The following is a 72,089-nucleotide window of genomic DNA, read 5'->3' on the forward strand; positions in this document are numbered from 1 at the left end:
CTTTTGGTTGTATGTGTGAAGCAGTTAAAACACAGAATGAACACAAAGCAAGCCAGAAATGGTTATAACCAATTGCTACAGTATAGCCTTGTCCATGAAAGTATCCACACAAAATGTACTACTCTGCTGATCATCCTTAAACCCTGGGCTGCTGTTTGAGTTACATAACTTATTACTGTGACTGTGCTCACTCATAAACTCAAGAGGTCAACATTTTCCACATTCCAGCAAAAGCATGTCAAGTTTTGTGCTAGACTTGTGTTGGGCCTCATCATTATTTTTGCATTATCTTATGCCCTATCTTATATCCAACTCAACTCAATGTCCGTTAAAGATTCAAACCAGTTCAGGACCATAGCCCAAACTCTTGATGATACTCAACAATAGAAAGACTGAACATTCATACTGTGGTAATTTGAGGAGTAGGAGCAAAGGTGTGAAATGGGTGTAGGGAACCCACAAGGCATAGCACCTAGAGGCTAATAGCTGAGCCATCCCTGAGGGCCAGGGAAGGGATTGGTTCCTGGAACTGGAGACACAGAGAGGGTAGTGTGGATCATATAACTACCTTAGAAGAGCTGAGCTGAGATCTTTGGTAGAGGGAGGAATTTAGCCCCTATTGAATTCCTTATGGAGGGCGCAGAATAATGCTCTGACCACATCTCCCTTTCTGTTCTCTTTTGCTCCCCATTGGCCAGTATTCACTTTGGTGAACACTGCTCCAGATATATTTTTCTTCATTAGTATTGTTTTTTGGAAAATGTAGCATAACAGACTGAGCAGGATATCTTTCATGTAACTAACCAGTTTTTAAAAATCCTATTGTAAGATATAATTTCAGCTTTATTAAAACAAAATCTTTCAACACCCTGAGAACAGAGCTAATTCTTGACCTTTTCTTCTTCTTCTTCTTCTTCTTCTTCTTCTTTTTTTTTTTTTTTTAGCGGGAACCTCTATCAGTAAGTAGCTAGCCTCTATTCTGAGTTGCAGGGGGAAAACCACCCATGATATAATGATATACTGGACTCTAACATCTTTTAAGCACCCACATTTTTAGGAAAATACCCTGGATTTAAAAAAAAATTTCCTTTTTAAAATGCACACTTTATAGTTGATAGAAATAATAGGGATGTAGGGATTAATTTTAAAAATGCTGAATCAAGTGATTGTATCATAATGCCAGGAAATTCTCTCTCCCTTTGTTTTAACTCTGAATAAAGTTGCAAGATTTTATCACTTACTTCCCGCTGATTTAAGCTCAATTTGTTTAGGTTTCATATAGGCCTGTCTTTGTGGTTCGATGTAACATAAATACTGAACCAAGATCCCAAAGGATAGACCGTAGCTCTCAACTTCCTGAAAACTATGTTCCTTTATTTACAGGTGTTATTTTTTTCTTTCTTATTCCGTGCCTTGTTATTTGAATCTTTAAATGGTCAGAAAACTCCAGTTTAAGACGTTTTTTAAGTTAATAGTACAAAATGGAATCTTAGGAGTTCAAAATTGTTTAGCTTTAAATTTGTTTGAGGGGTGCCTGGGTGGCTCAGTCGGTTAAGCATCCGACTTTGGCTCAGGTCATGATCTTGCAGTGCGTGAGTTCGAGCCCCGCGTCGGGTTCTGTGCTGACAGCTCAGAACCTGGAGCCTGTTTCAGATTCTGTGTCTCCCTCTCTCTCTGACCCTCCCCTGTTCATGCTGTCTCTCCCTGTCTCAAAAATAAATAAACATTAAAAAAAATCTTTAATTTGTTTGAAGGAAGAACAATGAATTTTGATTTCCAAATCTGTCATGTTACAGAAGTTAGCTTAAACCTGTAAGACACCTAATAATCACACACCCCTTTCAAAATACCAAGGACTCAGTTCTTAGCAGAAAGAATATGTCTTAATACTTCACATGCTTATATCTTCTTGATTCCTCCTTTCCCATTTAGAAACTACATTGAAGTTGCTTGCTATGAGATAATAGAAAATACATGTGTTGCTCTCTGCCCTCAGTTCATAGCACAAGGCACCTGAAACCCCTATAATTTCCTAAGTAAAAAGAGTGCTATGAGCATCTCTTGTTCTAATACTTGTCTTTTGCCCCATCTGTGAGACAGGGCTCCTAAAACTCTTACAGATTTCTAAGTGATAAGAGCACCAGGATCATCTTTTGTTCTATTGAGGTGACTCTGGGTAGGCTTCTGGATGGGGGCTGGTCACAAGAAGGACCAAACCATGATAAAAGCTTGGAATTTTCAGCCCCATCCCTCATTCTCCATCCTGGGGAGAGGGCTGAAAACGGAGTTGGTAATTGATCATGCTTACGTAATGAAGCCTCCAGGGTTCAGAGAGCTTCCGGGTGGGTGAATATATCCACCAGGAGGGTGATATACCCCAACTCCATGGGAACAGAAGCTCTGCACTTGGGACTTTCCCAGGCTTCACCCTATTTTTCTCTCCATCTGGCTGTTCGTCTGTATCCTTTACCATATCCTTTACTAAACTAGTAAACATAACTGTTTTCTGGAGTTCTGTGAGCCACTCTAGCAAATTAGTAGCACCTGAGAAAATTGGACAGCGGTTGTGGGTAACCTGAGGACCTACCACTCTTTTTTTTTTTTTAAAGAGAGAGAGCTAGTGGGGAAAGGGGAAGAGGGAGAGACCGAATCTCAAGCAGGCTTTGCACTCAACACAGAACCTAACGCAGTGCTGGATCCCATGACCCTGGGATCATAACCTGAGCTGAAATCAAGAGTCTGTTGCTCAACTGACTGAGCCACCCAGACACTCTGGGACCTACTACTTTTGACTGGCACCTGAAGTGGGGTCAGCCTTTGGGACGGAGCTCTTAACCTGTGGTATTTGGCATTATCTCCAAGCAGATAGTGTTAGAATTGAATTAAATTATAGAATGCCTCACTGGATTCCCCACAAATAATTCCCTGTGTTGCAGAGATTTGGTGTGGGGAAAACTACAATGCACATTTGGTTATGTCAGAAATATCAGGGGTACCTGGGTGGCTCAGTTGGTTAAGCATCTGACTTCGGCTCAGGTCATGATCTAGCTATTTGTGGGTTCAAGCCCTGTGTCCTGCCATCTCTGTGCTGACAACTCAGAGCCTGGATGCTGCTTCAGAATCTGTGTCTCCCTCTCTTTCTGCCCCTCCCCTGTTCACATTCTGTCTCTCTCTCAAAAATGAATAAACATTTAAAAAAATGTCAGAAGTGGAACATTCTGAGTCAGTAGTACAAGAGATACAAAGGAGAGAAAGATAGAAAAAGTGAGGTTTTTCCAAAAACTCTTCCCAACAATCTTTGATTTATTATTATTATTTTTAACCTTTATTTATTTTTGAGACAGAGAGAGACAGATCATGAACGGGGGGAGGGTCAGAGAGAGAAAGGGAGACACAGAATCAGAAGCAGGCTCCAGGCTCTGAGCTGTCAGCACAGAGCCCGATGCAGGGCTCAAACCCACAAACTGTGAGATGATGAGCTGAGCCGAAATTGGTTGCTTAGCCAACTGAGCCACCCAGGCGCTCCTGACAACAATCTTTTATTGGGAGCATAGAAAAAAGTGTCAAATTAAAGGTGAAAAATGAGAGAAAATTCATAGGAGTACCCACACATCTTTATCAAAAAGGAACACTCAAGGAGAACCATGGAAAAGATGATTCCAGGTACTCTGGGATAGAGGCCCCTGATCACATTGCTTAAATAACTTTGAGACCATACCACTGGACTGAGTCAGGATTTCTAGAATTCTAGTCTGTACTAGCCGATGGGTTCATGAGATTGCTAACCAAAGATTGAGCAAAATAGAATTAATTACATAAGACTGAATGAACTAAGGAAGGATGATTATGGGTTTTCTTTGTAATATTGTGGATCCTGTTCTGTTTTTTGCATATAATGAACCCATTTTTCTTTTTTCTCTACCTATAACTCATAAGAAATTAATAAATGTGCTTTTGTAAACAGAAATAAAACAGTTGGTTTTTTCCCTCTTGCCTGAACCCTCCAGAATTTGGAAATTCTTATTGAGTATTCTTATTTTCATGGCAACATAATTATTTGCATAGGTTAAATAAGAATCTTCCCCCTTTGTTAACAGTGCATGATTGGAAATAATGGTTACATAGCCAAGGCTTTGACTGAAATAGCATATTTGAGAATGATAGTCACAGAATTAGATATGACCTAGCATTTATAGGAGCTAAGGTTAGTTTTATGGAACTAATGCCTACAAAGCTTTCTTGGAAAAACCCAGCCAGGTATCTGGCTTAAAGAGTTCCTAGCCTTACATGAGAGTAAGAAGGTCACATCCTGGCAGGCCCAGGAAACTGATGATATTTTCGGGACCTTGAAAAGAGAATAATTCATCTGAATCTAAAGGCATTACAGTAAAATCTGATGGTGAGTTCTTGGCCTCCCAGTCTTGCAAGACATTTAAAAGTTCTATCTGAGGGGAACCTGGGTGGCTCAGTTGGCTAAGGGACGGACTCTTGGTTTTGGCTCAGATCATGATCTTAGGGTTTGTGAGTTTGGGTCCTGCATCAGGCTCCACCACAGGCAGTGAGGAGCCTGCTTGAGATTCTCTCTCTCCCTTTCTCTCTGCCCCTCCCCTACTCATGCTATCTCTGTCTCTCTCAGAATAAACTTAAAAACAACAAAAGTTCAATCTGAGATTCCTTATGAGAACTTCCAGCGAAGAAAACTTAAAAAGATCTATCATGGCGGGGCGCCTGGGCAGCTCAGTTGGTTAAGCATCCAACTTCGACTCAAGTCATGATCTCAAGGTTTGTGGGTTTGAGCCCCACGTCTGGCTCTGTGCTGACAGCTTAGAGCCTGGAACCTGCTTCGGATTCTGTGTCTCCCTCTGTCTCTCTCTCTTTCAAAAATTAATAAACATTAAAAAAATTTTTTCTTGGGGCGCCTGGGTGGCTCAGTAGGTTAAGCGTCCCACTTCAGCTCAGGTCCGACTTAGGCTTGCGGTTTGTGATTTCAAGCCCCGAGTCAGGCTCTGTGCTGACAGCTCAGAGCCTGGAACCTGCTTCAGATTGTGTCTCTCCATCTCTCGGCCCCTCCCCTGCTCATGCTCTGTGTCTCTCTGTCTCTCAATAATAAACATTAAAAAAATTTTTTTTTGATTTTTTTTTTAAATAAAGGTCTATCATGGTAAATTACCATTCTTGCTATACCTATGCATATAATCAAGCCAAATCTAGTGAGACTAGCCTTATTTTATCATTACAAATAATCTTTGTTTAGTATTGTCTTTGATCAAAGGGTGGTGTGGTAAACTGTTATGAAAAATTTTGTTTCATTAGAAAACTATACCACTTTTGTGGGTTATCAGATTCTAGTTCTATGTATTGTCTTTGAATTTTATTGTGCCTTTTTATTAATTGGAGGTAACTGATGGGTAAGAAAAAATATATCTAAAACATGTTACCTACCTGTAAATTGGACTAGATCTTGTCATCTTTCATTCATTGCCACCTTTTACCAAATTTCATTTCTTCCATTTTTCTTCATTGGCCACAATTCTCTAAACTAATGTTTCAGATTTTTCTCCCTCCTTTCTTGACTTAGCATTGAGAATTAAAACCTAACTACTCAGGGGGCTCCTGGATGGCTTAGTCAATAGAGCATGTGACTCTTGGTCTTGGGACTGAGTTGAAGCCCCACATTGAGCCTAGAGCTCACTTAAAAAAAAGAAAAGAAAAGAAAAAGACCTGACTACTCTGGTTCCTATTGGGACTAGGTTGCCTTCCTTTTTTATTTATTTTTTGTAATTTTTTTTTTTTTTTGAGACAGAGAGAGACAGTGCATGAATGGGGGAGGGTCAGAGAGAGGGAGACACAGACTCGAAGCAGGCTCCAGGCTCCGAGCTGTCAGCACAGAGCCCAGCACAGAGCCCGACATGGGGCTCGAACTCACAGACCGTGAGATTATGACCTGAGCCGAAGTAGGATGCTCAACCAACTGAGCCACCCAGGCGCCCCAGGTTGCCTTCCTTTTTTAAAAAAAGATTTTGTTTTTGGTGCACCTGGGTGGCTCAATCGGTTAAGCATCCAACTTCAGCTCAGGTCATGACCTCACAGCTTGTGGGTTTGACAGCAAAGAACCTAATTCACATCCTCTGTTCCCCTTTCTCTGTCTCCCTCTCTCTCTCAAAAAAAAAAAAAAAAAAAAAAAAAAAAATATATATATATATATATATATATATATATATATATACACCCAATATGGGGCTGGAATTAATAACCCTGAGATCAAGAGTTGCATGCTCTACTAACTGAGCCAGCCAGGTGGCCCAACTCTAGGTTCCTTATAGCTGGCCTTTTTCTTGAAGGTCTGTAGAAGCATTGAGAATTAAAGCCTCACTGTTTCATATGTACTTGAAAGAACATCACTGTAGCAGTCTATACATGGACTAGTTTTCTCTCTGGACAAGTCACTGTTATGCCTAGAATTCGTGATCCCCAAAGACCACCAGGGAGCCGAGTCCAATGCAAAAGCAAAGAGCCTTTATTCGAGCTAGCTCGAGCTCAATCCCCTACCTGCACCGACACAGCAGTGAGATACCGGAGAGAGAGAGCAAGTTTCATAAGCACGAAGGTTTTATAGGGATCTAGGGGCAGTTGGTGGGGTAATGATCATGGCCTTAGCCAATTGGCTGGGGAAGGGTCAGTGTCCCTTCACGCAGGTTGCCTGACGTGGTTTGATCGGGAAGTTTGAACGGGTGAGCGGGAAGTTACTCAAGGGGAGGAGGCGTGGTCTGAGGTTTGAGCAGGAACTTCTTTCTGCGGCCATGTCACGGACATAGTCACTCAAGATGGAGGATACAGAACAAGATGGAGGACACAGAACAAAATGGAGTCGGCCGGCCTAGGTCTGCTCTTTCAGTCACTATCTAGGCCACTAAGGAAGTGTAGCAAAATGCTCAAGTCATGTATGGCCTTACATGAAAAGTAATTCTGTGGTTCGTGGGTTTGAGCCCTGCGTCCGGCTCTGTGCTGACAGCTCAGAGCCTGGAGCCAGCTTCAGATTCTGTGTCTCCCTCTCTCTCTGCCCCTCCTCCAGTCAGGCTCTGTCTCTCTCAAAAATAAACATTTTAAAAAAAAAAAGTAAGTCTGAATGGGAACAGCATTGCCAAGATTATCTATATGTTAGCTTCAAGGAACTCAATGAACACTGCTGCATAATTGAGAGATTTTCATCTTCCAATCTTAGATTGTAATATAATATTTTATATTAATGTTTCTCTTTTTCACTTTAGGCATCCCTCTTTTAAGATGAGTGACCCCAGAACAACTGACCTTTGCCACCACCTCTTAAAAGATGGTTCAACTGATTTTGCCAGTGTTCAGGAGACATATCTTAGACACTGCTTTACCCAGTCAGGAGATTTATGATCCTCTGAGTGGTTTAGGTGCAAATGGTATGATTGTCCTGAACAAAATGGTGGACTGACAATGTTTAATGTCACCTGATAAGGGAGCATGGGGCAAGCTGAGGGCAAAGTTCAGGCTAACAGCGCCCCCCCTGCCCAGGTGGGATTTGTATGGTATTCCTTGGACACTCCTGGCTACACAAAAACCAGAAAGGACAAAAATCTAATGGTTAAACTGGTAAGATTCGCCATCAGTTTACTAGGGAAAGACAATCCCATCAGCAGCCTAAAAGTCTGGGAACTCCCTACTATCTTAATGTTAATGCTTTGCTGGAGGGAAAATCAACCTTAGTTTGACAATAGGTAGGCCTCCAATAATCTGTGAGCCTTTGGCATATAAAAACCCCTTTAGGAACTCCCTCTTGACTTTATCTCCCTTGACTCCTTAAGACTGTCACTCCCCACACTTACAGTACAGCTTTTCCTGCCCACAAGTCCTGTCCCTGTGCTTTAATAAAATCCCCTTTTTGCACCAAAGACGTCTTCAAGAATTCTTTCTTGGCCATCAGCTCCAAACCCCACGAACCCTCCCATCGCCCCAAAACTTCATCATTACCTACACCAATATTAAAAAGAAAACCGCAGGCACAAGATGGAGTCACTTATGCTAGTCCAAGTCACCAGACTGGGGCTTAATACCTAACCTAATTGCAATTTCAACCTCCCCCAGAAATGTAGTCTTAACCGGTCAGTCAGGAATTTTCTGGCCAGCACCAATAAGGTAATCTGTCGCTGCTCGTGTCCTCCCAACCCCCAAAGGAAGATGAGGCAATCTGCCTATGGTAAACCCCCCTGCTCTCCCACCCTCCCCCTCCACAGGAAAGTGACCCAGCCTGAAACAATCATTCCTTTTCTTTTGCTAATACGTTCCTGGCCCCACCCTCATTCCTATAAATACTTTTCGGTTTTATACAATTCCTGTTCCTGGGAGCTCCCCTCTACTTGCTGTGTGGGATGCTGCCCAGTTCAGCAATAGATTAATAAAGCAAATCAGATCTTTAAATTTACTCAGTTGAATTTTTGTTCTTTAACACTAGTGATTCTGGAAAATAGGTCAAAATTAAGAAATCCTGTATTCTTTGTGTTGTGGAACTCTGCTTGTTGCAAAGAACCAAAGTTCCCCACATAACTTAGGTAAAACTCACTCGTGACCCCTTATTTAGCTATAATGAGGCCAGATACAGACCCTTTAAATTTCCATAAATGACTAGCTGAACTGCTTGTCCCATGGAATTAGAAAGTGCTTGTTAATCAAATTTAGGTTGTTTCCCTTTTTCTGCAGACTTCTAAACTTTGACCCACCCTCAGGCTGAGCCAGCCAAACCCTGCCTAAGGACCCAGCTGAAAACAGGCTGACCTCAGGGCATAACATTCTGCATCTACTGTCCAATCACACCAGCCCACCCTTTCATCATATTCTTGTTTACTCCTCCCTCTCTAACCTTTGAGACACTTGCAGATCTATTGTCACAGAGTTCTTCCTATTGCATTGGTCCCTCCCCTCCTACCCACTCTGCCTAATCCTTTGCAATAAAATCTCTATTTACCTAAATCTGGATTGGCTTTCTTATTTGATACCATAGAACTAATTATATTCACTTGAAAGCAAGAACTTAGGTGGAAGTAGATAACACTTTAGTGAAAACTTCTATGTGTACACAAATGAACAGTTCAAAGTACCTGTTTATGGTAGTGATATTAATAGTTCCACAAATTAAAAAAAAAATTTTTTTTTTTAATATTTGGGGGCGCCTGGGTGGCTCAGTTGGTTAAGCGGCCGACTTCAGCTCAGGATGAGCTCGCGGTTTGTGAGTTCAAGCCCCACGTCGGGCTCTGTGCTGACAGCTCAGAGCCTGGAGCCTGTTTCAGATTCTGTGTCTCCCTCTCTCTGACCCTCCCCCGTTCATGCTCTGTCTCTCTCTGTCTCAAAAATGAATAAACGTTAAAAAATTTTTTTTAAATAGTTCCACAAAAATAAGCAATATAACAGAAGTCTATTATAATAGATTTACTGACAGAACTGGTAGTTCTAGTAATAATATAAATACTGATTTTTTAAAAGTTTATTTATTTTTGAGGGAGAGCAAGAGGGAGGGGCAGAGAAAGGGATAGAATCCCAAGCAGGCTCTGTGCTGTTAGTACAAAGCCCACAGAGGGGGCTCAAACTCAGGAACTGAACTCAGGAACCGTGAGACCTTGAGCTGAAATCAAGAGTCAGACATTTAACCAACTGAGCCACCCAGGCGCCCCAATTAACTTCTAGAATTTAACTTTTTCTAAAACAATATCCTGGAAATATTTTAATTAAAAAAATTAAGCTGAAAACAATTTTGCATGGTATTAAATGGAGAGCATGTCATCACACATTTGTCAAAACCCATAAAATGGGGACACCCGGCTGACTCACTTGGTTAAGTCCCGACTCTTGATTTCCACTCAGGTCATGATCTCATGAACTGTGAGATTGTGCCCCCGTTTGGGTTCCGTGCTGACAGCGCCAAGCTTGTTTGGAATTCTCTCCCTCTGTCTCTGCCCCAAGAACGCGCACACGCATGCGTTCTCTCTCAAAATAAATAAACATTAAAACAACAACAACAACATAAGGGGCGCCTGGGTGGCTCAGTTGATTGAACGTCCAACCTTGACTGAGGTCATGATCTTGAGGTTCACGAATTCGAGATCTGTGTCAGGCTCTGTGCTGACAGTTCAGAGACTGGAGCCTGCTTCCAATTCTGTGTCTCCTTCTCTCTTTTCCCCTCCCCCACTCACACACACACACACACACACACACACACACTCTCTCTCTCTCTCTCTCTCTCTCTCTTTCTCTCTCAATAAATAAAAACATTAAGAAATTTTTAAAATAAACACAAAATTTTAAAAAACATAAAATGTTTACCCCCAAAAATGAATTCTAGTGTAGGCAATGGGTTTTGGTTGATAATGTTGGCTCATGGATTGTGTATAACAAATGTACCATACTAGTTCAGGATATTGATCGTTGAGAAGGCTTTGGTGTCCAGTGGAGGGTGTACATGGGAACTCTCTACTTTCACCTTAATTTTGCTGTAAACCTAAAATTGGCCTAAAAAATAAAGTCTATTTGTTAAAAAAAAAAAATAACATGAAAAAAATCAAAAACAAAATTTCAATTGATTTTCAAATTAATATAACAAGCTAATTTTATACTATCATATAAAAATGATATCATGAAATGGAGAATTTATGAACTGTTGTGTTTTGTTTTGTTTTAAGAAAGAGAGAGCACAAGAGCCTGCAAGCTGAGGAGATGCAGAGAGAAAGAGAAAGAGAGAGAGGGAGGGAGAGAGAATCTCTGACAGCACAGAGCCCAACCTGGGATTTGGGGCTCAATCCCATGACCCTGGAATCATTACCTATGCCAAAATCGAGTCAGTTGCTTAACTGGCTGAGCCACCCAGGCCCCCCATGAACTGAGTCTTAAAAAACTGTTACCTAGGCACAATAGATATACAAAGAAAGTCCCTTTTAAGGTTTGAAACTATAGACAATACCCCACTTAATCAACGGGGACCCTATTCAAACTGAGAAAATTACATTGCTATAATTTTAAGCACAATATTGTTTTAATACAATCAGTCATTATATCAAAAACTATAGATGATCTCTACATTTACCAGCTAAATTTTCTGAAAAATGACAATTCTTTGTTGAAGAATTCAAATTTTTCAGGGCGCCTGGGTGGCTTAGTCAGTTAAGTGTCTGACTTTGGCTCAGGTCATGATCTCGCTATTCATGAGTTCAAGCCCTGCATCAGGCTCTCTGCTGTCAGTGCTGAGCCCCCTTCACACCCAGTGCCCCCACCCCCCCACCCCTCCCCTGCTCTTTCTCCCTCTCAAATAAATAAATAAATAAATAATTAAAAGAATTCAAACTTCTTGAATCATATGATTTTTAAAAACTTATGTTAGAAAATTGGTGAGGAGGGGCACCTGTATGGCTCAGTTGGTTAAGTGTCCGGCTCTTGATTTTGGCTCAGGTCATGATCTCTCAGTTCCCTGGGACTGAGCCCTCAGTCGGGCTCTGTGCTGACAGCATGGAGCCTGCTTGGGGTTCTTTCTTTCCCTCTCTCTCTGCCCCTTCCTACTTGTGCTCTCTCTCCTTCTCTCTCTCTCTCTCTCTCAATATTTTCAAAAATTTAATTAAAAAAAAAAAAAAGAAAACTGGTGAGGAAAACCTGACATCAGATGTAACTGAAAAATACAATATGTACATGTGTATATATACATATATTTTTTTCCTCTCACTGAGGTTACCAATGAATTTACCAATGGATAAAGTACTTTTTACAATTTTTCATTTTGAATAACCTCAAAAAAATTTCAAAATTTTCAAAAAATTGTACTAAAGAATAGTACAATGGTTACTATATTTACTAAATTATTGTTACCATTTCACCATATTTTCATTATCACTGTGTCTACATGTGATGTGGGGGGAATCTTTGTATCTTACTCATTTGCAAGTAAGTTATAAACACTGTGAAACTTCACCTAAATACTTGAGTCTGTAGTACCCAAGAAACTTGGGGGGAGGGGCGGCGGGAGAGAGAGAGACAGAGAGAGAGAGAGAGAGAGAGAGAGAGAGAGAGAATCTTAAGCAGGATCCACACTGAGCATGGAGCCCAATGAGGGACTCCATCACACGACCCTGGGATCATGACCTGAGTCAAAATCAAGAGTCAGAGGATCAACCAACTGAGTCACCTAGGCACTCCCAGTATCTCATTTATATGTATTTAATCATACACCAGTATTGATGCAGACAGGCCAGGTCTGAGGACCTGGATGGGGTTCCACAGGACCAGCCAAGAGACTTCTTGGCTTTGCACAGAACGGAAATCAAACTCAAACCAGCAGGAAATGAGAGCAGTGCTTATTGAAGAGAAAGAGCAGATACAGAGAGTATCTGGGAGACTTGGAAAGAAAAGGGACACAAGTGGAGTCTTTGCTTAGGGGTCTGCAGTTTTGACTGAGGATAGGGGTCTGGGATATGTGTCCTCTCAGGCATCCAGTAACTGGTTGAACAAGGATGAGTGCTTAGGTGTCCTCCATAGGTCACTTACACCCTGAAGACAGGGTCTTGCTGTCAAGATGTCTGGAGTCAATGTCTTAGAGAATGTGCATGATGGCCTCACCTGGTCACTCCTTAGATGTTATCTATTGTGCTAGAAGACTCCAAAGAAATTATTAACTCTGTGACCTTTATAAGGAGGACATACATTAAGGCTCTTGTAAAGCAGGGGTGTAGGTCCTAGCAAAAATAGAAGCAGGAAAAGGAGCAAAGAAAAGAAGCAGCTTTATTTGGTGGGGTCCCTTCAGTTTCACTGTCTCACTATTGCAACTAACAATGAGGCTTCAGGGTGGTCTGCCCTGGGCGCAGGCAGTGGTGCGTTGTCTAGAAGGATCAAAAACCCATAATAAAAACCTATCATGCACTGGTAATTCTAAACAATGTCAATGATAAAATACTTTTCCCTAAAAATGTTTGTTTAGTTGTAAATAATTGCCAGATACAATTGAATAATATATATAAGATTCAAATTAGCACTATTTACTACCTATGTTTAAATAAATATTGTATTCTAATGGCAGTTAGAAAATCCCCAGTTACAAAACTGGCCCCTGGCATTCCTCATAGTTTGGAATTATTGAGCTAGGTTGGGAAGGTTGGAGGTAAGAGAAAGATAGTTTGTGTTTGAAAATCCTGTCGGTACTAATATTCATGCATCTAAACAGAAGATTTGAAATGAACGTTGGCATAGTCATTGTGAAGATAAAGAAAGAGAACATGACTTGCTTCAATTCTGCTGTTCTATGTAACTGCTTGGAATCATTATTTGGGTTCAAAATTTAAAACAGCAGTGTGCCTGGGTGGCTCAGTTGGCTAAGCATGCGACTCCTGATCTTAGCTCAGGCCTTGATCTCAGGGTCATGAGTGCAAGCAAGCCCCACGTCGGGCTCTGTGCTGAGCGTGAAGCCTACTTAAAACAAAAAGGCAAGACAGAGTTAAAACCGCAAGGTGAAATATTTTTGTTTGGTAATTTTACAACATTTTCTAATATCTAAACAGCTTTAGTTTTGTGGACAGAAATCAGATATAGACCAGGGTGCCTGGGTGGCTCAGTCGGTTAAGCGTCCGACTTCAGCTCAGGTCACGATCTCGCGGTCCGTGAGTTCGAGCCCCGTGTCGGGCTCTGGGCTGATGGCTCAGAGCCTGGAGCCTGCTTCCGATTCTGTGTCTCCCTCTCTCTCTGCCCCTGCCCCGTTCATGCTCTGTCTCTCTCTGTCTCAAAAATAAATAAAACATCAAAAAAAAAAAAAAATCAGATATAGACCACTCCTGGTTTCACAAAGACTTGATCTCATAAATAGTTTGGGGCAAACACTGAAATGCATGGCTTAGAACAGGCTGGAACTCCTGAGCAGAAGGCTAAAAAGTTTTTGTTCACACATAAAATATCTCAGTTAAGTTAAATAATATCTTTATTTTGGTTGGAGTTCTTCTTATTTAATTGCAATTAAACTCTTATTATTCAAATAATGTTATTATTTGAAAGACCACAATGTACAGGTATAATTTTTTCCCTTAGAGATTAAATTAATGTAATTCATAGAATTAATCCATTACATTTTTTATTTTATTTATTTATTTAAATGTTTTATTTATTTTTCAGAGAGAGAGAGAGAAACAGAGTACGAGTGAGGGAGGGGCAGAGAGAGAGAGAGAGAGAGAGAGACAGAATCCCAAGCAGGCTCTAGGTTCTGAGCTGTCAGCACACAGTCCAACACAGGGCTCAAACTCGTGAACTGGGAGATCATGACCTGAGCTGAAGTCAGACGCTCAACCAACTGAGCCACCCAGGCGCCCCACATTTTTTATTTTTTAATGTAATCTTGGTTTCTTTATTTTTTTTTTTTTAGTGTTTATTTCTTTTTGAGAAAGAGGCTGAGAATCCCAAGCAGGCTCCAAGCTGTCAGTGCTGAGCCTGACAGGGGGCTTGAACTCACAAGTTGTGAGATCATTACCTGAACTGAAACCAAGAGTTGGACTCTCAACCAACTAAGCCATGCAGGCGCACCTGTTTCATTCTTCCTCTTCTTCCTCTTCCTCTTCTTCTTGAGAGAGAGAGGGACCGTGAGCAGGGGAGAGGGGCAGAGGAAGAGAGAGAAGATCAAGCAGGTTACGTGCCATCTCGAGGCTTGATCCCACAACCCTGGGATCATGACCTGAGCCAAAATCAAGACTTGGATGCTCAACCAACCGACTGAGCTACCCAGGAACCTCTCATTACTTTCTTTTTTTTTTTTTTTTTTAATCTTACTGTCATGTTTTCTATACTCAAGGATTAATAAAATAAAAATTCACTATTTTTCTGGACATTATTATCATTTTGAAGTCATGATTATTACCAGAAATAATTGTGTTGTGTAGAGATTTAGGGGTTTAAAAATGATCAGCTTCAGGGGCGACTAGGTGGCTCAGTCAGTAAAGCAGCAGACTCTTGGTTTTGGCTTGGGTCGTGATCTCACAGTTTTGTGAGTTCAAGCCCCACGTCGGGCTCTACACTCACAGTAGTGTGGAGCCTGCTTGGGATTCTTTCTCTCATTCTCTCCCTGCCCCTTCCCCACTCATACTGTCTGTCTCTCTCAAAACAAATACACAAATATAAATAAATAAAAATGATCAGCTTCAGGTATCAAATGAAATAGGTAGGCCATTGGTCACGTCTGAAAAATTAGCAATAATTCCCAATCGTTATCAGTATATAACGAAGCAGCTCTTTTTAGGCCCTAGATTTTGCAGAAGTTGATCAGATTCAGGGGAAGGGTATTGAATATTTCTACTATCTTATTCCCCCTAGAAAATAAGGTTGAGTGAGCAAGGGAGCGAGAGAGAAGAAACAAATTTGCCAAAGGTTAGTAACGTGACAATAAGAATAGTAACACTGACCACAATAATAATTTATCTAGAAAGCTCTTGCTAATGGGTCTAGCAGAAAGTAAATCACAACGGTTTTACAGAATTTTACAGCCTTGCTCCATCTAGAAATAAAGGACTGCCCAGAATAGAATGGGAACACTCTGGGGGTTCCCATAAATTGGGAGTGAGGTAGGGGCTCTGGGCTGCTGCTCCAGTACCAGGGTGGGGTGGCCCCACACTCTACTGTCAGCAAGAAGATAATTCTAGGAGGCAAGAATGTTTTTCTGCTACCGGCTTAAATATCCCTCAAATTAGTGAAAAATAAGACACTGATTCAGTTCCTTCCTTGCTTTCTTGAACTGGAGGCGGTAACTCTGGGAAATCTATCTCAGCTTTGTTTAATATTTCTTCCACTTTGTCCATTTTCTTCCCCTCCTTGGCGAGGGCAATAGAGAGAATTCTGGGTGGGTTTGAATCTTTACTTACTGCGTAAATTGTAGAGGCTGCTTTTAGGCAACAGGTTTGCGCAATGGTAAGTTGAGCAAGGTAAAAAGACCTACAGTGACCACCAAGCTGAATACAAACAGGCTCATTCAGTGACCTACATCAAAATAGCCAGGGGTCCTAGCTAATCAATGGGCTACTTACAACCAGGCACAGGTCCTAGGATTACCAAAAAAGTGAAAAGTTCAAACGTTACCATACTCCCTCACTCCACCCTATAACTATAGCCCCTCACCACCCCCTTGGGGCAGACAGTCTCTCCTTCACTGTCCTGCCTGCTGCTCCTTTGCAGCGCATTCAGTAAAATATCTCTTTGGTGTGGCCTTGGGTACATTCTTTCACCATCCGCACTGTGGTTCCCCTCCGTTCCGAATGCTTGACATAAATTACTTATCCTTCCTTCATTTGAAAAGCAAAAATAATAAAAGTGATAATAGTTAACATGTATTGAACAGCTCACTGTATACAGGAGCTGCAGAACCATTATTATTCCCCTTTTCCAGAGAAGAAACTGAAGGTAAGTAACTTACTTGCCCGAGCTTGTCCTATAGGCACCTTCTTAAACACTCCATATACTTATGCAAGCAGAGATGGTGAGAGGACTAAATAGGATAATGCCTGTAAACCCCTTAGATTAGTGCTAACAATATTGAATTTTACCTGAGCCCGGTGATCCTGGAAAACAGCAATGGTTAAAGAAATCCCCCCACCCGGAGTGTTCTGGAAAATGGTTTACTATCCTTAACCTATAGGACTTACCTAAGTAAGGCTCATGAGTTCTCCCTTGTTTACTTATGATAAAGTCCAGACACAGACACTCCAAATTCCCATTCTTGGCCTCGTAAATAATTAGCTGAACTGTTTTGTCCCCACTAATCAATCAGAACAGAATACATGTCACACAAACTTTGATTAGCATTGTCTCCTTCCCCCATGCTCCTGGACTTTGACACATCCTTGGCCTGAGCTAACATAATGCAGCCCTTAACAGCCTCTCCTGAAAATAGGTTGACCTCAGGGTAAGACGTTCTTTCATCTACTATCAGATCAGTCACTCCACCCCTTCATCCCACTTGCCCACTTCAGATTCCTTCTAGCCTGTTTACTGCCTCCATAAAAGAAAAACCCATTTTGCCTCACCCTTGAGAAACTTGCAAATCTTATTGCCAGAGAGTTCTCTCTCCTATTGCAAGAGTCCCTTCCTCCTCTACTTCCTGTCTTTCAAATGAAGTCTTTCCTTTTCTAAGTCTGGATTTGTTTTTTTATTTGACATTACTGGCACATAATAAGCACTCAGTAAACATCAGCTATTATTAAGCCCTTGCATCTTCTTTTTTCTTCCTGTGTTAAAACTTTGTCACTATAGGCAGGAAGAAATGGGAGAATTCAGCTTGCTCCTTATACCTGATGGCTGTATATTAATCTTGGTCCCTAAAGGAAATAAATGGTATAATCAAATCTGAATAATTTAAGGAGAGTTTATTTACAAGGGAGACTAGTTTAATAGGTGTGGGTGGGGCACCTGGGTGGCTTGGTCAGTTGGGTGTCTGACTTTTCCTCTCAAGACATGATCTCATGGCTTGTGGGTTCGAGCCCTGAGCCCCACATCTAACTTTGTGCTGACCTCTCAGAGCCTGGAGCCTGCTTTGATTGTCTCCTTCTCTGCCTCTCCCCAGCTCACACTGTCTCTCTCTCTCTGTCAAAAATAAATAAACCAAAAAAAAAAAAAAAAAAAAAAAAGGTGTGGCTGGTGGAGGGGACCACAAGTGATAGCGGCAATGGAGTTTTCAACATCTCTAGGTTTGAGGGGACAAAGAAGGCAGATGTTGCCAGAACATAAAAGGATGGAATCCTGTGGAACAGGACAATTTGACAGCAGCATTGACCCTCCATTAATGAAATTGATGGGGTTTTGGAGTGATGGGGGTCTGGAGCCAATGACCAGGAAAAAATACTTGAGATGTCTTTGGTACAAAAAAGGTGATTTTATTTGTTTGTTTATGTTTATTTTTGAGAGAAAGACAGAGCATGAGCTGGGGAGGAGCAGAGAGAGAGGGAGACACAGAATTCAAAGCAGGCTCCAGGCTCTGAGCTGTCACCACAGAGCCCGACGCGGGACTCGAACTCACAAACCGCGAGATCATGACCTGAGCCAAAGTCAGACACTTAACTAAGCCACCCAGGCACCCTGAAAAAAGGTGATTTTATTAAAGTGCAGGAATAGCGTCCCTGGGCAGAAAAGAGTTGTACCGGGGTTGTAAAGAGTGACTGGTTATATACATACGGAGTTGGGGGAGATAAAGTCAAGAGGAATTTTCTTAAAGGGATTTCCATATGCTAAAGAAGATTTACAGATTACTGGAGGCTTAGCTGTTGTCAAGCTAAGGTTGTTCTTCCCTCTAGCAAAATATTATGTTAAGACAGTAGGGAGTTCCTGGAGATTAGGAACTGATAAGATTCCTATTGATAAGACTGCCCTTTTCTTGTAATTTTACTAAGATATTTGTAAATTGATGGAGACGCTATCAGTTTAACCATTTGTTTTCTGTCCTTTGCTTGTTCTTAGGAGGCAGGAGTGCCTGAAGAATATCACACATATCCCCTTGGGGAGTCAGCTTGCCTTATGCTCCCTCACCAAAATGACCCATCCAACTTGGATCAGCGAATAAGTCTCCATCCTTACTCTTCTCCCTCCCTTGAATCTTCTGTGGCACTCCATTGGCGAAATCCAGTGGAAAGCCAGAGTGCACAGGAGCCCTGTTAATATAACCCACAGAAATGAGCCTTCTGGAGAAGAAAGCTGGGTGGGAAAGAGTGGAGATATATAAGGACAAGTGGAAAATATCTAGCACAAAGGGGTTCACAGGCTTCTATGTGTCATAGATGGGGATCCCTGGGAACAGACTCTGAGACAAAGAGTCTCATGCAGAAGATTTATTAAGGAGTACTCTTGGGAGATACACCTGTAAGAAATGGGGGAGGAGGGCTGGGACACAGAGAGAAACCGACTCACTATGCAGTTGCAACGTTAAGGCCTTAGCCTATTCTGTGAGGTGCTGTGGAATTGGGATGGGTCTGCAGAGGGGTCCCTGAACTGAGGCCTTGGGACACCCCTCTGTACCCATGTATCAGCCAGTCAGAGTACAACCTTGGGCTAGGGCTGGCCAGTGCCTGTGACCTAGAAAAATTCCCAGGGAGGGATGTAGGTATGAACCTACAGGTGGAAGGTGGGTGGATCTGAGTGGACCACTGCCTCATCCACTACACTGTGTGTGGAGGTGAAGGCAATTGCTGATTAGATGGCTAAGGACAAGTAAAGCGCTGAATACAGAAATGATAAGATACGATATACTGAGTTGGTGAGAAAGGTTAAAAAGAGTGAAATCAGATGCTAAAAGGCATTTGAAAAAATTCAAGCTCTATCCCTTGTAAATACATCAATAAAAATAACTCTCTTAATAACATAAAAATGCTGCGGATAGACACCTCCTAAACACAGCAAATACCACTATGTATCAACCCAAGAGCTAAAATCATATTTAATGGGGGCACCTGGGTGGCTCAGTTGGTTACTCATCTGACTCTTGATTTCAGTTCAGGTCACAATCTCACGGTTCCTGAGTTGGAGTCCCGCATCAGGCTCCATGCTGATAGTGTGGAGCCTGCTTGAGATTCTCCCTCTGCCGCTCTCTCTCTGTCAAAAATAAATGAATAAACTTAAAAAAAATTTTTTTTCACCTATCAAATTAGCAAAGACCAAAAAATTTGATCACGTACTTAATTGGTTATAGTGTGAAGGAACAGGCATTCAGACACAGTGTTAGTGGGATATGAATGTCGCCTCTCTGGGACAATCTGGCAACAGTCATTAAAATTAAATACATGCATAGGGGCACCTGGCTGGCTCAGTTGGTTGAGTGTCAGATTCTTGATTTTGGCTCAGGTCATGATCTATCATGGGATCGTGGGGTCGTGGGATCTATCCCCACATGGGGCTTCATACGGAGCATGGAGCCTGATTTAGATTCTCTCTCTCTCTGTCTCTCCCTCTGCCCCTCTATCCTGCTCGTACTCACTCTATCTCTAAAAAAAAACAAAAACAAAAACAAAAACAAAAACAAAATAGGGACACCTGCGTGGCTCAGCCGATTAAGTGTCCAACTTTGTCTCAGGTCATGATCTCATGGTTTGTGGGTTTGAGCCCTGTGACAAGCTCTGTGCTGACAGCTCAGAGCCTGGAGCCTGCATTGGATTCTCTGTCTTCCTCTCTCTCTCTGCCCCTCCCTCTGTCTCTCTCTCAAAAATATATAAACAGTAAAAAACATTTTTTTAAATAAAAATAAAATTAAACACAGGCATATCCTTTTACTAGTGATTCCACTTGTAGAAATTTATCTCATGGATATATTCACATATGTAAGAAAGAAATGTAAGGATATTAACTTCAGCTTGGTTTATAATAACAAAGGAAAATAATTTCTGCACTCAATGTGGGACTTGAACTCACAACCCCTAGATCAAGAGTCACATGCTCCACCAACTGAACCAGCCAGTCACCCCAGTATGTAACTTTTAAAATGAATGAAGCAGATTTCTTTGTCCTGATGTGAAGTGATTGTCAAGGCATGCTGCAGAGTAAAAAGAATCAAGAAGCAGAAAAATATGTATGCTCTGCTATTTTTTTTAATATGCATAGAAAATCTTAAGAAGGATATATAAGAAAATTGGAAGCAGTGGATACTTCTGGAGATGGAAACTGGATATTTGGTAGGATATATAAGAATATATAAGAAGAGGGACGCCTGGGTGGGTCAGTCGGTTAAGTGTCCTATTTCGACTTGAATCATGATTTCACTTGGAGGTTCGAGCCCTGCATCAGGCTCTGTGCTGATAGTGTGGAGACTGCTTGAGATTCTCTCCCTCTCCCTCCCTCTCTCTCTGCCCCTCCCCTAACTCTCTCTCTCAAAAAATAAACAAATAAACTTACATATATATATTGCATATATTTATATAATATATAAATACATATCTATATATTATTATAATATATAATAGTATTATGCATAACATATATAATAATATAATATTATATAAATATAATATATATATATAATCTTATATATATAAGAATGACACATTTTGTACCTTTTGGATTTTATACCTATTCAAACATTAATGTAAAAAAATAGACCACAGAGATGAACCCAAATCAAGCAAATACTTAAAAGAATACAACTGACAACAACCTTTTTTAAAAATTTTAATTTATTTTTGAGAGAGAGATAGAGCGAGTGGGAGAGGAGCAGAGGGAGAGAGGGAGACACAGAATCTGATGCAGGCTCCAAGCTATGAGCTGTCAGCACAGAGCCCAACGTGGGGCTCGAACTCACAAGCCGTGAGATCATGACCTGAGCCAAAGTCAAACACTCAACCAACTGAGCCACCCAGGTGCCTCCAAAACCGTTTTTTTTTTTTTTTTATTAAAATTTTTTTTTTTAACGTTTATTTATTTTTGAGACAGAAAGAGACAGAGCATGAATGGGGGAGGGCCAGAGAGAGAGGGAGACACAGAATCTGAAACAAGCTCCAGGCTCTGAGCTGTCAGCCCAGAGCCCGACGCAGGGCTCGAACTCACGGACTGCAAGATCGTGACCTGAGCCGAAGTCAGACGCTTAACTGACTGAGCCACCCAGGCGCCCCACCAAAACCGTTTTATGAACAGAATCTCTATAACAATATGTCAGAGATGAATATAGAGATTCGTCACCTCCCAGCCCAGAGCTGTGGGGGAGGGAGGAGATTCCTTTTATGTTTTGTCCAAGAAAATGACTGTTAAAACATCCTCAGATCTGCTCAATTTTTTATTTTATGGCTTTTAAGGCCTTGTCTCCCAATGAACTTGGGGTAAACAGCAGGATACACCATTTTTGAGCAGGTTGGCAGGTTAACCCGTCTCTCAGCGTTTGCAAAAAGGCACACTTGGGCTGGGGTGTGTCTGAGCCCAGAATGGGACTATAGAACAGCAGAAGGACAATGAACTCCATTGTGCTCCTGTTCTATGCAGCAAGCATAACAGTGTCTCCTATGGCTCAGGGACAAATGTGCCTAGGCATAAGCGGACTGAACATAGGTGATAGATGTCCAGCACCTGGAGATCTTAGGGGGTCTTCACTCCCACTACAACTTGGGAATTGAGTTTGAGGGTAGCCCCTCTCACTGCCCTACAAACCAGTTCAAACCTGTTCTCTCACTAGGCAATCCTTACTGTAGGTCTTCACATGGCTTAATATAGATCCCTAACTATTAGGTTTTAAATACCTTTCTTTTGATGCCCTTTCAAAATTTAAGGGAGCCGACAAAAGGTTGTGAGATCAAACAACAAAGTCAAGGAGGTCTCTTTTTGATTACTGGAACAGAAGTCTTTTTACCATAGCAAATCATACAGACATGGCTCTGTATGATTATGATATAGTTTTAACAGCACATATTAGGGGCGGGGGGGTGGGGGGGTGGGGGAGAGGATCTCTATCAACAATTGTTTCCACTATCTAACTTCTGCCAGAAAGAATGGCTTGACTTTCAGCTGCTGCCTTCTGTGGTCTTTTGACCAGAATTCCAATTGTGCCATGCGGCAGGTCAAGTTGTGCAGGTGCCTGGCTGTATATTTTGCAGCTAATTCGCCCTGGCAGTCACGTCAGGAAATGATGCTGTTCACAATCAGATGTTCCACAGGAACATTACTGGACTTTGTCTATGGCTGAGTGGCAAAATTGATGATACCTGCTCGGAAAAATTTCCGGGTCAAGCTTATGTACACCAGGCCCTACCCAGGCACTGTTTCTAGCAAGATGAGTCCCACTCAATTCTGCGGATTTGTATGTTTCTTCGGGGACCTCACCCAGGTCCTAGAATGGAGGCAAAGGTGTTTCTTGAAGAAGAATTCTGGCTTTGGCTCAGGTATTCTGCAGCCCACCTTCCCTTCTGCCAGAGGGTTTGTGGCGGGGTTTTTGACTTGTTGAACAGAATGTCAGTCTTGCTACCTGCTTGCTTGATATACAAGATTTATGTATCTTCCACCTGTCAGCAACATAAAATCCTAACACTACATTTTAGTTGGAGAATAACCTTGAATTTTAAGTTATCTCACTCTTTTCAAAACCTAGACAGAGAAAAGATTATTAAAGGGACTTACTATCCATCTACTTTTTGCTGACTTAAGATCTGTCCTTGTATCACATTAGATTATTGTAAACCTATTTTGCAACATTAACTTAGTCCTCTCTGGTGCCCCCATTACTGAGTTTGTCTTGTAGAGAGTGCAAGGACCAGATTTTCTATAAAACTATTGAAGTTATTGACCAATGTAGCCTAAAATATCTCCTTACATAAGGTGTTACAAGATGGGCTTATTTTATTTATTTGTTTATTTATGTATGTATGTATGTATGTATTTAATACTTTGCCAGCTTAAAAAATGTTTATTTTTTTATTTTGAGATTGAGAGAGAGAGAGAGAGAGAGAGAAAGCTTGCATGTTCACGGGGGAGGGCCAGAAAGCGAGGGAGAGAGAATCACAAGCAGGCTTCGTGCTTCGTGCTGTCGGTGTGGAGCCAATGTGGGGCTCAATCCCAAGAACCCTGAGATCATGACTTGAGCCAAAATCAAGATTTGGATGCTTAACCAACTGAATCAGCCAGGCACTCCATGATGGGATTATTTTATCATAGGGTTTAGTATTAGGGAAAAAAAAAAAATCCCTTCTGAAAAACTGGTTTCCTCATTTCCCATTCTAAGGGCAAAACAGTGTATTACTCTTCTTTTTCTGGTTGACATAAATATAATTAGTAACCATGCACAGTTACCATGCTAGACTTTGGGGCTACAGTATATGCTTCCTCCCTGTTTTTATGGTTTTGGTATTATATTTCTATGCCAATAAATGTGTTATATGTTTATGTCATATTGGAAGCTACTGTATGGCCTAAACTTATTTTTAGAAAAAGTAGGGCTATGAATTTATATCACTGTAGAATACTCACGTAAAAATTACACTATGCTCATTAAAAACAAAAACAACAGCAACAACCAAAAACCTCTCAACAACAGACTATACCGAGGCAAGGAACAAGATTTTAAAACTAAAGTCTGATAAAGAAAGAGGGAAAGTACTCAATATTTGTTTTGTTTTTTCATTCATTAATCCTTTAAAAAATTTTTTAATGTTTATTTATTTTTGAAAGAGAGAGAGACAGCATGAGTGGGGAAGGGGCAGAGAGAGAGAGAGGGAAACACAGAATCTGAAGCAGGCTGCAGGCTGTGATCTGTCAGCACACAGCCTGACTCGGGGCTCGAAGTCATGAGCAGTGATGTCATGACCCGAGCCGAAGTGGGATGCCTAACCCACTGAGCCACCCAGGTGCTCCTTCATTCATTAATTCTTGAATTCATTTATAATAGTTAAGTATTAGATAAAGTTGTTGATTCTCTAAATGTAGTAATAAATACTGGGTTTGCCAAATTCCATGTTGGAGGTTGGCATCTGCACCCTTTTGGGAGATTGCAGGAAAGGAAAAGAGTGGGGGAATCGAATGGGAGTGGGGAGGGTCACAGGTGTTCTACATTCGCTAAGCATACATGCTTATCCATGTCAGCTGCCCTGGTGGGTCAGTCCTGACTCTTCCTGGCCTGGTTAAGCAATGATGTAAACTCTGTGAGGGTAAGGATTTTTGCCAGACACAAATGAGCTCAGGTTTTCTATTGAATGAATGAATGAATGAATGAATGAATGAATGAATGAATGAATGAACGAACGAACAGACGAACCTCACTTTGGTGATGGTGATCCAAGTGTCCCGGAGCCTGAGCTCTTGCCCTTATCCCAATCTTCTCTTGCTGGGAGATGGTAGCCTCACCTCTGGAAACTCTGGGAAGCTGCTTCCCAGAAAGAATGCCTCAGTGGGTTATAGGTCTTAGAAAAGGGATTCTGGTCTTTTCTCCATCCAAACTCCATGTGTATAACTACAAATCTGGCTGTGTTTTAAAATATTATGCTCTTTAAAATACCTGTAAATGCCCAAATACATTTCCCCTAATTTTTCATAGCTATATATAGGACAATGTAATATGAACATTATGTTGGGTCCTTTGAAGTTTTGTGATAAAATCAACACATCATCCATTTAGAAAACATCATGACATTAGAGAATCAGTCTAATTCAATGCCTTTTGAATTTCAGTGTGTATCAAAATCACCTAGAGTGCTTGCTAAAAACTCAGATTGCTAGACTCTGCTTCCAGGGTTTCTGATTAGGTCTGGGATGGGGCTCAAGAATTTGCATTTCCAACAAATTCCCAAGTGATGCTGATGCTGGTAGTTCAGGGATCACACTTTGAGAACCATGGCTTTAAACCAGCTTTTCTTACCTAATCATCTGCCTATTGTGACCATTTGGTGGCTTCTGTCCTGAACGCTGTTGGCAAGTGTACAGAATGGTCTCAGGAGTGTGAGGCTGACTAATCTGGTGACTGTGACCTGCATTATCTGCAGCTGGTGGCTGATTGCAAAATGGAACAATTAAGGATTAAGACATAAATCACAGGAAATTAATATGAAGCACCACAGAGTATAAAACCCATAACATCGCTGGTATTCCTCTGTTTTGCTTATACACGTGCATCCTGCTTTGCTCTGCTGTGCTCCCCAGCATGGATGTGACCACACCCAGAACAAATAAAAGACTGTCTGTCTCTACTATCACAGAATGATAAGGTCATGGGCAGGCAAGAGAATGGAAGTAAATTCAATGAAATAAGATTCTAGGGCTGATGATGAAGAAAAATGCCATTATATTCATTTAATTTTATAAATATCTGTACTTCATCTGTAACTGTGGCAGAGTGGAAGTCAGAAAATTTTTTGCCTTTAAAAAGTGGCTTCTTTATGTCCAAATGATTTCTCTCTGAGTCAGACCTTCATATAACTATTTCATATTGACGAAGTTTTGGGGTAATGGGCGGGGTTCGTGGGGTCCGGAGCCAAGGGCCAAGAAAGAATTCTTGAAGACATCTTTGGTGCAAAAAGGTGATTTTATTAAAGCATGGGGACAGGTCCCATGTGCGGGAAGAGCTGTACTGGGATCTTGACGGGTAACTCATTATATACCCTCAGGTTGGGAGGGGGTCAAGAATAGAGTAAGTCTCTAAGGAATTTTGGAAGCAAGGTTTCCAGGACCTTGAGGGGCTAACTGTTGCTAGGGAAACTCTATTTATTACCATTTAATAAACCGCAATCATGAGACCCTTCAGATGTATATCGGGGAGCCATAGGCTTGGAGTACGCCCCAGCATATACCTTGGGGCAGTTGAGCTAGAAGAAGTAAACTTAACAGGATCCTGGAGGTTGGGATAATGTTAAGCTAAGGTTCTCTTTTGCCACTAGCAAAGTGTCATCATCAAGGTAGTTGAGGTCCTAGAGGGAGGTCACTCTGCGGGTTTCAAGGACTCGTCAGTGGACTGTAGGCAGCAAGGGACTTTAATTTTTCATCTGCCCTAGTTTCCCACATCACCATGGCAAGCACTTAAACCACTTTCCTTTGTTCTTTCATAGCCAGGAGTGTCTGAGGTACATCACACATATTCTACCGGTGTGTGTGTGTGTGTGTGTGTGTGTGTGTGTGTGCGCGCGTGCGCGTGTGTGCGTGTGTGTCAGCCTGTATTTTGCCCTCAGCTTGCCCCACACTCCCTCATCAATATGGATTACTTATTGATTTTGATGATATGGCTTCTTAGAATAAAAACCTGAAGCATACTATAAAATAAGTGTAAATTTGAAATGCAGGCTGATGAGATGGAAACAAGCTGAAATTTCATATTGCTGATTAGTTATTCATTTAACTTTTTGGAAATTCATATTTGTATTTCTTCTTATACACCCTTAACATCAGTTGATTAGCACCAAGAAAAATGAATTGATATAATGTCTAGAAAATCTGGTAGGATTGATTTAACAAAATTAGTTTGAAAACTTTCTTCCTGTTCTATCCCTTCTGAGGTCACAAAGTCACTTTTCACATTATAGACATCTCCAAATGGTTGCTTATTCTCTGATGTTTTCTTTGACTAATCAGAACAAGATGACAGGGTTTTTTTATTCATCCTACTAATGTCTGAGTGCGATTTACCTAAATCTGCCCCATCTACAATTCATAATGATTGCATTGATGCACATACTTTAGGATGAAATTGATTTAAATAAAATTTATTTAAATTTAAATTACTACCCAGGAAGATGGAATGTAATAAGCTGGACTGCAGCTTCCTATCTCTTATTTGATTTAACTATAATACGGTTCTCAACTCATAAATAGGTCTAGTTTCATTTTTAGAAGCCTACACCATACATTCCAAGTGGTGATTGATTCTGATAATTTCTCAAACTGTTGTTGCTGTCTAATCAGGAAAATGAAGCATTTGAAACAAATAGATGTAAATTAATTGAGAGGGTTAAACACCTCTAAGTTAACATGTTTATCATGATTTTGTTTGGCATATTTTAAAATATGTTAGCATTATCAACCAAAACAAAAAAACAATGTATACTTATATAAATGTTTTATTTGATTAAAAGAGGGCATGCTGACAGTTTTTGAAAGACACACAAAAATGTTGAAATTGATATGACTTGGAGAACAAATCTTTCACCCTCACCCCCTGACTTTGTGGGCACTGGGTACAGTACAGGGAGTTATGCAAACCCATATTTGCAATCACTACTTTACAGATATTAACATAGGGGATGAGGGATATCTTGTGGCAGAATCTAATCTTGCTTAAGGAAAAAGAAGAAGAAAAGGCTGCAATTTCAGAGTTTGGGCTGGTTATGCATACAGGATAATGAGCTTGGTAAGTTTAGAAGCTTGGGTCTAGCTCAACAAACAGATGCCAATGTGGCCAAACAGTAATGTTCCATGCTATCTCCACTGTGCATTTGAGTCTCTGTACTCATCATCTCATATATATATATAGGGCTATTTTGTTCTCTTAATATACTTCACTCTAAGTATAATACCTTTGAACATTATTGTTTTTCCTTAGAAGGTAGTATGTGTTTTATTTTATTTTATTTTATTTTATTTTATTTTATTTTATTGTGTGTTTCATTTTAATACTCACCCTCAGGATGCTCAAGAAGAAGGAGGGATATATCTTCAGGTTATACTGAGAGAAAGACTGAAAAGGGCAGATCTTGGAATACTAAAGCCCATGCTGGGCTTGGACTATTTCAGACATATAATTCCCCTGCATTCATTGGACTTGAGAGATTTTTTAAGTTTTCTGAACAAGACATTTTTAAGTCATCTCTCAGCGTGGGTTAATTTTATAGATCCAATGTTGTCTATAATGACAGCTTACATTAAATGCTTGGTAAGTATTAATTCACAATAGGTCCTTAAAACTACCCTGTGAGGCTGATTTTCATTTTTTAGAGGAAGAAGCCGAGGCTCAGAAAGGCTAAGTAAATTCTTTCCTCTCTCCCCCCAGTACTAAGTGCTACGTGGTAGACCTGGGGTTAGGCCTTTCTCAGTCTGGTTCAAGACCCTGCACTCTGTGGTGTGTGTGTGTGTGTGTGTGTGTGTGTGTGTGTGTGTGTGTTTGATAAAAAGAAAAGTTCATCTCACAGTTGGGGCAGGTTCTGTTCTGGGGGGCAGATGACTTTGTCCTTGAGGATGAATGGTTTTTTGGTTCTTTTAAAAAGTAGGTAAACTGTCTTAGGAAGGACAGTAGGTCTTTTCCTGGGCCCTGCTGAGGGAGATATTCAGGCAGATTATGATTTGGGTGCCACATCTTAGGAAGCCAGCACCTTCCAGAGCAGGGCAACAAAACCAGCAAGGACATGGAACAGCTTCTGTGTAAAGCAAGAATTGGAAACTAAAGACATTTCCACTTCACGTCCTCAACACCCGTACCTGTCAGAGTCAGGAAAAGATAGGAGAAGAATTACTGTTCTAGAAGTTGGGAGTTTTAGGGTTTTCCCAACAATTCCTTTAAAAGCTGTATGGATATAGACAGGCCTCTTAGCATTGCTGGGCTCAATTTCCTTATCTATAAGATGGATTCTGGGTTTCCAGGGAAGAGGTTCTGCACCAAGGCTGCACAGGGTAGCGGTTAGGAGTAATGACTCTGGAACCAGACCACCTGGCCTTATAACTATTTAACTTCTTCATGCCTAGATTCTTCACCTAAGAAACAGGGATATTAGTTTCTATTTCACAGGGTTGATAGGGGTAGCAATGGGTTTGTACATATAAGTACAGTGCTTGACCCTTAGTAAGCTCCGAATAAATGTTAGCTATTAACACTATGAGTATCTAGTATAGTGTCAGGATCCAACTTCATACAATGGAGAATATTTAGAGATGTCATCATCTTGGATCCATTTTCTTGGTCTTTCTTAGCTTAAGAGGCTCAAAAAATCAGAATCCTTTTGGCAACCCCATTTCGTCCCCACTCCTGTCCAAGCAAGGATCCTCCCCCAACGCTAAGCTATTGTCTAGGCATCAGTTCAAGTACGGGGAGGCAAGAATTGGAGCAAAAAAAGAAGGAAGAAGTGGCATTGAGGCCAGATGAAGGGTGTTCGTACAAGTTGTATATAAGTTGGGAACCACTTGTATACTAATATGTGTGAAGCTTGATTCTCTCATGCAAATAATGTGCATGGGCAGCTGGAGGTGTCACTCTATCAGGTGGCTCCCACTCTCTCCTCTGTTACCAGCTGGGTCACTCCCACCTGCCTGCATGCTGCTATTCTCCATTTCCCATCCACACTGGCCATCACCACTACCTACATGTCATAATGTCAAGGGAGGTAAACACATGTCATGGCAGATAGTGCCTATCTCTGCTCAGCCTCAGGAGAGGAGCTTCATGAGTCCAAGCATTGCCAGAGCTGGACTCATCCTCTTGAAAAGGGTAAATGAAATGAGATCATTTTAAAGTTGAGGCTTTATTTATTTATTTATTTATTTATTTAATGTTTATTTATTTTTGAGAGAGAGAGAGAGAGAGACAGAGTGGGAGCTTGGGAGGGGCAGAGAGAGAAGGAGACACAGAATCTGAAGCAGGCTCCAGGCTCTCAGCTGTCAGCACAGAGTCTGACGTGGGGCTCGAACCCACAAACCGTGAGATCATGACCTGAGCCGAAGTTGGACACTTAACTGACTGAGCCATCCAGGCGCCCTAAAATTGAGGTTTTATAAAAATCCGATGTTTTAAGGCTCTCTATGAAAGACAAACACAAATCCTATGAGGTTTTCTTTAAGGTATAGTCAAGTTCAAACATGTCATTATAGACTAAGACTTATAATTTAAACTATGACATACTTCTTAATTTAAAATATATACTTGGAATATATATTTTTTCTTTCAAAAACTTTGAATTTTAGGAATAAAGGGGACATCGGAGACCATTCATTTCCATGTCAGCATTTTTAGATGCAGGAACTGAGAGGTAATGAGGTGAGGACACGTGTCCTTGTTCACAGGGCTAATTAACAGAGCTGGGAAAAGAACAGAATACTCATTCAAGAACTATTTTCCTTATGTCACAGAGGACTCCTCCTCCAAAGTAGTTGTTGTTCTTGCATTGCAAAGGGTTCTAGAAGGGGAGGACAAGTGAAACTAGGAGCACCAGCAGCTCGTGCAGAATGGTGGCAAAGACCACAGGACCTGGGGCCATACCTACATGGCTGGAATCCTGTCTTCTCAACTTCCCAGTGGTGTGATCCTGGGCAAGTTCTCTGTGAGGTAGCAATTAGATATTGTGAAGTCACAGTTAACCTCTCTGCATAGTCACAATGAATCGATTGCAAATGTTTTGGTGTATTTGTCAAGTGTTTTGCTCTGTGTTAGGAACAGAATTAATATTAGATGCATGTAAATCCGGAACCGTGTCTGTGTTTAAGTGCTTAATTATTGTTTCTGAAAGGCCCACTGTGAGTATCTAGAACAGTTATAGTTAATAGCTTTGCTAAATTGAGGATGTTTAGGGATGTCTACATCCTGGATCCTGTTCTAGGTCTTTCTCAATGTTTTTAAGTTTGTTTGTTTATTTGTTTATTTAGAGAGAGTATGCACGTGCACGCATATGAGCAGGGGAGGGGCAGAGAAAGAGGGGAGAAGAGAGAATATCAGGCAGGCTCCCTACTGTCAGTGTGGAACCCAGTGTGTGGCTTGATCTCATGAAGCGTGAGATCATGTAGGTCTTTCTCAATTTAAGAATCTTAAGAAGTCAAAAAAAAAAAAATCTTAAGAAATCAGAATTGTCTTCCTAACCTCATCCTGTGCCCACCTTGCCCCAAGCAGACACTCTCTCGACTCTATAATCCTGAGGACAGAGACCTGGGTAGAACTTGATCTAAGCCATATCCCAGTGTCCAGCCCAGGGCCTCAAAAATAAATGTGTATTAAAGATTAATGCAGTGGTATCTCTAGAATTTTGATAAAAAATGACTCAGAGGTGATCATCTGGTTGGGATTGAAGATGAGAGTTTGGATTGAAATTGCATTTGCTGTAGGAAATAATGGTGATCAAAGAGATGTAGCTAATGTTCCCTCATGCCAGCCCTTGAAATTACCAGTGAATGAATATGTGAATGAATGAATAATATATGAATACATGAGTGAATGAGGATAGCAGCGCTACAGCTCTCTGTCTCAGTAGACACCACCACTGGGATAGAATCTCCAACCAATGGAGGAGGAATTTCAAAACGAGATCTGAGATGGACTAATCTGAAGTAAACTGAGTATTAATATATCTTCTTTACCTGCTGACACCCCTCACGTGGAGAATTCTGCGTTATAATAATTATACAAGAGATGCATGCAATGCCCTTGTAGGAAGCCAAACAAATTGAATACAGCCTTTTCCTGTTAAAAACAAAATTCAACTATGTAAATTTGAAGATCTAATTGGCTTTATTAAAAGATTCATGAATTGGGGACATCCCAGCTAACAAGTAGAGGGGAGCTCCAAGGAACTGTAGAAAGTGGAACGTTTGTGGGGCACCTGGGTGGCTAAGTCAGTTAAGGGTCTGACCTCTGATTTCAGTTCAGGTCATGATCTCATGGTTTGTGGGATCAATCCGCACATCAGGCTCTGTGCTATCAGAACTTGGGATTCTTTCTTTCCCTCTTTCTCTGCACCTTTCACAATAAATAAACATTAAAAAATAGTTTCTTTAAAAAAAAAAAATAGGAAGGTGGGGGGGGGGGCAAGAAAGTTATTAGCACAAGAAAAGGATTGTTCCAGGCAAGGTGGATTTTCCTTTGTGGGAAAAGCAGGGGTCTTATCATACAGATTACTTCATCCACCCCACTTCATCTATCGTTGGGGGATGGAAAGGGCTCCTGTGGCCAACTCTTGTGTGATCAGTAAATTCCTGAGTGACTGATTAAGACTGTATTTCTGGAGGAGGTTGAAACTGCAATTAGATTGGGTATTAAGCCCTGGTTTGTGGAGTTGGCCTAAGTGACACTGAAATGCCCAGAGTCTAAGAGACCCCCAAAAACGAACCACCAGAGTCCAGAGTCAAAGCTAAGCAGCAAGGGTCATTTATTGCAGGTTCGAACCTGGACCTCTGCGCCCTCGTTGCCAGTGACGCCGAGAGGTCCTGAGAGAGGTTTTTACACCCCTTTTATAGACAGGTACAAACAAGTCATGGGGAAATCAGGAATTTTCCACAGTTACAGAGCTGCGATTGGTTGGTGTTTAAAGTTGGACACTTAACAGTATTCGATTGGTTCCTGCCTTTAGGTCAGACCACAACCGGGGGTACGGGTATCACAATGATTGATCAGGAATACACGGATGTGCCAGGCAACAATGATTGATCAGGAATATACGGATGTGCCAGGCAACAATGATTGATCAGGAATACATGGGCGCGCCAAGCAATTGTACAGAAGCAGAACAAGCTGGTTAAGCTTGGTTAGGTTTCAGTTTCCCGTAACTTAAGCTTTTAAGTTTTAATTTTCTCAACCCTCTCAACACCATTTTGGGCCTGTGGGTTTTTTTTAACACTCCTAAGACCTGTAGCCCGGTTTATTTTACTTTTATCTGATTTTATTTTATTGTTGAAGTCTGGTTGGCTCACAATGTTACATTAGTTTCAGGTATACAATATAGTGATTCAACAAGTCTACATAAGCTGTGCCCTCCACAAGTGTAGCTACCAGCTGGTGTAATACCATTGGCTACATTCTCCATGCTGTACCTTTGATCACCACGACGTATTCATTCAATAACTAGAAGCCGGTATCTCCTACTCCCCTTCACCTACTTTGCCCATCCCCTCCCCTCCTTTGGTAACCATCAGTTTGTTCTCCGTATTTGCGCCTATGACCCAGTTTAGAGAACAATGTTCTAGATTATGTATACCTACTGATGAGACTGTCATCACTTTTTCAATTTTCCTCACAGAGGTATGAGATTAATGAGATAACCATTTTACGTCTTGTTGTGAAAGAAACTCCTATATAAAAGCTATTATTGTCATGTTTACAATCCAGAATGGTCCGATGAAGTAGTATATTTAGATATCTAAATGGTAATGGAGAGTTTGTGTTAAGTTTTGGATGTATTTGATTGATTTGTTGAATTTTAAATTAATCTGAGTTTTTTAATTGGACTGATTTTTTAATTCATGTGGGACCAAGACTCATATGTCTTCTCTTTGTTGACAGGCTGTATCTTTTCCATGTAATCCTGGTCTCTACTTTTTATTTGCATTTATTTTTATTTCTATCTGGAAACTTGTCTGACTGGTCTTTGCTTCTGAAGACGTCAGGTTATGCAAAACTCTTGGCATTCTTTGCTTGATGACTGCACAAAGGATTAATTAAGTGTGAGGCAAATTCTTGTTAGATAGCTCAGTCACATAATTCCAGAGAAATCTCTTGTACATATTACTCATTAAAGTGGTTTTTTTTTTTTTTCATTTTAAAATGACCACAAAAATTACTGAAATAGCAAAAGCTTTGTCCTTTTTCCTTTCTAGAGCTCTTAGTTTTTCTGCTTTCGTCTTCATGGCTAGACTTCTAGAAACTTGAAAACAGTTTCTCTCCTTTTATTGGGGACTTTTTGGCAAACACTGAAACTGAAATATGGCTTGATATATTTTTGTTGTTTCTGAGTTTGTTTATCAACATGATTAATATTATCAAAACTGTCCTTGGGACATAGCTTAATCCCTCAGCTTCTGTTCCTGAGGAGGATTCGCTTTGGAGAAATAAATTTTTAAAAGTTGCATGCCAGGCAGGATAGCAGCAGGAGCATTCCTTAACCTTCCTGCTTCTGCTCGCGTTTGTTTCCATGCACACCTGTCTGCAATGTCTCTGGATTCATCACGGTGCCTCCAGTCTAGAGAAAACTGTGAATACTCTTTTCTGAGCCTCTACAATGACTTCTTCCTGTGAAGAAGCCACAAGAACCACTCACTGACACAGAATCCCTTTTCTAAGAAAAGGAAGTCGCTGTTTTTAACATGGCACTCCTTAGGAAATCTTAGCCAGGATATTTTATTGAAGTATCCAATTTAAAAATTTTGGGTTCTTGGGGTGCCTGGGTGGCTCAGTCAGTTGAATGTCCGACTTCGGATAAGGTCATGATCTCTTGGTTCCATGAGTTCGAGTCCTGCATTGGGCTCTGTGCTGTCGGCATGGAGCTTGCTTGGGATCCTCTGACTCCCTCTCTCTGTCCTTCCCCTGTTCACGCATGTGTGCACGTGCTCTTGCTCTCTCTCAAAAATAAATATTTAATAATTTAAAAAAAGATCTCAAGTTCTTTAATAGAAATGAATTTCAGCAATGCTGTTTTCATTCCATATGCCTCTTCTCTCTTTTCCTTTTCTTTTTTTTCAAGTTCCTTCAGTAAGAATATTTGCACTCTCTGGTGTGCTGAGATCCTGGACCAACAGGATCTCAAGTGTCGAATGTCCTGTCAGAATTTAGGTTCCATTGACGACAGATTGATGACAGTCAATAGTGCAATAGTGAGTTGTTGTTGTTTTACCAAAAGAGGCCATTTCTTTTGTTTTTAAGAGCACCTAAGTTGCTAAGAGACCGTAGTTTGGTTCATAATGTTTATTGTATTAATTTGGCTCTTTCCTTAATCCTCCTACATTTCATTTATTTCATTGTCTGCCCTGCTACAAAAAATACCGCTTTATCTCTGCCTAACACCCTCTCCTTCGCACTCCCTACTCTGGTTTCTAAAGAAAACCTGGAAGAATAAGGACAGAAGTCCATGCAAAGAGACTGCAGGCAAGGAAGAAAGAAAAGGAAGAGTCTGAGGAGGGCGAACAGCTGGCGAGTGGGGTGGTTAGACTTGTCAGTGCTCCTGGGCTCCTTTTTCCTCAGCTAGCTAACCTGCGGCCAGGACTTGGCCACTGCAGCTTCCTTTGGCTTCCTTCCATTTCTGACTTCAAGACCATGCTCAGGGCAGACTGCCTTAGAAGGCAATTGGTTTCCTCCTGTTGGCCCACGGGGTGCTTCTGCCACTGTACCCGCTGGCCTGGCATCCTGGAAATCTGACAAGCCTGCCTTGCTGAGACAGAACAGATCGGCTTCTGTCCTTTTTTTCCTTTATTACAGTGGAGAGAGAGAGAGGCCCAGAGGAGGAGGAAGCTGCTGGTGCAGAAGTCGCTCTCTGGAAGGGAGCTCTTGTGAAATTCATTCTGCGTGGAAACAATCGTGTGGGGGTGTCATTTTCAGTTGTGCTGTTGCTGGCAGGATGATTCAAACAGAACTGTTTCCCTGATCTGCTTGGGCTTGGTTTCCACTCCTGCATAATACACACGCGGGGTTCTCTGTACTGTGGGTAGCAGAGAGCCCACAGATACCTGTGGTTGGAAAGCTGTAGGGGTCTCTAATTTTAGGAGTCAAGCAAAATCTAAGATACTTCAAAAATTTTTTCTAATTATTATTTATTTTAAATTTTTTAAACGGCTGATTAATTTTGAGGGAGAAAGAGAGAGAGAGAGAGAGGCAAAGAGAGGGAAAGAGACAGAATCCCAAGCAGGCTCCATGCTGTCAGCACAGAGCCTGATTTGGGGTTCAGTCTCACTGACTGTGAGATCATGACCTGAGCCAAAAATGAGAGTCGGATGCTTAAACGACCGAGCCACCCAGGTACCCCTAAGATACATATTTTATAAATCTTGTGTTTTTATTGCTAAAACAAGATGGCAATATTAAAGATCAGTTTTAATGATTATTCTATATTTTAGCTATACAAAAAAAAAAACAAAAAACAAACCACATCACTGCTCAGCTCTCACTGAGTGGGTGAGAACTGGGTGCTCATTAGAATCATCTGGGAGTTTTTCAAATTACAGAGGCCCAGGCCTCACTTTAAACCAACTGACTCTGAATCTATGATGGTGGGGCCCAAGCATCTGTATTTATTTTTAATAAATAAAAAAAATTAATATTTATTTATTTTGAGAGATAGAGACAGAGTGTGAGCAGGGGAGGGCAGAGGGAGAGAGACACACACAGAATCCAAAGCAGCCTCCAGGCTCTGAGCTGTCCTCACAGAGCCCAATGCAGGGCTTGAACCCACAAACCATGAGATGGTGAACTGACCTGAGCTGAAGTTTGGTGCTCAGCGGACTGAGCCACCCGGGTACCCCCAAGCATCTGTTTTTGTTTTTGTTTTTGTTTTTTCAGGCATCTGTATTTTTAATAAAATTCTCAGAGGAGTTGAGAACCACTGGTAGAAGATAATATTGATGAATATCCTGTTTACTCTCTAATCAGATTAAGAAGTAATCTCTCCCTGGTCACATTTCCCTCCCTAATCAGAAGTAATCACTGGCCTAAATTTGGTGTTTATTGTTGTTATCCAAAATTTTAAACTTTTACCACATGGGTATGTGTGTTTGCAACTCCAAATGATACATAGTAGGGCATATACGTGTTTTAAAAACTTTGCAGGCATGGAATTATGTCATATATCCTTCTGAAACTTTTTTTTGCTCAAGATGTATTCATATTGATACATGTAGTTTTAGTTCAGTTTCATTGCTATATAGTATTCTATTGTATAAATTAAAAAATTTTTTTTTGAAGTGAGCCAGTGAGTGTAGCATTTTAACAGAATTATTTCCATTTTGGGGAGTATTTTCTCTCAGTTTTGTCTTCAAGCACACTTTTTTTTTTTTTTTAAGTTTTAGTGAAAGAGAGAGAGAGTGTGTGATTGGGAGAGAAGGGCAGAGGGAGAAAGAGAGAGAGAATCTCAAGCAGGCTCCACGCTCAGCATGGAGTTCAACTCGAGGCTCGATCCCATGACCCTGGGATCATGACCTGAGCCCAAATCAAGATTCAGAACCTCAATCAGCTGAGCCACCCAGACACCCCAAACATATGTGGTTTTTAAAAATATTTATTTATTTTTGACAGAGAGAGATCATGTGCATGCGCACATGCATGACCAGGTGAGGGGCAGAGAGAGAGGACACAGAGTATCTCAGCACTAACAGCACAGAGCTTGAACCCATGAACCGTAAGATCATGACCTGAGCCCAAGTCGGACACTTAACCAACTGAACCACCCAGGTACCCCTAGCATACATGTTTTAATAGTGATAATTTCCATTATAACTCAATTTTGGGTTTTCTTTTTCCATTTAGTATCATATAATAAACTTCTTTCCATGTTTCCATAGGTCATAATGATTATTTAATTACATAATTTTCCTTCATGTCTATTCATCATAATTAATCTAACTATACCCGTCATTTTTACCCCTAATATATTCTTGTAGGATGGAGCTGGTAATGTTACAAGAAAGATTTGCAGGTATGTGTGCAGCTTACTTGATTTGTTGAATTATTTCTCTAGAATGGTTTTCCAGGAGTCAGATTATCGAATCAAAGCCTCTGAAAAGGCTTGATAGATTTTATAATACTGTTTTCTAAACACACTTGTATTTTTGTTATAACCCATCTCTGGGTTAATGCTGATTTATTTTGTTTCATGGGGGAATATAATATTAGGAGTGCTTCTTTTGGAGAAGCCGTACTCTTGGTTCTAAACTCTTAGGACAAATTGAACACTGAGAAGAGTACCCAGAATTGAATATATTTAAGTAGACTAATACACAAAGCTAAATGGAATAGCAAATACATAAGAAATTGCAAATTCACTGGATAAGAAATTAATTCTAGATGCGATTTAATAATTATTGAAAATCCCATACTTATGTTGCCTAATCTCTTTACTAAACCTCAGTTTCCTCAGCTGCAAAATGAGGTTATGATAGAAATAATAATAGCCGTGAGTAGCACAACAACATTTTTGCAGTGTTCATCACATGCTAGGCATTGTTCTAAACACTTTACATATACTAGCTTTCAACTGGCTTAACAACCCTATCATGTAGGCATAATTATTATTATCCCTATTTCATATTTGAGGAACCAAGGCACAGAGAGGTTAAATGACTTTTCTAATGTCATACAGCTAGTACATGGCAGAGCCAGAATTCTAACTCAGAAAGTCTGGCTCCGGAGTTAATGCTTATAACCACTAAATAAATAAGATAGTTTATATAAAATACCTACTTCAGTGCTAGGTGTATAGTAAGTACTCAATAAATGCTTGATATTATTATAATTATAACGTGTTTTGAAAAATCATTCTAACGAGTACAGGGAGTGAGTGAATTGATTTAATAGCCCTAGAAAACAATCAATAAGTGGAAATTTCAGCAAGGCAAATTTTCACTCAACAGCAGTAGTACATTCTTAGACCCTGGACATGAACAAGGAGAGGCTGAATGTCCACTTGCCAAGAATGCTGTAGAAGAAATTTCCGTATCAGGTAAGTGACTGCCCTGGATGAGCTCTAAGGAATTTCTAGCTACAGGATTCTATGATACTAGGCCAGAATCTTATGTTCTTTTCCCACATACTAAAGCTCACTTGTTTTCTTTAATATCAGTTACAGTTTATGAACCTTATTGATGTTATTTTCATTGTAATTATCTGAATCATTCACCAACAAGAGCGTAGCTTTGTAGTTTGTGTAAGCCTTTGGCAGTCTCTTGTGTTGTAAGGTCTGATGTGTTACAATACCTGAACTCATAATGATGGGTGCTGGGGAAACCAACATATAAACATGTCAGTTTCCTTGGTGGTCAGCCTTCCTGAGCAGGCATCTACAGAGCCACTGTCACTTGGCTAAATATTATTTGGAGTCTGTCATCTTTATCAACACTTGATCTTAGCCAAAAGGCCGAGAAGCGATTCTGTCATCTTTATCAAGAGAACAGACAGGCCCATGAAATGGGGCTTTAAATGTTTACATTGAAAAATTATGGGACTATGATTGTGAATGTGAGTTGATGTCGCATTTATAATAACACAGTTTGCAAGTGACTCAGGAGAGTGCCAATGATTTCCTGCTGGGCAGGGGGATTGCTCCCTTGATGGAAGTAATAATTTTGCTCAAGCCACAGGGAAGCCACACCTGACCTTAGGATTTGTTCTCCCTTTGGATTTCAGCCCATGCGATTATTTTGTCTATACCATTACATCTGAAGCAATCCTTCAGGGTAATGCACAATTTTGTATATTAGATTCATGTCATTTCTCCAAAAAGAGTCATTTAAAGGGAACAGTTAATTCCATTACAAAGATGATGATGGAATCCATAGCAAATATACTGGATTGGCCCAGAGATCCAGGCTTTAGAAAACGATTTCTTATTGGCTATATATTGTTGTCTTTTGTCTAATGTTTTAGATTGTGCTGAATGTGTAGTTACTATGGAGATAGATCAAAATAGGCATAGAGTTTTGAGTATCAAATTGTCAACAAATTTTCCTTATAAAAATAAGATGTAGAGTGAGAAGGAAGGCAGACAAAGACTCTCAAAAACAGTTATGAGATTTAATCTGTGGTATAGGAAGGAACGAGAAAGCAGAGAGCAGACAGGACTTTAGACAATAGATTCTTCAAAATTTTAAGGTAAACCACTTGAAATGATCATTTTTGAATCATCGTCACTGAAACACACAATTTGCCTTATAAAGAAAACAATCTCTTTTTATTTAGTGGGATTTGACTATGTTCAACATTTGTAATAATTCTAAAATAGAAAGTTACAGGTTAACTTCATAAAAACAACTCATGTATTTATACATGAGTACCGTTGACCTTAGAACAATGCAAGGATTAAAGGTGCTGATCCCCATCAACCAAGAACCTGAAAATCCATGTATAATTTTTGAGTCTTCAAAAATTTGGGGCGCCTGGGTGGCTCAGTCGGTTAAGCGGCCAACTTCGGCTCAGGTCATGATCTCGCGGTCCGTGAGTTCAAGCCCCGCGTCAGGCTCTGTGCTGACAGCTCAGAGCCTGAAGCCTGTTTCAGATTCTGTGTCTCCCTCTCTCTGACTCTCCCCCTTTCATGCTCTCTCTCTATCTCAAAAATAAATAAACATTAAAAAAAAAATTAAAAAAAAAAAAAATTTTACCAATAGCCCAGTGCTGACTGGAAGCCTTACTGATAACATAAATAGTCAATTGACACATATTCTGTATGTTATATGTACTATATACTGTATTCTTACCATAAAGTAAGCTAAAGAAGATGTTATTAAGAAAAATCACATGAAAGAGGAACTACATTTACTGCACTGTATTTATAGAAAAAAAATTCACATGTAAGTGGACCTGTACAGTTCAAACCTGTGTTGTTCAAGGATCACCTATATTTATATTCTGTGTTTTTTTTTTTTTAATTTTTTAACGTTTATTTATTTTTGAGACAGAGAGAGACAGAGCATGAACAGGGGAGGGGCAGAGAGAGAGGGAGACACAGAATCTGAAACAGACTCCAGGCTCTGAGCGGTCAGCACAGAGCCTGATGCGGGGCTCGAACCCACGGACCGTGAGATCATGACCTGAGCCGAAGTCGGACGCTTAACCAACCGAGCCACCCAGGCGCCCCTATATTCTGTGTTTAATTTAGAGACATTGTAACTCAAATGAAAACAATTTTAAAATGCAATTTTATTTTGAGTAAGCAAAGGTTTGCTTTGTAATCTGACCACCTAATAAGCAATTATGAGCAAACATTTGGGGCATCTGGCTTTAGGGAACTCTAAAGACAGTAGCAAGCTGTCTGGTAGTAATTATAAGTGTCATTATTTTTGTGTTATTCATTCTGGCTCCAATAGGATGAGGGTGGTGTGTCTAGTCATCCTGAAACCTGAATTAGAACCCTCAAGACTTGAATGACAGCAGTGGGCAGTCAGAGTCACTGCTGTTGTGGAATGTAAGCAGAATTTCTAAAAGGAACATGTGTTACTTACATACATTAAATATTGAAAGATTGGCTTAGGCTAAAAGTACTCCAGGTAAGTTGTAGGACTGGATAATAAAAGGATGAGTTCATATTGTGGACTTTCAAAACATAAAAATCTTTTGATCATATCTATTTAAGATGAAAGTCAATTTTTAAAAAATGTTTTATTTATTTTTGAGAGAGAGAGAGGGAGAGCACAAGCAGGGAAGGGGCAGAGAGCGTGGGAGACAGAGGATCCCAAGCAGGCTCTGTGCTGAGAGGCTGACAGCAGCAAGTCGGATGTGGGGCTTGAACTCACAAGCTGGGAGATCATGACCTGAGCCGAAGTCAGATGCTCCACTGACTGAGCCACCCAGGGGCCCCCAATTTTTGATTCAAATAAAACAGTAGGGAGTTGACAAGAAAAGTTTGTCCAAGAAATGACAAATGTATATTATAGCCAAGCACAAATCTCAATTTAGAAATTGCTCTTAAGCAAATTATACTTTGCCAGCATCTTGCTACATTTGAGAGAGTACATGTTTATATATATGAAATTTGAAAATAATTTTGACATATTTTATTTTGTGTAACATTTTGAAAAAAGTATCCTGAGCCAGGTGATCTATTTGTCATTTATAAAACAAGGCAAAGACATTGAATTTAGAAACTTCTTGTAGGTTAGTTGAACAAATAGAACTTTCCTATAGATCTAGAAGATGACCTTGGTGTTCCTGTCCATGGTAAAGCCTCGAAGAGGGACAAGGCAGACAATTGGAAAAATAAAAAATCATCCCTCCTCTCTGAAAGGAGAGCACAGGAAGCACAAAGTGATTGGAGCAGCTTGAATTTATGCTTCCTATTTGAAGAAGTCCTTGTAGAGGTATTTCTCTGCCCCCGACACCTTCTGTTGTGGGATAACTCTGCCAGAGGGTTACTCAACTCAAGAGAATACTTTTTTTTTTTTTTTTAGGTAGGCTTCATGCCTAGTGTGGAGCCCAATTCAGGGCCTGAACTCACAATCCTGAGTCAAATGCCCAACTGACTGAGCCACCCAGGCGCCCTGAGAATACTTTTTTTTTTTTTTTTTTTTACTGCAGAGAAGGCTGCTGAATAACATGTTGAGTATGGCATGGAAAACTTGATATTCTTCTGTTGAGTCCTGTGAGTCATGGCTGCAGATGAGGCATACGAGATCAATGGCCTGCCTGCTGAGATTGGAGTGAGGGGAAATCTGGTCAGAGCCATTTGGGGACAAAACTGCCTCCTTGTCAGTATGGTGGCCTTGCCCAGACTGCTTTTTTTCTCCTGCTGCGTTTATTTTGAAAGAGAGAGAAAGAGTGCATGAGGGAGGGAGGGAGGGGCAGGGAGAGGGAGAGAGAGAGAATCCCAAGCACACTCTGTGCTGTTAGGGCAGAGACTGACACGGGGTTCAATCCCACGACTCTGGGCCAAAATCAAGAGTCGGACACTCAACCAACTGAGCCACTTAGGCACCCCAACGTGGAAGCTGCTTATGTGCTTGTGTAGAAAGGACAGGTTTCTCCTCTGCTCACTTTGTTAAGGCAGCGTAAATTCCTCTTATGAGTCGGTCCTTCCAAAGAGCCGGCAGCCTCTGCTTCAAATGCTCCTGTGACTGCAGACCTAGTTGGTATCTAAATAGTCTAATTCACCGGCAATGATTCTGGCACAAATCAAAGGATTTAGCACTAGAAGGAACTTTAAAGACTTAAGAAATCCAATCGTATCATTTTATGTGTGAAGAACCAAGACCACGTGAGAGCCACAGAGCTAATTAGTGCTAGAGAAATGAGACAAGAACTCAGTGTCTTGAGCCGGATTCTTGTAAATGGAAGAGCATGTCGTTAATTCAGGAGATCTGTGAGTACTGCCTCCAGGCCCGTGCTCATTCCTACGTGTAGTTACTAAGCGATGTTGGTAAGAAACGTAATTTTAGAAGAGGTGATTTGGGGCTTCATATTTAAAGAAACGAATTGTCATGAATCTGTCATGTGCAAACGAGTGCCAAACAATTATCTTAACACTGTTTTTATAAAACAATTGGAAGCCCCACAGCTTTTCCTTATTGGGATGTGTCCTTAACTGAACTCTTGGAGATTAATACTTCATCTTCTAACCCTCTGAGTGTCTTATGCACACATTGAGAAGGCTCAACTTGAAATCCTGAATTTTCTGGCTCATATTTAGAGATGGCTCCTTTTCTAGTAGATACTTTATCTGAGCCTTAAGACTAGACAACTGGGTATTCATTTAATGGGAAGACCTTAATTTTGTCCCTTCCAGGCATCCTGCCCAATTTGCAAAGTGGAAATCCTTGCAACTTTTTCTTTCACTTGGCCTAATATATCTTGTGTAGTTACGTAAATTTACACAAAGCAAAAAATGTTCAGGAAGCAGAAACAGAAAGACAAAAACACTTCATTTATTAGCATCCTGGAAGCAAAGTGCATTGCTTTGGTCCTGCTCTCCAAAAGTACAGTAGTTGCCTTTTATCTGCAGTTTTGCTTTCTGCGTTTTAGTTTCCCTCAGTTAAGTGTGGTATGGAAGCAGACGGTACTCCTGATGAATCATCTGGAGGTCAAGACCAGACTAACGCTCCATCATAACACCTACAACATTCACCTCACTGTCATCTTATCACATGGGCATTTTACCATCTCATATCATCACAAGAAGAAAAGGTAAGTGCAGTCAGACAAGATGTTTTGAGAGAAACAGAGAGACCACATTCAAATAATGTTCATAATAGAATATTGTTATAATTGTTCTATTTTATTATTAATTATTGTTAATCTCTAAATTTATAAATTAAACTTTTTTTATTAAAAAAATTTTTTTTTAACGTTTATTTATTTTTGGGACAGAGAGAGACAGAGCATGAACGGGGGAGGGTCAGAGAGAGAGGGAGACACAGAACCGGAAGCAGGCTCCAGGCTCTGAGCCATCAGCCCAGAGCCTGACGCGGGGCTCGAACTCACCGACCGCGAGATCGTGACCTGAGCTGAAGTCGGACGCTTAACTGACTGAGCCACCCAGGCGCCCCTATAAATTAAACTTTATCATAGGTATGTATATATAAGAAAAAAAACAGTATAGGGGTGCCTGGGTGGCTCAGTCGGTTAAGCGTTCGATTTTGGCTCAGGTCATGATCTCATGGTTTGGTTCGAGAATTGGAGCCCCCCTTCTGGCTCTGTGCTGACAGCACGGAGCCTGGACCCTGCTCAGATTCTGTGTCTCCCTCTCTCTGCCTGTCCTCCACTTGCACTCTGTCTCTCACAAAAATAAATAAACATTAGAAAAAAAGAAAAAAAAAAACAGGATATATATAAGGTTTGGTACTATCTGCAGTTTTAGCCATCCACTGGAAGGTCTTGGAATATATACCTGTGGATAATGGGGGCCTATGGTACATAGAAGAACAGAATGCAGATATTGGCTGTATGAAAGCTTTAAAGCAGGTGAATTTTTTACAAAATTGTAAACCTACTATGTGCCAGGTTGTTTTCTTTTTTTCTTTTTTTGGCAGCCCTGAAAAGGGCCTTTATTTGGAGAAAAAGGGGTGATGAGGTTTTAGCCCCCAAAGCCATAGAGGGTGCGGCCCTGGTGCTTGAGCAGGTAGACTACCTCCATGGCCGTGACTATTTTGCGCTTGGCGTGCTCTGTGTAGGTGACAGCGTCGGGGATTACCTTCTCCAGGAAGACCTTGAGTACCCCCCCAGGTCTCCTCCTAGATGAGGCCAGAGATGCGCTTGACGCCGCCGAACTGGGCCAGCCGCCAGATGGCGGGCTTAGTGATGCCCTGGATGTTGACGGGCAGCACCTTGCGGTGGTGCTTGGCGCCCCCCATGCCCAGGCCCTTCCCGCCCCTGCCGCGATCAGACATAGCTGCCTAATAAACATTAAAATTTTTTTTAAAAGGAAAGAAAGAAAGAAAGAAAGAAAGAAAGAAAGAAAGAAAACCCCAATCGCTGTGACGTGCTGTGCGAGTAGGTCACAGCGATTGGGGTTTTCTTTTCTTTCTTTTTTTTTTTTAATTAAAAATTTTTTAATGTTTATTTTTGACAGAGAGAGAGAGAGAGAGAGAGAGCGCGCACGCGCGAGCGAGCATGAGTGGGGGAGGGGCAGAGAGAATCCAAAGCAGGCTCCAGCCTCTGAGCTGTCAGCACAGAGCCGGACTCGAGGCTTGAACTCGTGGACAGTGAGATCATGACCTGACACAAAGTCAGAAGCTCAACAACTGAGCCCCACCCCCCAAGGCGTCCCAGTTTTTAAAATTGTTAAATGTTCATTTATTTTTGAGAAAGACAGAGAGACAGAGTGCAAGCTGGGGAGGGGTAGAGAGAAGGAGACACAGAATCTGAAGCAGGCTCCAGGCTCCGAGCTGTCAGCACAGAGCCAGATGTGGGCTTGAATTCACAAACCTTGAGATCATGACCTGAGCCAAAGTGGGATGCCCAACCGACTGAGCCGCCCAGGTGTCCCGGGGTTTTCTTTTTTTAATATGTTCTTTCATTCAAGAAGATGCTTTATTCTCCTTCTGGTTGTTGTCTGTCATAAAGACTTCTTTTGGGGAAAGGATTTGATGTTGGTTATATTTTAGTTTATGCATTCATTTACCCAGTAAATATTTTTTGAGCAACTGCTATGTAGCAGACACTAAGCTAGGTGATAGGATACAATAGGGAGAAGAAATTAGACAAATCCATGCCTTTTTGGCTTAGTCTAGTGAGGGGCAGAATATAATAACACAAATATATGTAAGATAAGTTGATGAGCACTGGGAAGGAGATGTACAAAGTACTAGGAGATGGGGAGGATTTCACCTGGTCATAAGCACCAAGGAAAGTTTCCCTATAAAATGATGCTTCAGCAGAAATGTGAAGGAGTTGGAGTTATCAAAGAGTGAAGAATGATTCAAGTCAAGGAAACAGTATATGCAAAGACTCTGTAATCATAGAGGGTCAAGGGGTATTATATGTATTAAAATTTTCTTTTGGGGCATCTGGGTGGCTCAGTTGGTTGAGGGTCCAACTCTTGATTTTGGCTTATATCATAATCCCAGGGTTGTGGGATCAAGCCCCACATCGGGCTCTATGCTGAGTGTGAAGCCTGCTTAGGATTTTCTTTCCCTCCCTCTTTCCTTCTCCCCTGCTTGTGCACTCTCACTCTCTCTCTCTCAAATAAAAAAAAAAAAAAATATATATATATATATATATATATATATATATATATATACACACACACACACATATATATATATGTAAATTTTTTTTTTTTTTTTTGCTTTTGCTGTAATGTTGAATAGGTTTGACTGGGATTAAAAGGGATACAGGTAGACTGGTTAGGAGGTTATTAAAATGGATAAAACTTGGGGCGCATGGGTGGCTCCATCAGTTGAGCATCTGACTTCAGCTCAGGTCATGATCTCACATCTCCTGAGTTCAAGCCCTGCATCAGGCTCTCTGCTGTCAGCACAGAGCCTGCTATGTAGCCTCTGTCCCCCTCTCTCTCTGCCCCTCCCCCACATGTGCTCTCTCTGTTTATTTTATAAAAATAAACATTAAAAAAATAGACAAAGCTTGGTTAAGAAGGTGGAGAAGATGGAGGAAAACATAATTTTGACCGGATTGGGGGCTGGTTTGAGCATAGAGGTGAGAGAGAGGGAGGTATCATGGATGACTTATGGCTTTCAGGCTCCTTCAACTGAATGACTAGTTCACTGAAGTGGGGGCTACGGAAGGAAACCAGGTTAGGGGAATTGGTGGATGTGGGAAGTGGTGAAAGCATGACTTCATTAGACTTGAACATCTTGAGAATCCCAAGAGGCCAAGGTAAGCTGCCAGTTGTATAATCAACTTTGATGCCTGAGGAGACAGAGGCTTGGGCTGGAGATATAAATTTGTGAGTCATCTTTGTGTGGACATTGAGTAGAGAGGGGAGCACCAGGAGAAAGACTATTTTAGAGTAGATTTAAGTAAATGCTCTACTTTCCTCTGGGGATAGGTCTTTTTTTTCTTTTCAAAGTTTATTTATTTTGAGAGAAAGAGAGCAAGTGCACTCGCATGCAAGCAGGAGAGTGGCAGAGAGAGAGAATTCCAAGAAGGCTTGATCCTGGGGGCTCAACATGGGGCTGGGTTCTATGAACCAAGAGATCATGACCTGGGCTGAAATCAAGAGTTGGAAGCTTAACTGACTGAGCCACCCAGGTGCACCAAATGGCTTTGATTCTTGATCAAAGTCTTTCAGGTTTTAGAGCAAATGGACAAACTTAGAAATTGAGCAGAAATATCCCTAAAATTATGACACACAGGTGGACCTTGCTGGGCTTGTTGAAAAGTTAACTGAAAGACATGAAAGACATTTTTTTAAAATGTTTTTTTTAACGTTTATTCATTTTTGAGAGACAGAGAGAGATACAGTGCAAGTGGGTGAGGAGCAGAGAGAGAGAGAGAGAGAGAGAGAGAGAGAAGCCCAAGCAGGCTCCAGGCCCCGAGCTGTTAGCACAGAGCCTGATGCGGGGTTTGAACTCACTGACTGCAAGATCATGACCTGAGCTGAAGTCAGACGCTTAACTGAGCCACCCAGGTGCCCCTGAAAGACATTTTTTTAAATCTTTAAGGAAAACAAACTTTTAGCTATCTGCTTGATGGGCAGATGGTGCATATGGAGAAAAGGTCAGGTAAAGTGCCTAGGTCTATAAAGCAAATTAAATTCTGTGTTGGCAAATGAAGTGATTAAAATGATCAAAGATATCCTTTCAATCTAAAAGTAGTTTGAAGGTGTTGTGTGTGTGTGTGTGAAGAATGAATTAATCTAAAAACTAAATTTAAAACATCTTAACTGGTTTTTAGTACATGCACCCAAGAAAATACTATGAAACTTTTTAAAAAGATGAAAGATAATGTGGATAATCTAGATGTATACATTCATAGAAGGAATCCTGTTATATGTTATCAGGTGAAAAAAAGCATGTTGCAAAACATTATTGAGGTATAATCTATTTATTGGCATTTAAAAAATTTTCAACAACATAGCAGAAAAACCAATAAAGACATTCCTATTTTAAAATCATAGGTTGAACATTTTTCCATTTTTAAATATTCTTCAAAAACATAGTTTTTATTCACTACATAATGCCATTATATGAACTTATTGAGCCATTCCTTTGTTTTGACAAAATTTCATCTTTATAAAATCACACACACACACACACACACACACGGTATAGATTCCTAGAAGTACTCACTCAAGCTGTTTGAGATTCTTGTCAAACTGCTTTTCAGAGAAGCTGTCATGATTTTTCATTTCCACCAACAGTGTACAAAAATGCAATTCCATTGTACTTAAAATACTTTAAAATACTTTTTTTTAATTTAAATTTTAATTTTTTAAAAGTTGCGTATTTATTTTGAAAGAGAGAGAGGATGGGGGAGGGGCAGAGAGAGAGAGAGAGAGAGAGAATTCCAAGCAGGTTCCATGCTGTCAGCATGAGCCTGATGTTGGGCTTGATCTCACAACTGTGAAATCATGACCTGAGCGAAATCAAGAGTCAGATGCTTAACTGACTAAGCCATCCAGGCATCTCTAATTTTAATTTTTAAAATAAAGTTTATTTATTTATTTTGAGAGAGAGAGAGAGAGAAAGCAAGTGGGGGAGGGGAAGGGAAAGAGGGGGAGAGAGAATCCCAGGCAGGCTCTGCACCATTAGCACAGACCCCGAGTTGGGGCTTGAACTTGTGAACCATGAAATAACGACCTGAGCTGAAGTCTTCAGCTCAACCAAATGAGTCACCCAGGCGCCCCAACTTTTTTTAATTTTAGAGAGAGAGAGAGAGTGCATGTGTGCGAGTCGAGGACAGGGGCAGAAGCAGAGGGAGAGAGAATCTTAAGTAGACTGCAGGCTCCGTGCTCAGCACGGAGCCTAATGCAGGGCTCGATTCCACAACCCTGGGATCATGACCTGAGCTGAAATCAAGAGTCAGACACTCAACTGCTTGAGCCACCCAGGGGCCCCTAAAATACCTTTTCAAAGTTAATAGGAGAAATAGTATTTCAATATCATTTGTAGTTGTGTCATTTGTGTTACCAGTAACATTCAAGATTTTTGTTGTGTATCAGCCACTTACATTTTTATTTGAATAATTTAAAGTTCTTTTAAAAAAAATTTTTTTTTTAACGTTTATTTATTTTTGAGACAGAGAGAGACAAAGCATGAACGGGGGAGGGTCAGAGAGAGGGAGACACAGAATCTGAAACAGGCTCCAGGCTCTGAGCTGTCATCACAGAGCCCGACGCGGGGCTCAAACTCACGGACCATGAGATCATGACCTGAGCTGAAGTCGGCCGCTTAACCGACTGAGCCACCCAGGCACCCCTAAAGTTCTTTTTTTAAATAATTCTTAAGCTTTACCTATTTTTCTATTGTTAGAGTTATTTTAAAAATTAATAGACTTTTTTAAAAGCAGTTTTACATTTGTAGAAAAATTGAGCAAAAAGTATTGAGATTTCCCATGTACCACTTCTATCTACTCTCTCCTCAGTTGTGTTAGTATGGTATATTTGTTACAATTGATGAGCCAGTATTGATATATTATTATCAACTAAAGTTTATAGTGGGTTCACTCTTTTTGTTTTACATTCGATGGGTTTTGACAAATGTATGACATATATCTACCATTATGGTATCATACAGAATAGTTTTACTGCCCTATAAAAATCTGCATTCATCTATTCAGCCCTCCCTCCCCCATAGTTTCTGGCAACCAGTCATTGTTTAATGGTCACAACAGTTTTGTCTTTTCCGTGATATCACATAGTTGGAATCATACAACCTGTAGTCTTTTCAGACTGGCTTCTTTGACTTAGCAATATGCATTTACGTTTCCTCTGTGTCGTTTCATGGCTTGAGAGCGCTTTTCTTTTTAAAGCTAGCTAATGTTTAGTCAATTGAATGGATATTCCATGGCTTATTTACTCACCTATTGAAGAACATCTTGGTTGTTTCCAAGTTTTGGCAATTATGAATAAACCTGCTATAAACAATCGAGTGTTTGGGCATAATTTTCAACTAATTTGGGTAAATACCAAGGACTGTCATTGCTGGATCATATGGTTAAGAGTATGCTTAGCTTTCTAGAAACTGCCAAACTGTCTTCCAAAGTGGAGTTTTGCATTCCCATCAGCAATAAATGAGAATTGTTGCTTATAGTACTTTTTGAAACCTGTTAATAGTAATAACAATAAAAAAATCTACACATAAACTAATTGTCTATGAAGGAGAACCATTTGTTTGTTGTACATGGAGCAGAGCATCCCTCCTCCCCACCAGCTTATTGACAATATTTTCACACTCATTTTCAGTAGATAGTTTTACTTCACTGTGAGGATCTGCCTGTAGTTAAATTCCTCCAGAATTCTATTTTTGATATTGGATGCTTTGAATTTTTTATAGTAATAGTAATTGAGAATTATTTTCTGGGCTGCCTGTGTGGCTCAGTCAGTTAAGCATCCGAGTCTTGATATCTGCTCAGGTCATGCTTTCGAGGTCATGAGTTCGAGTTGGGCTCCCCACTGAGTGTGGAGCCTGTTTGGGATTCTCTCTGTCGCCTTCTGTCTCTGCCCCACCCCTGCTTATGCTTTCTCTCTCTCTCAAAATAAATAAATAAACATCTTTTAAGAAAAGGAATTATTGGGACGCCTGGGTGGCGCAGTTGGTTGAGTGTCTTTCTTCAGCTCAGGTTATGATCTTGTGGCTTGTGAGTTCGAGCCTCGCATGGGGCTCTCTGCTGTCAGCACAGATCCTGCTTCAGATCCTCGATCTCCCTCTCTCTCTCTCTCTGCCTCTCCCCTGCTCTCCGTCTCTTTCAAAAATACACATTAAAAAAAAGAATTATTTTCTAAATTTTAATAAATTCATATGCTGTACTCAACAATACCACACAGAACACATGTCAACATTTTGCTACTTTGTTACACAATAGTAAAATCTCTCCCCTGTCAATTTTATAAATAGGTAGGCACAATTAACTTCAGTGTGTAAAACAACCACAAAGACTTTGTGCCCAGCTGGGTCATTTTTAGGTTCATACAAAATATTTTGTTAATGTAATTTTCCTATTTCTTATCTAAACATTCAAAAGAAACAGAATGAGACCTTTAATATTATCAGGGCAGGGCTCATCTGTCCCCTCCTCGCCCCTGTATCTAGGAACTCCCAGGACTGTCCTGCAGAAATGAAGTCATTTAATCATAGATTCCTGAGCCGCAAACACTCTCAAAGGGCTTTTTAGTTCAGTCATAAGTGTGGCCCAATTTAAGTCATACCTGACACAGGATGCTTGTCCTAATCTTCCACAATTTCAGATGTTCTAGTCTTCCAAAACAGACGGGTTCACGAGTTTTTCCTTCTTTAATACATTCTTCATTAGGTCAAAACAATCTTCTTACCTGTAGATAAAAAATCATTTCTGTGTGTGTGTGTGTGTGTGTGTGTGTGTGTGTGTGTTTTCTAAAACATCCATGAGCATTTTTCTTAAAAGTTGCCAAGAGAATAGAGCTTAAATATTCTCACCATAACAAGGAAAAATGATAATTATGTGAAGTAAAGTTTGTGTTAGTTAACTTTATTGTGGGAAACATTTTTCAATATATATGTGTATCAAATGATCACATTGTACACCTTGAACTTACACAGTGTTACATGTCGCTTATATCTCAATAAAGCTGGAAAAAATGTAAATCCCTTAGTACATAAAGACAGGTTCCCTCCACCCCCTACCTCGGCTTTTGTGTCATTATTCCTATATATGCCTTCCTTTTTATTTCTGGCATTTGCTCTTGTTCTTAAACATACATACGATTCACCAGAAGGAATGATTCATTTTTACCTGGGGCTACTGAACAAGTTTTTATTTAGGAGGTGATTTTTAGGATTTAAAGGATTTTAGGAGGAAGAAAGGGTTGCAAAAAGAGAATTCCAACTAGTATGAGACAAGGATGTGAGCATGACAGAACACGTCATGTTTGGGAAGTTTCAAGGTCTCCTTTTGTGGCTAAAACACAGTGTATTTATAAGAAGATGGGGAAAGTTATGCTGGAACCAGACAGTGAAAGGCCTTGGGCTACTCTTGGGAGGTGGATTTTAGCTATGGGAAAAGACTGGGAAACAACTATGTTTAAAAGTGAATTCTGGAGGTCTATACCATGTGGAGGGCATTTTGGAGCGGGAGAGCATGCAGGCAGGGAAAAAGTTATAAGCCCATTTCTGTTATCCAAATGGAAATAGCTAAGGGCTGGAAATGAGGCAGTTGCTTTGGGATTGAGAAGGGAGACTTTTGAAGGATGAACTGACAGGTGATAATGCCTAAATAATTGTTTCCAGAATTCTGGTATGGGCAAGTGGTTGGTTGTATGTCTTTCTTTCTTTCTTTCTTTCTTTCTTTCTTTCTTTCTTTCTTCCTTTCTTTTTTCTTTTTTTCTTTTTTAATGTTTATTTTTGAGAGGGGGAAGGGAAAGAGGGGGGCAGTGGACATAGGACCCAAAGCAGGCTCTGTGCTGACAGCACTCTGATGTAGTACTCAAACTCAGGAACCATGAGATTATGACCTGACCCAAAATCAAGAGTCGGACACTTAACTGAATAATCAGGTGCCCCTATTTATGTTATTTTACTTTCATGCTTTCTCTTTCTGAAATGTCCTCTCCCATTCAGTCTTCACTATTCATCTTTCAAAATGGTTGGAATCGTTTCCTGTTTAAAACTTTCCCTCCCTATTTCACACAGAGAATTGACTTCTCCCTCCTTTGGGTTCCACTATATCCCAGCAAGATTGACATTTTATTGCACTTATTTAATATTTGTCTCCTTTTCCTAGATACTATCTCACAGAAAGGAGAGATCATGAATTTTGCCTCTATAGCCTCGGTACCTAGAGTAGTGCCTGACACATAGTTGCAATGGGAAAACATTTGTTGAATAAATAAATGAAATGGCAGATAAGGGAGATTTTCCAGTCATGTCTTTACTGGCTTCCATACACTGTAGATCACCAGGAAAGGAAAATGGTTCTATGTCTATACAATGGGGTGATAGACACTCACACTACCGGTGGAGAAGGTTGAGATAGTGGAATGAAAGCTCTTAGGGAATTATAATACAAATAAAACCCTTTATTCCTATATTATGGGGAAATTGCTTCTTCCACTGATAAGGGTGCATCCAGTTGGGAATACTGGTTTTACCTGTGACTTGTCTACAAGAAATCTAGAATGTTCAGGATGATTTGGGAAGAAGTTATCCTGAGGGAAGTAGGGTTAAGACAGACTTCACAGAAAAAGAGCGAAATTTCCTTAGGAGCATGTGCTTGGCTTTTTTGGAGGTTTGGTTAATCCTGGGAGGAAGACCTCATACCGTAATTTCTAGGGATGAATCTACAAAGTCCAGAGGTGGGAGAAGTACCTGTTCACAGAGGCTCTGCCCACATCTAGACTTCGGTGCTGGTCCAAGATGTGGAGTCATGGACTTGCATCTGTGTGAACCCAAGTCCCCAGCCTGGCACTGTGAAGGACTGACTGTGACCTAAGCACTGGGGTGTTGGGGCCTGACAGATACCCTCTTACTCTGGCCATTTCAACTCCTCAGCTCATCCTATGTGTAACTGAAGTGAAAATGTGTGGCCCACGCTTCACGCCAACCACCTTTATCCTCTGCTATTCTGCCATGCCATTTGGAAGCCAAGAGGCTGTTTTGTCTCCAGTTCCGTTTTGCACTGAGTATCACTGAGTACTTAATTTACTATTAGGCAAAGACCAGAAGGGAGAAACAGATTTCAAAACATTTAAAAGCATGTAAGTGCCAAAGTGCTTTTTCTAGGGATAAAACTAATAGCAGAAAGTTGGTTTTCATCCAAGAGTTTCTGGAAGACAAAAGCCATTCATTAGAACACATCTTGATTGAACCTGGGGGGTATGGTGGGTGGGGACATGGCGTTGAAGTTGGGGGGCACGGAGGGGAGTGGGCTCTGTGTAAAATTGAATGCAGCCTCAGAATTTAAAACGATATTGTGTGTGTCGAGGTAACTTCCCCCATTGTGTCAACCACACTACACTTTTACAAAGAGTAGTGCTAGATCTTAACTATAATTTCAGGCACATTTTTAGTTCAAACACTTAAAAAAAATCCCAGTTCTATTAAAGCCATTATGGATGTTTTTGCTAACGCACAGATCCAGGTTTTTAAAAAAACCCAAGTAGGCCCTACAAAAATTAGAAAGAATTAATTACCTGCTTCCCCCAATTCCCTGCCTTTTAAAAATTAAGCATTCTAAGAAGACATATGTGAGTGGCTAGCATATAAACATTAGTTGTTCTTTTCTGTGCTCTCATATTTCTGCGTTCCATCCTCCTTTTTTTTTTTTTAATAGCATATTGCATTTAATTGCATGTTTCCACATCCATCTCCCTCATTAAACTTGAGCTCATCTGGGACAAGACTGAGTCTCACCCATCTTAGGTTCATCAGTGCCTATGTTCTGAGTGTGGCTATGAAGAGTTGTTTTTCAAAAACTATTTGTTGAATGAATGAAACATCATTTTTAGCTCTAGGCCTTTGTTTTGCTCTCGGCCTAATTAGGTAATTTTTAATTCATAACAAGCGCTGGCTCTTAATCAGATCAAAGGAGGCTCAAGTTCATTTTTAATGAAAGAGGTACAAATTAAAACTCTGCTGAGGTACAACGTTGTCATCTGTCATACCCTTGTATATGTAGTACATGCAGTATTAACACTTTGTTAGTTGAATACACTAATAGTATTTCTAGGGAAGGCCTTTGGCCATATCTATCAAAATTACAAATGAACATGCTTTTTGACCCAGAAATTCCACTTCTAGGAACTTGTCTGGCAGATATACTTTCACAGGAGGCAATGACACTTGTGAGAACATTGACTGTGGCATTGCTTGCAGTAGCAAAAACCCGGAAATGAACTCAATGTTCAGAATAGGGGACTAGTTAAATAAATAATGGTACATGCATACAACAGACAATCTAGTCCAGAAGAAAAAAAGAATGAGGCAGTCTGTATATACTGATAGGGGATAATTGGTAAGATCTATTGTTAAGTTAAAAAATAAAAAACAAGATTCAAGGGGCGCCTGGGTAGCTCAGTCGGTTATGTGTCCGGCTTCCACTCAGGTCACGGTCTCAGAGGTCATGAGTTCAAGCCCCACGTCGGGCTCCGTGCTGACAGCTCAGAGCCTGGAGCCTGCTTCGGATTCTGTGTCTCCCTGTCTCCCTGCCCCTCCCCCCACTCACACTCTATCTCTCTCTCACTCTCAAAAATAAACATTAAAAAAAAAATAAGTAAAAAGATTCTAGACAGCGTGTACCATGTGCTACCATATATTACATGATGATAAGATGCCTAGGTATATTTGCCTGTGTATGCATAGCTATCTCTGAATGGACTCACCAATCCCAGTGATACGGCTACCTGTGGTTTAGGGAACCAGTTGGATCAATGACAGGGAGCTATGGTTTCTGTCACCTGCAACACAAAAAGTCCTATTTTGCCCACTTTTTAAACACCTTACCATTTTCCTATCACTGTTAGGATTAAGCCCAAAATCCTTCTCAAGGCCTACAAGGTGCTTCAAGACAGAACTCCCACCTACCTCCCCTGTCTCATTTTTAGCCCCTCTCCCTCCTTGCTTGGTTTTCTTTCAGTGTCTCAAACACCGTTTGCTTTCCGTCTCGTGGTCTTTGCAGATGCTGTTCCTTTGCTTGGAAAGCTCCTCCCCTCACCCTCCCCTGTCTAATTCCTACTTGTCCTTGAGGTAACAATGTTGAGGCTGTTGAGGCCGTTTCATCAAAGAGACTTTTGCTACCTCCCCAGGCTAGTGTAGTCTCCTGATAGATGCTCCCATGACCCCCCAAAGTTCTCTCTCATTACCAAACATGACAATTAGAAATGATACATTATTTGCTTGAAGTCTGCTTTCCTCGCTAAGTCACAAGCTGATGTGTATTGTGGTTACCTTTTTACACGTACCTAGCACAAAGCAGGTGCTTATAAACCCTTGTGAAGGGAAGAAATGAAGGGTGAAAGCAAGGGAGGAATGAAGGAGGCAGGGCAGGAGGAAGTAGGAAAGGCAGCCAGGTTAGGGAGAAGGGAGGGAAGAAAGGAAGGAACTACGAACACATTAAAGGCCATTGTAGAGGGCTGTCCCCATGTGTGTTCTTCATTAGTAAGTAGCTAGCAGGCTCAGTATTCTCAGATTAATTTGAAAATTATAATGTTAACTTCATGATCTTAAAATTAATATTTTATAAAATTGATTATTTTGGTTTATTGTTTAATAAAAAGGAATTTATCACCACTGATGGATCTTGTTTTACGTTAGCCTAGATATCATGTTATTCTGAATATTTCCTTTTTTACCACTGAGGGGCAGTAGTAACCTTTTCTCACACAAAAGGTTAAGATTTCTATTTTTTATGAGTGGGAAGATGTTTCAGTGTATACATGTTAGGACTTTAGGCTATTTTAAATACTCAACATATTTTTATACTGATGCTGCTGCTTACATATGAATCACATGGGGTTTTGATTATATTTAGAATGAGATCAAGCCTCTTCCCCAGCCTCCAAGGCCCTGAATGAGCTCTAGTCACACTGGTCCTCTCACGAGACCACCCTCTTTCAAAGCCTTATCACTACTCCTTTCTCCCTGGAACTCTGTCCTTATTCAGATCCCTGCAATTCATCAGGGCTTTCCAGATGTCTCCATGGAAAGTAGCTTTCCCAGGGGCCAGACAGGTTTTATGAGTCCTGAGGCTTATACAGTTTGAGAAAAAGAATACAAAATTATGAGTATAGAAATTCACACAAAAGTGAATATTGATTTAGAATAAGAAAAGGGGGCACCTGGGTGGCTCAGTCACTTGAATGTCCAACTCTTGATTTTGGCTCAGGTTAAGATTCCAGGGTCATGGGATTGAGCCTCACATTGGGCTCTGTGCTGAGCTTAGAGCCTGCTTAAGATCCTCTCTCTCTCTCTCTCTCTCTCTTCCTCTCTCTCTCCCACTGCCCCTCCCTCGCTCACACACATGCTCTGTCTCTTCAAAAATAAAATAACACGATGAAGTAATTTTTAAAAAAGATTAAGAAAAGAAGTCACAACAAAGGACAAAATGAAAAAGCTGACACATACCCCAAATGTTAGGAAAGCCAGAAAAAGAACATATGTTTTTATTAATGAACTGCCTGACATAATATTTTTTACTATAAAATTTTGGCTCCATACTCTTCAATCACCTTTTCCTATGACATTGATGGTGTCACACATCTCTCTATGCAGTGAATACAAGGATAGTTCAGTTTTTGGAATAGTATCATTGATTGAGATGTGTATTTATGATTGAGAGTTTAGAAAAGTTTCTCGGGTTTCACTACTCATTATCGGTAATGGCATGTAAATTTTTAAGATCGTTGTCAAAATCTCTATTAGGTTTTTTTCATATATGGGCCCTAGGACTTTAGGACATTCTAAGTGTTTTGTTTGGGGATGTGTGGGGGTGTGGCATGTGTGTGCACATGGGGCCCTCCACACCAGTGGCTACCATTCCTCCAGGGCTCAGAAGAAGCCTGTGTAGATGAGGAACTCCATTAGTTTCATGGTCAGCCTGTGCCCCACCCCCCCACCTCTGTCCAACTTCCCAATTAATTGTTATCACTTCACTTGGTTTTCTTTGTTTAAAAAAATTTTTTTAAATGTTTATTTATTTTTGAGACAGAGAGAGAGACACAGAGTGTGGGTGGGGGAGGGGCAGAGAGAGAGGGAGACACAGACCCGAAGCAGGCTCCAGGCTCCACGCTGTCAGCACAGAGCCTGACACGGGGCTCGAACTCACCAACTGTGAGATCATGACCTGAGCCGAAGTCATTCGCTCAACCCATTTGCTTAACCGACTGAGCCACACAGGAGCCCCTTGATTTGGTTTTCATTGTCCTCAGCACTTCACACAATCCAAAATTATCTTAATTGGGCATTTGCCTGTTTACAGATGGCCTTCCTCCACTGCAATGTAAGTTGGCAAGGAAGAGAGACCTGAACAGTTTTGTTCCGGCTGTGCTCCCAGAGCCTCCCATAGGCTTGGACTAAGGAGAGGGGTTCAACCATTTGTTGAATGAATGAGTGAATGAATTAACGTGGGATTTAATATCAATCTGTAAAATTTGTTCTTAGAATTTATGAATGTTGATTTTTCACAAGAGCCATTTAAAAAAACTTAATTGCATATCAAGTGTTATGAGCAATAATTATGCTAATTGGATAATTTTCTGAAATGACACATTTTACGTGATACCATCACAATATGTTCATTTCTTTGACTAGAAGTTTTGAAACAGAAAAGCCACAGATTCTTTAGTGTTTGTATGGACCTCAGATATTTGATAGAGCAGCATTCAAACGTTCTTGCTCCATTAGCCCACCAAATAATTTAAAAACAAAACAATTGACACCTGCACACACTTGAAAGTTATTATTTTTTAAAATCATAAATTTAAATATTTGGCAAAGGATGTAATTTCTGACAGTGTAAATTGACACTTCAATTGTATTAATTAGAAGCAAAATACCAAATCGATTTGATTCCTGCATTCATTTATTTTAAAAATACATTGATGAGCTCTTCTTTAACAGCAGAAAATATAGTTTTCATTTTTCTCCCTTAAATCTGTATTTTCATCCCACTCCTCCTCCTTTCAATGTCAAATATATATTTTTTAATTTTTAACAATGTTTATCTATTGTTGAAAGAGAGAGAGACAGAGTGTGAGTGGGGAGGGGCAGAGAGAGAGAAGGAGACACAGAATCCAAAGTAGGCTCCAGGCTCTGAGCTGTCGGCACAGAGCCTGACACGGGGCTCGAAGCCATGAACCATGAGATCATGACCTGAGCCAAAGTCTGTCGCTTAACTGACTGAGCCACCCAGGTGCCCCAATGTCAAATATTTTTATGCCTGAAAGTCTTCTATGGATAGACCCATCAAACTTTTTTACTACAAAAATATGTATATACATTTAAATCTAAATTTTTAAGGTTTTTGTGATCATAGGCTCAAAGTATTAAAAAATTTTTTGGATTCAGTTATTATAAGTATTATTGATACATAGATTGAAATATAAATATATGACAAATTATGATATTAATTATGAAAAGTAAAATTTTATTAGCAATCCATTTCTTTTTTTTTAAGGTTTATTTATTTATTTTTAGAGAGACAGAGACAGTACGAGTGGAGGAAGGGGGAGAGAGAGGGAGAGAGAGAATCCCAAGCAGGCACCATCAGCCCAGAGCCCAGTGTGGAACTTGAACCCATGAAGCCCCGATATCATGACCTGAGCTGAAACCAAGAACCAGCTGCTTAACCTGCTGAGCCACCCAGGAGCTCCACAATGCACTTCTTAATCAGATGGGTAGAACTAATTTTTCTGTAAGTTTATGTATCCACATTTGAATATTATTTATTGCAAGAATTACACAGACTTTAGCATAGAGTCTATGCTTATTTGTTGTTTTATAGTTGTAAGTTCTGAGAAAACATACTGACATAAATAAGCAGATGGGAAAGAATGTTTTGTTATAGCACTACTACTCAGTTCTTCAAACTTGCCGGTTTTACAGTAACATATCATCAATAGTTATTGTTAATGCACTCTCAGCTAATGTGTCCTGCTTTTATATTGATAGCAAAGAATAAGGAACTTACCTGACAAGCAAAAAGATTATTTAATCAGCCATTAAAGTCATTCACTTTGTCAACACCAGCATTTAGGAATCTGTCTCTGTGTTTGGTGCCTCAGGGATTTTCCCATCTTTGGACAATCTTGGGGTTTACAATGAAATGCCACAGGTAGATTTGGGATGAGTGAAATGTGTGCTTTTTAAAAATTTTGATGGTGGGGAGTAATTATTAAAGGAGACGTGGTAGGAAGAGATGGTCCACAAATACTTGGACCACATGTATGTTTCCAGGTGGATTAATGGCAGGAAACAGTCCTTTCAGATGCAGGTTGAGAATCTGAAATTGATGTCCTTCAAATGACCTCTGTTTGTGTACCCAGGTGGAAAATGTCAGAGTCACGTGACAGTTGGAAGACCATGTGTTCTGAACCTATTTCAGAACGAGGTGTCCCTCTACCACACACCTTCCCTAGTCCTTCATTCTTGTAGCAATTACTATTTTCTTTAAAAAAAAAAAAATGCTTGAGGTGCCTGGGTGGCTCAGTAAGCCTTTGACTTTGGCTCAGATCATGATCTCATGGCTTGTGGGTTCAAACCCCGCATCGGGCTGTGTGCTGACTGCTCCGAGCCTGAAGCCTGCTTCAGAGTCTTTGTCTCCCTCTCTCTCTCTGCCCCTCCCCCACTCTCTCTCTTTCTCTCTCTCTCTGGTTCTCAAAAATAAATAAACATTAACAAAATTTAAAAAGTGCTCAATTATAATTAGCTTGTAAAGTTCCAGCAACTGCGGTCAAGACTAAAATATGAATAAGCTGCAGAAGGAAAAGAGCGGTAGGCTCTGGAGGTATACCGTGTCAACTTCTAGAATCTGCAACTTATTCTCAGGATCTATGGTTTATCTAGGAGTGTCACACTTGACAACTGTAGTAAGAGCATCAAGGGTGACCAACAATACTTAAAGGCAATTAATAAGATGGTGATTACTTCCAATCACATCCGCCAATGTAACATACTCTTTTAGAAAAATAAGCTGAAATTAAAGTACAAATGCAGTATTCAGTGATTCAGTTTCAATTCACCGAGCAAATATTTATTAAGAGTCTACCATGTGCCAAGAATGTACTGGTTGTTAGAGATTTTGAAATTAATTCTTAGACTAATTAGCTTCTTGCAGAAAGGCATGTACAGGGTGATTAAGAGCAGCCGACGCTGGGGCCACCTCTGGCTTAACTCAGCTCCATTTTTGTGGGTGAGGGGGCTTTAGGCAAGCTCCAGTTTCCTTTTCTGAAAAATGGAAATAATAATATGTAGTTTATAGTATTACTGTAGGACTCGAGGAGATAGTCACGCAATAAACACTCAGAAAGTGGTAGTTATTATTATCAGCACTGTTTTTATTGCTCCCTCCACCCCAGCCCCTGACCTGGTATCTGCACATAGGGCTAGGCAGTCAATAAATGCTGCTGACTCAACAAATAAATGGACAAATAATAAATAACAAACATTTTAATATGTCACTCTATTTGTAAACAAAGGCATTACATTGTGGGCAAAACAGATTATTAACAAATGTACAGTTTTATTTACAATATTCAGTTTCAGTCTAATGCCAAATAACATATTTATTTCTCCCTTCTATTCAATGAAGTCATAGATTTACTTTCAGTAAGACTTCTGTGTTTTAAAACATTCTCCCGTCATTTTTTAATTTTTTTTAGCAGAATCTGTGGGCATGAAAATTATTGCATGCTCTTTTTTTTTAAATTTTTTTTTAACGTTTATTTATTTTTGAGACAGAGAGACAGAGCATGAACAGGGGAGGGGCAGAGAGAGAGGGAGACACAGAATCTGAAACAGGCTCCAGGCTCTGAGCTGTCAGCACAGAGCCCGACGCGAGGCTCGAACTCACAGACCGTGAGATCATGACCTGAGCCGAAGTCGGATGCTCAACCAACCGAGCCACCCAGGTGCCCCAGGCTCTTTTTTTTTAAAAATTAATTTATTTATTTTGAGAGAGAGCAAGAGAGAGCAGGAGCGAGTGTGAGTGGGGGAGGGGCAGAGAGAGAGAGGGAGAGAAAGGATCCCAAGCAGGCTGATGCCGGGCTCAGACTCACCAACCCTGAGATACGACCTGAGCAGAAATCAAGAGTCGGATGTTTAACTGACTGAGCCACGCAGGCACTCCTCTTTTAAAATGGTACATAATAGTTCCAGGAAATCCAAAAGTTTCCTAGAGCTATATGGACCTGTTGGGAAAAACATTTCACATTTTTTAGGATTCCCAGGTGGAAAGGGAGAACCCATGCCATAGTGCCCCGTTGAAGTGAGAGTTTAAAGGACCACTGAGGACATTATTGTAGGGTGTTTTTCTTGCGCCAATTTGGGGGCTGGTCTGGTGGTACTAAGGGGCAATTCTTCCCCTTTCTGAGGTGAAGAGCCTAAGCTCCAGGGCTCCAGGGTCTTTCCCAGGGATCCCTTTCTGTTTGTTCCCCTGTCCCTGCCTCTACTTTCACTGCTCTGTTTATCCCATCCAGGGACAACCCCTGCAGTAGGTTGGAGGAAAGGATGGGAATGTGTGCCTTGCAAAACACATTGTAGGGCTCCCACATCCTACATACAACTATTACTTCAATTTTGGTTATGTGAACATGCTCTTTACATTGACCTGGATCCTACTACTTGCTTTTAATCATTAAAAAGGGTATTGGGTGGGATGCCTGGGTGGCTCAGTCGGTTGAGTGTCTGACCTCCACTCAGGTCATGATCTCACAGGTTGTGAGTTCAAGCCCTACGTTGGGCTCTGTGTTGACAGCTCAGGGCCTGGAGCCTGCTTCAGAGTCTGTGCCTCCCTCTCTCTTTGTGCCTCTCCTCACTTGTGCTCTCTCTCTCTCTCTCTCTCTCTCTCTCTCAAAAATAAACAGACATTAAAAAATGGGTATTGGGTTATTAAGATTCAGAAACATAAATAAAGCCTGGGAACTAGAGAGCAGGCTTTTAATTGATCACTCTACCAGGTCCATTAATCTAGTCCTGAGCATGCTTGAGGAAATACATTTTAAAGTTTCCCTTAAGGGGTGCCTGGGTGGCTCAGTAGGTAAGCGTCCGACTTCAGCTCAGGTCATGATCTCATGGTTTGTGAGTTCAAGCCCCACATCGGGCTCTGTGCTGACAGCTCAGAGCCTGCAGCCTGCTTCGGATTCTGTGTCTCCCTCTCTCTCTGCTCCTCCCCTATTCGCACTCTGTCTCTCTCTCAAAAATAAATAAATATTTTAAAAAATTAAAAAAATAAAGTTTCCCTTAAAATAAATATCATTATTTCTAACTATCCTTCCTTTCATATACAAAAAAAAATTCAAAGTATTCTTTAGCTTATATTAGTGCTTTCGGTGATGTTGGTACTCCCCATCTCTTGTCCTGTTTGAAAACTACTGAACTGTGCAAACAGTTGAAGAGAATTAGGAATTTGTTTTGTTCTCTTTACTAGCTCTGTTTTTCATTCTCTGCACGCCTACTCCTGCCCACGAATCCAAGTCTGCAGTCTTTCTCTCTAAAACATATTTGTGCTTGCAATGTACCCACTGGTTAATTTACACAGCTCTGATTCATCCTGACAGTCATATGCTTCCGACAGGTGAATACCTCCGGGCAGTCACCTGGAGACACTTTTCTGTAATGATACGTATGTTTCATGACGGTGCTATGTATCACCCTCATTTTCCAGGTATAAGATGTGACAGAGTTCTGGTTTCTTGTCCGATACCCTTAAGATATTTGTATTTTTTTTTTCGTGTTTCTTTTTATGCGTGTCTTAGTAATCATTTTTAGTTTTTCTAATCTTCTCAATGAGCTTCCAGATATTTCATTGTCCCTGTGGTTTCTTTCCCTTCTAGTTTGTAACACAATACTTTGTTGTTCTGGTAATATATTAGTCGAAGATGATTTCTGCAGGGCCACATAAATAAGTAAATAGTGAACCATGAAACCCGCGGGGAAAAATGGGGACATTACAGGAAGAAAACTTTAGCCAACAAGGAATAAGCTGGCTGAAGGCTGGGTTTAGGGCTGGCTGTATTTCGGCAGGTGGAGTGTATCTTTCAGCTTCTCTTTCTCTGTTGCTTCCTCATTCTTTCTTCCCTACCTGCAGCATCCCTGGACCTCTCAGAAGCTCAGAATTCTCATGTTTCCCAGTCTCCAGGCAGGAAGAGAAGCCATCCGTGGAGGACAACCTTTGGTGCATCTGCTATGCATTCCATATCTCCACCTGTTTTTCAACGACTCCCTCATTCACAGGGAGGCTACCTGGTAGCCATTCCTATATTAGATGACTCTCCCCAGCCATTGTTGATTGGGTCAGGACAGAACGTCTTATCCAGACTGCAATTAGATTTTTGTCTCCACAAATCCTGACTCATTCTGAAACTTCGAGTTTGATCCAAAGCTCTCCCCTTCTTTTCAGCACACATGAGGCTCACGGCCCCAATGACTCACGTGTGGTCTTGGGTGTTTGTGCGTCTGAGTGATGGGGGTGGTGCACTCTTCTCTCACAAAAGCCTTTCTTCCGTGATACACCCCCTCCAGCATGGGGAGAGGGAAGAGGGGGCTAGAAAAGATGTCTTCTGCGGCGAAATACTCTGCATGGGAGTTCATTGTCTCTGAGAGGTATTCCTCAGCTGGCTGCTTGAGGTAGGTTGGCAAGACCAGGGCTCACCAGCCACACAGTCCGGGCCTGAGGGGTAAGGCTTCTCTTTCTTTCAGATTCCAACCAACTTGGAGTGGTTCCCTGCAGTTGCCCTTTCTCAGCTTTGGAGAGGAGGCCAATCCACAGACCAGAGTCTCTTATCCAACCTTGTCTTTCTCCCCAAGGGGATAAGTCTTCTTTTTAGGCCTTTTCGTTATAGAACCTGGCAAACTAGTCTAGTGTCTCTGGTTCCTGAGAGTATGGGAGTCTCTAGTTAGTAACCTCTCCTTTATTTCAGCTCCGAGGGTTTCTTAACTTTTTTTAATACAGCAGTGATTCCTGCATCCTTCTGCTAACTAACTAGCCCTCCAGAGCAGAAACTCACATCCATGCTGCTGCCATAGCTCAAGGGAGCTTTTGTTACTTGAAACCAGTGTCTCAGCTATTATGCCATCAAATAAATTATTTTATTTTTGAACTTTTAAAAAATGTTTATTTATTTTCAAGAGAGAGAGAGAGAGAGAGAGAGAGCATGAGCAGGGGAGGAGCATAGAGAGATGGAGACACAGACTCCGAAGCAGGCTCCAGGCTCTGAGCTGTCAGCACAGAGGCTGTCGTGGGTCTCGAACCCACCAGTCGTGAGATCATGACCTGAGCCGAAGACAGAAGCTTAAGCCACCCAGGCACCCCATGAAATAAATTAATTCTATTCATGACATGCATTTGGTAAGATTATTGCCTACAGAAGTCAATGTGTGTCCCAGAGGAACGACTCTTTCTTGAAACTTCAAATCCCACCATGTTAGTGCCTTATGTGAGATTCGCTTTCCAGAGAAAGCTGACAGCTTCCTGGTTTTTCCTTCAGTAGAAGTCAGCAGCTTCTGTGTAGGAATAAACAAAGTGTGTAGTGGGGTTGCTCCAAGGCTGGGCTTTTCAGGGAGCACAGTGGTAAAGAAGAGAATGAGGAGGTGAAGGTGGACGGTGGGGGAGCCGTTAAAGTGATGGCCCGTGAGGCCCAGGGTGTAGAGCATTAAGAGGTTCTCTCCACTTGGCTGTCATTGGAATCAGCTGCGGAGCTTTCAAAGCTTTGCGAGTTGAATCTCTTCCCCAGTGCTTCTGAGGTCATTAAGGCAACTTACTTGTCCCGAGCGATCCCAATATTTAACGAAGGTTGCAAAACAGCAGTGTATGTAAGAAAAAGAAAGGAAGGTAAGTAGGCACTGGCAGATTGAAAAGGGAAGGAAAGGTCATGGTATTGGAGATTCCCAGATGTAGGACTGAGACCTGGATTCAGAAGGGAGGCTGTTCTGAGGGTGGGATGTCAGATTGATGGTAATAACGAGTGTCTGGTGTGGCTCAGAGTGGCGGTCTCCTTGAAGCACGAGGAGGTGAGGCTGCGGGCTGGGTCACGTTGGTGGGTGCTTATCACTTTCTGGGGTACCGACCGGAGGCTGTAGGTGCAGAGACAGCGTGTGAGGAGGGGTTCACGCTCTTGCTGACCGGGGGTGGAAGATTGAAAAGGATAGGGATGGGAGGAAGATGGGTGTTTGGATGACACGAGCCGCAAAGAAGAGGCTTTTTGGGTGGCGAAGTGACGGTTGGGGGTCGGTTAAGCATTCAGAGCAGGTCATGATCTCACGGTTTAGGGGTTTGAGTCCCACATCAACTCTCTGCTGTCAGCACAGAGCCTGCTTAGGATCCTTTGTCTCCCTTTCTCTCTGCCCCTCCACCCCCCTTGTGCCCACTCCATCTCTCTCAAAAATGAACATAAAAAAAAAAAAAAAGAAAAAAAAGAAAAAGAAAGTGATGGTTGGAAGTTGCCAGGGGGAGTTTCGAGGAGCTGTAGCTAACCCCTTCCCTGCAGGCAGTTTAGGAGAAGGTTGCTGTATAGGAAAACTGTTTTCCACCTGTGAGTCTCCCTTTTCTGTGTGTCTCCACTACTCACACAAAATACTTCATTTCCATCAGTTGCATTCTTATACACTAACAATGAAGCAACAGAAAGACAAATGAAGAAACTGATCCCATTCACAATTGCACCAAGAAGCATAAAATACCTAGGAATAAATCTAACCAAAGATGTAAAAGATCTGTATGCTGAAAACTATAGAAAGCTTATGCAGGTAATTGAAGAAGATATAAAGAAATGGAAAGACATTCCCTGCTCATGGATTGGAAGAATAAATATTGTCAAAATGTCAATACTACCCAAAGCTATCTACACATTCAATGCAATCCCTATCAAAATTGCACCAGCATTCTTCTCGAAACTAGAACAAGCAATCCTAAAATTCATATGGAACCACAAAAGGCCCCGAATAGCCAAAGTAATTTTGAAGAAGAAGACCAAAGCAGGAGGCATCACAATCCCAGACTTTAGCCTCTACTACAAAGCTGTCATCATCAAGACAGCATGGTATTGGCATAAAAACAGACACATAGACCAATGGAATAGAATAGAAACCCCAGAACTAGACCCACAAACGTATGGCCAACTCATCTTTGACAAAGCAGGAAAGAACATCCAATGGAAAAAAGACAGTCTCTTTAACAAATGGTGCTGGGAGAACTGGACAGCAACATGCAGAAGGTTGAAACTAGACCACTTTCTCACACCATTCACAAAAATAAACTCAAAATGGATAAAGGACCTGAATGTGAGACAGGAAACCATCAAAACCTTAGAGGAGAAAGCAGGAAAAGACCTCTCTGACCTCAGCCGTAGCAATCTCTTACTCGGCACATCCCCAAAGGCAAGGGAATTAAAAGCAAAAGTGAATTACTGGGACCTTATGAAGATAAAAAGCTTCTGCACAGCAAAGGAAACAACCAACAAAACTAAAAGGCAACCAACGGAATGGGAAAAGATATTTGCAAATGACACATCGGACAAAGGGCTAGTATCCAAAATCTATAAAGAGCTCATCAAACTCCACACCCGAAAAACAAATAACCCAGTGAAGAAATGGGCAGAAAACATGAATAGACACTTCTCTAAAGAAGACATCCGGATGGCCAACAGGCACATGAAAAGATGTTCAACGTCGCTCCTTATCAGGGAAATACAAATCAAAACCACACTCAGATACCACCTCACGCCAGTCAGAGTGGCCAAAATGAAGAAATCAGGAGACTATAGATGCTGGAGAGGATGTGGAGAAACAGGAACCCTCTTGCACTGTTGGTGGGAATGCAAATTGGTGCAGCCGCTCTGGAAAGCAGTGTGGAGGTTCCTCAGAAAATTAAAAATAGACCTACCCTATGACCCAGCAATAGCACTGCTAGGAATTTATCCAAGGGATACAGGAGTACTGATGCATAGGGGCACCTGTACCCCAATGTTTATAGCGGCACTCTCAACAATAGCCAAATTATGGAAAGAGCCTAAATGTCCATCAACTGATGAATGGATAAAGAAATTGTGGTTTATATACACAATGGAATACTACATGGCAATGAGAAAAAATGAAATATGGCCTTTTGTAGCAACATGGATGGAACTGGAGAGTGTGATGCTAAGTGAAATAAGCCATACAGAGAAAGACAGATACCATATGGTTTCACTCTTATGTGGATCCTGAGAAACATAACAGAAACCCATGGGGGAGGGGAAGGAAAAAAAAAAAAAAAAAAAAAAAAAAGAGGTTAGAGTGGGAGAGAGCCAAAGCATTAGAGACTGTTAAAAACTGAGAACAAACTGAGGGTTGATGGGGGGTGGGAGGGAGGGCAGGGTGGGTGATGGGTATTGAGGAGGGCACCTTTTGGGATGAGCACTGGGTGTTGTATGGAAACCAATTTGACAGTAAATTTCATATATTAAAAAAAAAAAAAAAAATACTTCATTTCCGGCCAACAGATTGGGGGGGGCGCGCTCCCCCACACCAAGCAGTTCTCTGTGACACCAGTTGGGTGTCCTACAACGTAACGCACTCCGCAGGTAGGTAGTGTCAGGTCACACAGGGTAAGGGGCTCAGTCCTACAAGACTGCCCACCCCCCCCCCCCCCCACTTCTTTCAGATGCCAATAGCAAATCCAAGTTGTCACCTGTGCTTCTGACCCATGGGTTGTAAATCAGAGGTAGCCATCACCCCCTCCTCAAGTTCAATTAATTTGCGTGAGTGGCTCACAGAACTCAGGGAAACACTCACTCGTGTTTAGGACTTTGCTAAAGGATATGATAAAGGATACAGATGAACAGTCAGATGAAGCAAAATAGAGGGCAAGGTCTGGGAGGGTCTCAAGAGTAGGAGTTTCTGTTCCCGTGGAGTTGGGGTATGTCACCCTCCTGGTGGATGTGTTCTTCCACCTCTAAGCTCTTTGAACCCTGTGCCATGGGGATTTTATGGAGGCTTCATCATGTAGGCATAGATCAATTATGAACTCCATTTCCAGCCCCTTTTTCTAGGGTGGAGGATGGGTGATGGGGTTGAAAATGTCCAGGTTCTAATCAAGACTTTGTCTTTCTGGTGATCAGTCCCCCATCCAGAAGCCCACATCAATAGGACAAAAGAGGGGTGCCAGGGTGACTCGGTTGGTTAAGCAGCCAACTTGATTTTGGCTCAGGTTATGATCTCACAATTTGTGGGTTCGAGCCCCACACTGGGGCTCTGTCAGTGCAGAGCCTGCTTGGGACTTTCTCCCTCTCTCTCTGTCTCTCCCCTGCTCGCTCTCTCTCTCTCTCTCTCTCTCAAAAAAAAAATGCTCCTGGTGCTCTTATCATTTAGGAAATTCCAAAGGTTTCAGGAGTTCTGCACTGCCAGAAGCTGGGGGCAGAGACCAGTATATATTTTCCATGATCTCACAGTAGGGAAATGAACAGTTGTCATAAGACAGAGCTGAAGTAGAAGTGAGGTCCTGGAAAAGAGCCTGATTCTTCAATACTATTGAGGGTATTACTGTTTTCCAGATGACTGAGGATTTCTGTGTAAGATTATACAGAGTTGTGACTGAATAGATTGTTTAGGATATGTGACTCAGCCTGGGCCACACAAGGGTCACAAACTGGCTGAATTCAGGCTCATTTTGTTTAGACCACACTAAGGTTTGGGAAAAAATTTGAATTTGAACGTCTTTATGTAGAGTCTGTCGTCTCCAGTTTACCCCAGATCCCACCATTAAGTTTTAAATGAGCTCCTTCATACATAATATAATGCGTTCTTGGCCCCGAGATTTTTTGCTTCCTTAATTTTTAAAATTGTACCATTTATTTTATTTATTTTTATTTTTCATTTTATTTTATTTTATTTTTAAAGTAGGCTTCTCGCCCAGCATGGGGCTCAGTGTGGGGCTTGAACTCATGACCATGAGATCAAGACCTGAGCTGAGATCCAGAGTTGGATGCTTCATCGACTGAGCCACCCAGGCACCCCCTTAATTTTTTTTTTTATTATGAAAAATTCCAGAATACTCAAGAAAAGAGAATGGTATAATGAATCCCCCAATACCATCCTTCAGACCTGGAGACTGCTGTCAGGACCTTTGAGGAGGTGAAAAGAGCTGCATGATCTTTTTTTGACAAAAACTTTTCCTTGGTGCACCATGCTTCACTCTCACCCGTCCCTGGCTTTCCAGTCATCCTCTGTGTCTCTATGGAAGCAGTGTCTTTTTATGTACTTTCCCACACAGTCATTCAATACATATTTGTTGAACCCCTTAAGTGTGCCACGCCCTCTCATAGGCCTTGCAGCTAGGGCAGGGAGCAACACAAGTAACTCAGTGTCTCAGCAACGGGAAGGTTTTGAATTGAGGAGGGACATGATCTGCTTAGTTTTTATTTTATTTATTTTTTATTTTTTAAATGTTTATTTTTGAGAGAGAGAGAGAGAGAGAGAGAGAGAGAGACAGAGAGACAGAGAGAGAGAGAGAGACAGTGTGAGCAGGGGAGGGGCAGAGAGAAAGGGAGACACAGAATCCAAAGCAGGCTCCAGGCTGACAGCACAGAGCTGGATGCGGGGCTCGAACCCACGAACTGTGATATCATGACCTGAGCCAAAGTCAGACGCTTAACCAACTGAGCCACCCAGGTGCCCCATCTGCTTAGTTTTTAAAAGCATCACCAAGGATACTCCATGAAGAATAGATCTGAGGAAGCAGAGTGACTTCTGGAGACACTTGTGTGATGGTTGCTTGGTCCAGGGAGTAATGGAAGGAAGGAAGGAAGGAAGGGAGGAAGGGAGGGAGGGAGGAAGGGAGGGAGGGAGGAAGGGAGGAAGGTAGGGAAGAGGAAGGAAGGGAGGAAGGAAAGGAGGGAGGGAGGGAGGGAAGAGGAAGGGAGGAAGGGAGGGAGGGAGGAGGAAGGAAGGAAGGAAGGAAGGAAGGGGTCAGATTTTGGATATACAGTATTTTGAGTAGATCTGACAGATTTTGTTGATGGATTGAAAATGAGGGTGAGAGAGAGAGAGAAGTGAAGGATGATTCCAAGATCTTGGCTTGGGCAACTGGAAGATTGGAGCCACCATGTTTTAAGATAGAAGATACTGTGGCAGGGGCAAGTTTAGGTGAACAAGGGAAGAGCAGGACCTTGTCCCCACCATCAAGCTGGGCTGCCCCTAGGGTGTAGAGGGCTCTGGGAAATCTTTTTATGGAACACCTGTCTATATAAGTAATTTGATTTAAACAATGTATTTGATTTAAAAATGTATTTAAAAATTCACGAGCTTGGGGCACCTTGGTGGTTCAGTCAGTTAAGAGTCTGACCCTTGATTTTGGCTCAGGTCATACATCCCATGGTTTATGAAATTGAGCCCCATGTGGATGGCGTGGAGCCTGCTTGGGATTCTTTCTCTGCCACTCTCTCTCTCTCTCTCTCTCTCTGCCTCTCCCCCACTTGCACATGTGCTCTCTCTCTCTCAAAATAACTTAAAAGTTTAAAAAAATAAAATAAAAATTCATGAGCCTATGTGAGGTGTGGTGATCTGCCATGTGATTTAGAATAGTGGGTTGAAAAGAGGCACGTCTGTATTTGCTCTTTGTCCGACTAGTGTATGCAAAGAGTACCACCATCTCTTCCTGTTGAGGAACAGGGACCGTCTCTTCTAGTTCATTATTGTCAAATGTGCTACCTTTCATATTTTCCATCAGGAGAAAGAGATAGCCTGGTATTATTACTCTCAATGCCACGGTTCTTTGGAAACTTTTTGTATTGAAACAATATAGATCTTGTGTCCGCAGTTCCCTAATACCATTTGGTTAATGCCGATCTCATTAGTCTTCTTGATGCCACGTCACCCACAGTGCAGCCTAGGGATACTGGCTTCCGTGACCCTCAGAGATGACTCCTGTGCTTTGCGGGTGACCACAAGTGCATGTCTTCCCCAGAATATGGGGGAACATGTGAACGATAATTCATTTTACGATAAATTTGCTGGTGGGAATTTTAAAGCGTAAATGT

General features: G+C 41.1%; 1 long non-coding RNA gene and 1 pseudogene across 1 annotated transcript; one reads left to right on the plus strand and one right to left on the minus strand.

The window, feature by feature from the left end:
- The first annotated feature begins 30,775 nt into the window (after positions 1–30,775).
- On the plus strand, positions 30,776–59,835 carry LOC144615660 (uncharacterized). The gene is made up of 4 exons (XR_013554058.2): positions 30,776–30,897; positions 37,732–37,766; positions 38,701–38,789; positions 59,557–59,835. It is a non-coding gene; the product is annotated as an uncharacterized LOC144615660 (long non-coding RNA).
- LOC132681235 (histone H4-like) lies at positions 44,847–45,159 on the minus strand (annotated as a pseudogene).
- Positions 59,836–72,089: the final 12,254 nt, after the last annotated feature.

The sequence above is a fragment of the Panthera onca genome, chromosome A1 (assembly GCF_046562875.1).
Source record: "Panthera onca isolate mPanOnc1 chromosome A1, mPanOnc1 haplotype 2, whole genome shotgun sequence".
NCBI classification, from domain to species: Eukaryota; Metazoa; Chordata; class Mammalia; order Carnivora; family Felidae; genus Panthera; species Panthera onca.